Source organism: Citrus clementina, unplaced genomic scaffold (assembly GCF_000493195.1).
Source record: "Citrus clementina cultivar Clemenules unplaced genomic scaffold, Citrus_clementina_v1.0 scaffold_9, whole genome shotgun sequence".
NCBI lineage: Eukaryota > Viridiplantae > Streptophyta > Magnoliopsida > Sapindales > Rutaceae > Citrus > Citrus x clementina.
Window position 1 is genome coordinate 13,508,734 of NW_006261964.1, and position 72,089 is coordinate 13,580,822.

Consider the following 72,089-nt stretch of genomic DNA (forward strand, 5'->3'; position numbering starts at 1 on the left):
AGAGTTTTTCTTGGTGGTGGGAAATATGGTGGGTAACTCTGAGGGTTTTGGAAATTTTGACATTGAGGAACTGGTTGTGAAGGTTGTGCATGATTGTCATTTCTCCAACTAAAATTTAGGTGGTTTCTTCAACCAGAGTTGTAAGTCTGGGAGTATGGATTTGGATTTGCCCTTTTGAAATTATCAATGAAATTTACTTGTTCATGCAAACTTTCTTTCAGAGCTGGCAAAGTTAGACAGTCTTGCGTAGAATGGTCAGTAGAATTGCAAACATAACATGAAATATTTTGAACAGACTTTACATGATCATTCTTTTTCGACTCCAATGCTTCGACTTTTCTAGCTAAGGATACAAATTTGGCTTGAAAATCATGGTCTTCCCTAAGGTTATGCGTGCCTCCATCAGATGAAGATGATTGAGGTTTACTTGATGACTCATAAGAACCAATTGTATCTCAGTGTTGTGCATTCTCTGCTACATAGTTAAGATAGTCTGATGCATCTTCAGGACTTTTATCCCTAAACTCACCATTACAGATCATTTCAACGACTTGTCTACCTTGGGATGTTAATCCCTCATAGAAATAAGACATTAATCTCCATGTTTCAAAATCGTGGTGTGGGCAAATGTTAAGTAGTTCTTTAAACCTATCCCAACATTGGTAGAGGGTTTCTCCAAATGTTTGAGTGAATGTGGTGATTTGTCTTTTGAAAGAATTTGTGTCTGTGGGGTGGGAAGAATTTTTTCAAAAATTGTGCTTGCATTTCATCCCAAGTTCTGATGTATTCTGACCTAAGATTTTTTAGCCAAGTTTTAGCTTTATCCTTCAGTGAGAAAGGAAAAAACTTAAGTCTGATTATATTCATGCTACAATTTTGATCAGTACATGTGTTACAGACTTCCTCAAATTCCCTTAAATGCAAATATAAATTTTCAGACTCAAAACCATGAAAAGTAGGAAGAAGTTGAATGATACCAGGTTTGAAATTAAAATGTCATGCATCAGGAGAGAAAACTATAGATGATGGTGACCCTGTTCTAGTAGGATGCATGAAGTCTCTAAGGGTCCTAGGTTGTTCATGAAGATTTTGCAAGGCTTGGTCATTTTCGTGCTCCAAAAAATTTTCAGTTCCTATGTCAGTCATATCTAAGGGTGGTGAAGGTGATCTTTTAATTAATCTGCCACTATTTGTACGAGACCAACGATGCATGCAATGCTAATGATGTGTGCTAAACCAATGATGCATAAAACGCTAAATGAAAATTGCAGAAAATAAAAATAAACTGGAAATTAAATAAGTAAAAATACAAAATAAAAATAAACAGACTGAAAATAAATAAAATAAATAAATTAGGCGGTAAAACCAGCCATAAACAAAGAAATTAAAAGAAACAGTTTAGGCAGTATTTTAAAACCAGCCATATAATAAAACATAAAATTAAATAAATTAATGTACAAGAATAAATAAACTGAAATTAAAATGATAGGTGGTAAAACAAACCATAGAAATAAATTAACAAACTGAAATTAAAATGCTATGCAGTAGAACCGATGATTTAAAATAAATGCGGAAAGTAAATTGCAGAAATTTAAAGAAATAAATTCAATTTGGGGACTGATTTGCAAAGATTTCTGGGCTAAAATGAAGTTTCTTAAAAACTTTATGAATAATGTTAAAGTTTGAAAAGAGGAAGGTGGTAACTGAAGTTTTGCAAAAAGAGAATAAAATAGAATCATGGAAAGATAGTAACGACAAAAAAAATATTAAAATAAAATAAAAATAAAATAAAGACAAACTAACACTAAATTTAGAAAACTCCCCAGCAACGGCGCCAAAAACTTGACATGACTCAAAAGTGTATTACTCTCAAGTATAAGAGTGTCTAATTATAATATAACCCGGTGAGTCCGGGGTCGAACCACAAGAAATTTTAAAATCTAGTTGTCAATTTGTTAAATAAAGAAAATTAATTGTGGGGAAAATAAATTATTTGAAAACAATTTAAAAATATGCTAAGGTTACGGGATCCACTCTCAATATTCAAACTATAATTTTAATACTCTGTCATTTATATTTTTCCTCACTTTTATCAATTAATTATTATATCATTTAATTCTATGTGTGTGGATAAATATAGAATAAAATATCTAATGTGTCACACTATATTAATGTGTCGACATTATGTCAAAATACCATACAGATCCAAAGAAATTTATAAATTAACATGACATAAAAATAACTAGAAAAGAATAAAATAAACTTAAAAACTCATTTGAGAAAATAATAAATTTAATAGTTAGAAACATTGAGCTTCACCTTTCACCTCAGCTTAATAAAATTAACCACTAATATTGAAAAGAAAAACACAACACTTTTTTTATTTGATAAACTTTTGAAATATGTTACAAAGAAAATTGATACAGAAGGAAACAAGAAAAGAAAAGAAACAAAGAAAGAAAGAAATTCTTCAGCTACACCCTTAGTTATCACTCTCTCTGAGAACTCGGCTCCCTCCTCAATGGCTTGCAAAGCATCTTCTTTTCTTTTATTTTATTAACATTAATATTTTATTTTATTTTTATATTAGATATATGTTAATTGAAATATGTAATGCTCAGGAGGCGTGATGGCCTCCTGACCATCACCAACATGCTTGCCAATGTTTTTTTCTTTTTTCTTTTTTCTTGTTTTATTTTTTTTATAACATCTCCTTAATTGATGAATTCTAAATAGCTCCAACTGTCCTTTTTTATTCTCGTTTTCAACTCTAATTTTATTTTTATTCTTGAAAAATATTTATAAGATAAAAATTAATATATTGCGACTTAAGTTGACATAAAATATATTTGGGGAGTATTAAAATAATTTAGAAATAATGAGCGCGTTAATCGACTCAACAAGTGAAAAACTAATAATCTTAACCTTATTAAATGTAAATTTTTTAGTGTCAATCATGCATAAACCAAAGGGGGGAGGGGGTATTTATACATGAAACAAACTAATCACAACCATTCATTTATTCAACTACTACACAAATCATCACCATTCATTAAAACCTACCACTCACCTACTTCACCAACCATAGAGTGAAGTTAGCTCATAGAGATCTTGAAGACTCCTTGTACATTCTTCAGTTCTTTCATTTAAGAAAGATGGTGGTGAATCTCTACATGTGGTTGATGCTGGTGAGATAGGTGGAGTAGCTGACTCTTGTTGTTCTTCTACTTGTTTTATCTGTGTATGATCATCTTCTTCAATGGGAAAGAAGTTGAAGTCATCCACACCAGAGCCAAAATCTCATTCTCCTTCTTCATCAAAAATTATATCTCGACTGATCATGATCTTCCCGTTGTTTGGATTGTAAAGCTTGTATCCTTTGGAGTTGTTGTCAGAGCTGATGAAGATGAACTTTTCACTTTTGTCATCCAACTTGGCTCTACTTTCGTGTGGTACATGTACATGGGCAATGCTTCTAAAAACTCTTAGATGGGTGATGTCGGGCTTTCTTCCACTCTAAGCTTCTTGTGGCGTCCTGCCTCATACACTTCTTGTTGGAGATCGATTGGATAAGTAGACTGCACATGCAACAACTTTAGCCCAAAATTCTTTAGGTAGCCTCTTACTCTTGAGCAAGCTTCTTTCCATATCGAGGATGGTTTTGTTCTTTCTTTCTGTAACACCATTTTGTTAGAGGGATCTTGGAACTGTCAAAGGTCGTCGAATTCCATTTGCTTCACAAAACTCTACGAATTCTTTGGAAGTGAACTCTTCACTTCGATTAGATCTCATGGCTTTAATATGGTATCCACTTTCTTTTTCCACTGCAACTTTAAACTTCTTGAAAGTTTCAAAGACTTCTGATTTCTGCTTCAAAAAATACACCCAAGTTTTTCTTGAAAAATCATATATGAAGATAAGGAAGTAGTTACTTTTATCAAGGGAGCTTGTCTTGAATGGACCGCACACATCAGTATGAATGAGCTCAAGTGGCTTCTGAGCTCTTAAGTTTGACTCCTTTGGAAAGCTCTTTTTGAACTGCTTGCAAAGTAAACATCTTTCACAAAGTTGATCAGGGTGATTGATGTATGATAAGTCTTTCATCATGTTCTTCTTAGATAGTAGCTCCAGTCCTCCAAAGTTGAGATGCCCATATCGAAGATGCCAAATCTAGGATGGATCTTTGTGACAGACTTTGAAATATTTTGCAACAACATTTTGAATATTTAAAGGAAACATTCTATTTTTCAACATTTTCATCTTTGTAATTAGATTTCCTTTGTCATCTCTTAGGAAAAGACTACAATCTTTTAAGTGAATATCATAGTCTTTTTCCAAGAGTTGACCCAAACTAAGGATGCCGCTTTTTATATTGGGCACATAGTAAACATTCGAAATTATTTGGTGGCTATTATCTTTTGCACGAAAAAGAATGTTACCTCTACCATTTACTAGTACTTTTGAATCATCTCCAAAAGTGATACTACCATTCACATATTCATTTAGTTCCACGAACATACTTCTGTTCCCACTCATATGATTACTAGCACCTGTGTCAAGATACCATGTATTTTCTTGACCTCCACTTGTGTCATTGCATGCTAGTAAAATGGTGTCATATTCACCATTTTTCTCTTTAGCATAATTCACTTTTTCCTCAATTTTGGTGCTTGGACCTCTGCATTCTAAAGCATAATGCCCAAACTTTAAACAATTATAGCATTGTACTTTGCATTTGTCATACCTCGATCATGGATTGCCTCTACCTCGTCCTATGGTTGAGCTTTCTCCTTTGGCATAATTAGAGTTGTTGTTGTTGAAATTCCAACCTCGTCCATGACCACGACCTATACCTCGTCCTCGACCTCTACCTCGAACATTATGTCTTCTCTCGTTGTCGGAGCTTTCTTCTCTTTTCTTTGGATTGACTTTCATCTTGAGAAGTTGTTCTTCGATTCATTTCTTCTTTTTCTATTTTTCTTCATAGGCTTGCAACCTTTCTTGAAGTTGTTCGATCGTCATATCCTCCAAATATTCTGATGCCTTCATGTGTAAAGACTCAAATTCTCCCCGTAATGTTTGGAGACGAACCTTCTTAACTTGCTCCGCTCCTTTGTAAAAGGTTTCTAGCTTCTCCCATGCTTCTTTTGAGGAGGTTGTATCAGCAATCTTTTCAAAAGCATCTTCATCTAATAATTGAAAAATAAGATACTTTGCTTTATTTTCTTTCTTCTTCAAGTTTTTTAAATTCTCCTTTTGCGCCGCAGTTAAAGTGGCTTCATGTTCTGGCATAATAAAGCATTTCTCCACGACATCCCATACGTCATGTGCACCCAATAGAGCCTTCATTTTAATACTCCAGTTGTCAAACTTAGTTCCATTTAATTGTGGAACTTGAAATGACATCATACCACCATTTACCATAACTCACAAATTGAGTGAGAATTTGGAGATTCTAAATGCACGGATGGATCCGGCACGTCGAAAAACTTTGGGAAGGACTCAAGTCAACTTTCGGTCAACGATCAACAGTCAATGCAGGTCAACAGTCAACGCAGGTCAACAGTCAACATCGGTCAACAGTCAATGTCGGCTTGTTGACTTGGTTCGGTCCGACTTAGTTCGGCTCAAGGCGGCTCGGTTGAACTTGATTTGGTTCGAAAGTTCGGTTCAGCTTGGTTCAACTCGGTGAGTTGACTCAACTTCAGAACAGAAAACTTCCGGCGGCGAGTGTGGGCGTGTCTGGTCTCCGATCAGGCTGATTTTTGCGGCGTCGTGTTCCTCTCCTCTCGTCGAGATATTCGATTTGATATCTTATATGACTATATATAGCATCAAACACTAGCTCTGATACCACTTTGTTGGAGAATTAACAAATTAAACACTAAAAAAACACATTATTTTATTTCTTCAACAACACTCCTTACCAACTATAACTCTTATTTTTCACTCTTTACAACTCAGGGATTTTGTTACTTCACTTGATGCATAAACCAAAGGGGAGAGGGAATGTTTATACATGAAATAAACTAATCACAACCATTCATTTATTCAACTACTACACAAAATCCTCACCATTCATTAAAACCTACTACTCACTACTTCATCAACCACACCTACCACAAGAAGCTTCTATGTATTTGGGCTTGAATTTATTCATCTTGGATTAAGTTTATGATCCAACACATTGGACACCAACCAACTGGTAAAATACCAAAATTCCTTAAAATCACGAATTAAATCAACATTACTGCAACAAATTATTACAAATAGAGATGCCAACGACATTAAAATAGTTGTAGATTAAGGAGTTGGCTATGTAACGGATTCTGTAACTTACAAATCCAGCTTCAACAATGAATATTACTTGCACTTGTATGATTTTCTCTCTCCTCAGGACACGTGTGATTTTTTCATTGGGTGTGTAAATAACATAAGTTGTAACATAGTAAAATCTTTAGATTAGAGGTGACAGTGTAGATCATGACATGACTATACGATGTGGAAATGACACAACTTTTTTGAATTCATGTTGGTATAAATTGCATGATTAATAAATGTATTGATATGACTTTTTATAGTTTTAATAATTTTAAATTTTTTATTAATTGTGTTAAATAGGTTAACCCAATTAGTAATCGAATCGTATTTATATTTGCTTAAATTTGACACGACATTAACAAGATGGATAACATAAATTACGATCCCTAGTATAAATAAAAGTTAGAAAATAGACATAAAAAATAAAATCCAATTTTTTTTAAAAAAAACTGAGCATTAGAAAGCTCCAATATTGTTAACAAACTCATATTATTTCAATATCATTACAACATAAATTTGCCAGAAACAAACCCAAAATTGCAAATTAAACTCTAAGCATTCACACAGCCAGACACAAGAGTAATAAATAGGGAGAAAAAAAATATTAAAAAAAATCTTATTAGAAACCTATGTTCACTTATTTGAAATTACATCACAAAAATTTGTAAAATGAAATACTAAATCCAAAATACTACATTAGGTCTGACTAATTTAGATTCGAGTCGGATAGGATCACTAGGAAGACTACTAGAGCGGTAAAATTCTCTCAATAAATATTTAATACAACTGTATTTTTAAATTTCGAATTGAAGACTTTGGTTAAGATAAAACAACCCAATGCTAGCTGATTTTCGAACTTGTTGGTAAACACTGAATTATAATCTGGACTCTAGCATCATAGTAGGTGTAGATAAATTGGGGAGACAAATAGAAAGTATCATTACGGCCCGATTGGGATTCCATTTTCTCAAGCTTTTCTTCCCAATTTCATGCTTCCAAACCATAATCATCTCTTCAACAACAATTTTTCATCATCTAAACAACATTTTTCCACTCAAAATTTATAAATCCCTAATTATTTCACATAGCCCAAACAATTTAATCCAAAGCATAAACCCCGAATTGTTATAGCATTTTCAATAGTCACCACAAGCAGCACAAGAGTGAAGATTACATCTTTACCATATCTTTAACTCGAAAATGAAAGACAACGAAGTCAGATGTGTTCAACTGCTCTGGATGACAGCAACCTTGTGATGGATTGGGCTCGTTGTTTGCAGTGTTCGGGATGGTAGCTTCCGATTTTATGTGCTTAGTACAAAAATCTTGCACAGAAATCAGTGATTTGAGAGCGAGATGGTGAAAGACGTGAGAGAGGAAAGGATTTGAGGGAGGAAAAAAAAAAGGGCAAAGTGAGAGAGAAAAAAATGGACAACCGATTTAACAAGTTGACCATTTTTTTTTTTTCCTGTCAATCTGTAACCGATAACGGCTCAATTATTGAGGCCCGGCATTATAGCTTTCGCCTTCAACAATTACTGATTTCACCGAGTTAGCAATAGCATTGGCCCATTTCAATAAATTATCAGATTGATTGAATGTTTGACTAATTGTATTCTCTGGAGTCTGGCCCATGATTATCTGTTCATGTCAGCTAACATTTATTAAGATCTTATCAATTATTTGTTTTTCACCGATCATCTTATCTGATTTATAATTTATTCAGCAACCAGTTAAAAATGTCGGAAATGCATCGATGTAGCCAATTTTGCAGTAGGAAATGCACCTTCTTTGAAAGAAAAATGGTGGCTACCAATTGCTATGAGGATAATTATTCTACTAGGACTAAATTTTCAAAGATTATGCGGTTGAAAATATAAACAAGAGAGAGACAGGAGCACCAAGTGTATTTGTAGCACGCGCAGAGCATGAGGCCATGGTAGTTGAAGAAGATAATAAGTAGTGCACAGATCTAAGGATAGCCATACCCATGATTGAGGCTTTAGTTTTAGATGGTATTTGTTCAGAGGTCTGGGAAGTGAGTCAGTCTAAGTTGATTTTTTAGCTCATATTTCTCAGAAGTCAAATTTTGGTGACTAGTTAAAAAATTGTTTGAAAATTACTTGATTAAATGCCCTGTGAGCGAAGTTTTACATAGTTGTATAGAAAAGAGAACATAAAACTGGCCCATAATCAAAACTAAAAAGATAACAACTGATATACCAACTGTGTGGTTCTGAGTTTTACAGCTTTGCTTTTTGCTTAAAATTTCAAGGCTCAAAGTAGATTCACATAATTGGAAAAAGATTAAAATTGAGATTATGGCATTATTAGCTAGCTTCCAATTCCTTAGATGGGGCTGTCGTAGAGCTTGTTCTCCATCACCTCATAGTCATTGCCATGCTTCTGCTCAGACCTGTACTTGTATCTATATGCAGAATACAAGAAAGCACAGAAATTGATGACACTCAAAACGGCAAGCAGCCAATACAAATAATCAAACCTACCAGTATTTATATTCTGAGCTAACCAATTTGGTTGCCCTTTCTTAGGATTTCCTGTTACAGACTTGATGATGCTGTTCAATATAGAAGCAGCAAAGCAACCTAAACCCCCCGCTAAAGCTGCATAAGCAGACCCTATACTCTTCATTGCATCCGGGGCTTCCTCGTAGAGAAATTCAAGTAAGCCTACTATGCAAAATACTTCAGCAATGCCAATCAGACAATACTGAATCAAGAGCCAGTATGCACTTAGGTCTGGCATTGCAGTTAAAAAACTAAATTCATATCCATGACTTATCGCATAATTTCTGCGATATCTCTCAAAAATACCTGCCCATATTACTGATAAGATTGAAACTGCCAAGCCGATGCCGACTCTCTGAAGCTGAGAAGCCCCACGAGGATGACCTGTAATGCGGCGACATAGAGGAACAAATGTGGAGTAATAAAGAGACAGTATAAGAAATATGCTGAGACCTGGAAATACAGGCATACATGTCACTGGAAGTTTCAGTTTACCCATGTGGGTGTTCATTGTGTATGCCTGCTGCACTGAGAGAGTTAGGAACTCTGTTAAGATTACATTGAGCATGATTGTGCAAGCTGGTATTGGTACTAGCCTGACAAGTGTTTTAACTTCCTCAACTTGAGTTACAGTGCAAAGTTTCCAGGGACTTGGATTAATAACATCTTCCTTCAATTCCAGAGCTGCCTTGTCCAAACATCTGCAGGCTCACAAAGGCTATAATGTTATATTGAAATTAAACTAATTTCAATAAAATGAAAGAATGAGAGCTCGTGATACCTGAAATCATCAGTGTGAGCAATCTTTCCACTACCCTTTATAGCAGAATGTTTACCGGGTACCTCATATAGGCCGATTAACTCACTGCTAGAGAAAGCAGCATGTCTCTTCCGAAAGGCAGCAACGAGAACCTGGGCAACCCTTGTTAAGGGGCTGCCTCCTGGCAACCTATGCCTGTACAAAGGAGTGCCAATGAAAAACAACATGTTTGATATCCCCATGGCTATGGCCAAAGCACCAAAAGCAGATCCCCATCCATGTTCCATTTGAATGTAGACCACCAAAGTAAACGCCACAATGGCTCCAACAGTGACAGAAAGATAGAAAAAGTTGAAAAATCTATCCAGATGAGTCTTGTAATCTTTACTCCTTTCATCAAACTGATCAGCCCCAAACGAAGAGACACAAGGCCTTATACCGGCAGCTCCAAATCCAGTTATATAAAGAACTGTATATAGGTAAAGCATCTGCCATGATTTAGCTGGCTCGCAGCTTCCTAGAAGCTGGGATATCCGATCACAATTATCTTGGTTTGGCATGAAAACTTTCATTGTTGCACATAAAGTTATTCCTGTCAAGCCCTCCGAGAAATTAAGGCAACAGAAAAAAAAAACAAGCACTACGTGATCATCATCATTCAATATTAGCTATAGTCAATGAAATTCTTTTTGAAATTTAAAAAAAAAATCCATACTGCAAGATAGATAGTGGTGAAAATGGCAATTGTCCAATATCGACCAAGATAAGCATCAGCTAGAAAACCACCGAGAACGGAAGATGCTTGTGATATTCCAAGAAAATTGTTAACAGCATTGGATGAATCAGCAAAAGATTTATGCATAACATAGAACATAAAGGTCACCATATTCACAGAAAGACCAAAATAAGCCATTCTCTCTGCCATTTCATTCCCTGCATAATTAAGACAATATCAAATTCGCTGCGCAGTACATGTATCATCTGTGCAGGTTCAAGCAAACAATGCATTTGAAATAAATTTTACCGAAAATGAATAAAGCAGCAATCCAGCCTCCAGTCTTTGAAAGATCAGCTATAGGCTTCCCATGGACATTAACAGGGGTAGTTCCTCCAGTATAGCCACGGCCAAGAGCCATTCTTCTATTATCAGACTCAATAAAATACACACTCAGCTTCTTTCTCTGATGGCTTGAACTAGTAGCTGGTGTCTCTTGTAAACTTTCAGGTGATTTGATTTCTCTGCTACCCATTTCTTAACTTCCTGCAAAATGATTCAAAACAGACATTGCAAAATTATGCATGGAAAAATGATAGACTTCAATTGTAAGCAAAACCATTTCTACTTACTTGCGCGGCAGAACAATGATACTGAAGAAAAACAACTGTTGAAAAAAATACCAATTTTTGTGATAATATAATTCAGATAATCATGTTTTGGGTACAGTTGGTAAGTAAAAGAGTCAAGAATAATAATGTGGTTCCAACCAACACAATAGGACCCCCCATATTTGAACAAAGATCAAAATTGCATTAAATGGGGTTACAATGAAAGAAACAGCTACCCATTTTGATGTTTTATGTTTAACTGTCATTGCTGTTCTTGAATGCAAAGCCTAAAGCTAAAGCCCTCCCATATTATACATCTAGCTTCTTTGTTAGTTGATATTTGATAGATCATCATAGCTAGTCATCATTTACTTACTGTGACACTCTGAAGAAAAACGGCCAAGAAAATGAAACCAAAATATTGGTAGGTCATTGCTTTCAAAGGTGTGAAAATTTGTTAAACATCAATTTTTCGCCTTTGCTAGGCTTTAATGTTATGTACTTGTTGCTCAGAGAGGCCTTCCCTTTTCTGGTTTATGCCAACTTCTTGTCTTAATTGCAAGTTTTACTACCTTACTGCTTCTGGCGGCCAAATTAATCTCATTAAAGAAACTATTCATGAGTTCTAAGAACTTTTTTTTATAATAATAATAATAATAAATTATTATTATTAAAAACGAAAATTTATTTTTTATTTACCATTCCTCTTAAACCCGTACTTTTTCTATAAAAAAAATAGTTTTTCAAATTCCTCTAATCTTTTTTATGTTATCAAATAATTTTCCATTAAAAAATCTAGAAAAGTATGGGTTTAAATCGTACCATTAAAATAAAATAGCCACATTAATAAAATAATAATATTTTAATGGGGCTATTTAAGAATTTTTTATTTTTTTGTTACGAAATGTTTTCATATTTTTTAAAAATTATTTAAAATATTTTAATAGAATTATAGAAAATATTTTCTTCTTCTAATAATAAAAAAATATTGTTAAATAATTTATTTTTTTAAAGGAACAATATTTGGAAAATTTTCATAAATGGCCAATTATGAGAGTTACTTAATTTGGTTGAGACTATTTGAACCTACAATTTTTCTTTTAAAATTTTTTTAAATATAATCATCTTTAAAATTTAAAATTCTATCTTTTGATCTATATGCCGCCCTCCATAATCCCAAAAGATATTTTTTGACTTGTCCCTATGGCTATAGTGCTACTTGAAATTGGTTTGGAGGGCAAACTCTCATATGTTATGGTTTAGGTTTATTGATGAGAAAACATATATAATATCAAAAACATTAATTTTTGTTTTCTAAATTAACACTTGATATCATTTTAATGTATTTTATCTTATTATTATTATCATTACCACCACCATCATCATCATAGTGTAAAAATCTTGTTTCTCATAAAAAAATAGTTTTGTCAAGAGTTTGAATACATATAAGAAATCCAATTAAAGTTTAATGTTAGATGAGTGTAAATTAGGTTGGTGCACGGAGAAGTATGATTTTATGCAATGAAGAAATATGATTTTATTATTGATTATTTTATTTTGTCTTTAACTATAACTTCCTCCAAGGTATTGCAGTAATATTAATTTTATCAAAATAATTGTAATTCTAATCAAACAACCCAAGAGAGGGAAGGCGAATTAGGTTTTTTAAAAAGTTCATCAATCACAACACTACTATCCAACACCAACAACTACCACAATTCAACAAAAAACAATAATTACAAATACTACAATTTTTACGTGGTTTGACAAACCCTCCTACATCCACGTTTCCAAGTAAACTAAACTTGAGCATTCCACTAACACCAAACCTTAAATCTCAAGGCTCTAAAATGGATATAATTGACTTCAAATGTGTTAATAAATCTTTACAATCTTGAGACGATCTCACACCTCTTTACCCAAGTGTTTCCTTCACTTACAACTTCTCAATTTTAAAAACAATTATAACAAGATCAAGTACCTTATAAGAAGTTACAACTCAACAATGAATTGAATGTATGTAAGTAAACAAATGAAAACTCAAGTACGCTTGGAATGATCAAGTTGTAATTTAACAAAAGTTGTGAAATTGAGTTAGAGTTGGCCTTTTTTGATAGATGGATGAAGAAACTAGTTGTTGAAGTGTGCTATTAGATTATCGATAACTTTGAAGCAAATAGTTACTTGCTGAAGTGTAGAGGTGCCAAAAGAACCCGCCCAGCCTAGATCTGAACTGGACCTAGCCTATGCAATTCGAGTAAAACCCAGCCTGGGTTAATAAAGAAAACAGTTATGGGTATTGATTTTCAATACATAGCTATTTTCATGCACGGTTCAAGGCAAGACCCAAAAAACCTAAAACCTTGATCTGTGCCTAGTTAAATTTTTTAATTTAAGAAAATTAAGAATAAAAATATACAAATAAGCCTCAAACCTTTACCCATTTACAGACCCTAAATCTAACTCATAACACACACACGCAAAACATAAGCCTGAGGCCACTAGCTCCAACTACAACTCCAAGCAGACCTATTGATTGCCGTTCACTGCACTGCATTTCCAACACCACAGCACCGCAGCATTGCACCTCCAACATGTATCCCATGTAATGCATGCACCATACAGCACCGTAGTGATGACATCGCACCTCCAGCCAAATTGATGTTTATCTTCCTATGAAGTTGTTTTCAGTTGCTAGAATCCTTGTAAATTCTCTTTTGTTCTCTATGAAATAGTTGTAGCCAAAGAAGATGCAAATTTATCATAATATTTTGATGAGTGTGTCTAATTTATTGATAAAGTTAAAAGGTAGGTGGTGGTGTGCTGGTTCATTACTTTACGGGAAGATCCAGAAGTTGTCATTTATTTCCCCATCTTGGCTTTTTTTCAATAATTGTACTTGTATACTCTAATGATAATAGATCCAATGAATCTAGAAAGTGAGCAATTTTATAACACCCCAAATCCAACATGTGCGATGCACGCGATGAAGGAGGCTACTTACAAATCAAAATCTTTACATAAAAATCTCAAACTGATATATCTCAAATTTTTAATCAATTAAAACAACAAATTCATGTGTTTAACAAGAAATAATCTCTCTCGAAGACAAAAATATAACAAAAATCTCAAAACTCCCCAATTACAAGTTCATAAAATAAATAAACTTAAAAAAAACATGAGTTTATTCCTTCTCTTATTCAACTAGCAAAAGGAAACAAATCTCTAACTCCAATGATAAGCACATGTCTCAACAAGGTAATTAATCTGCAAAAAGTAATGAAGAGGGATGAGCCGTCAACTCGGTAAGTAAAACCATTCCCAACACATTAGGCTTATCGATACCAAAAACATTGCAAGCCTTTTTTAATTAAAACATATATCATAACTCATAAATTTCATAAAATGACATATCACGATAAGATGATATAATTTCATAGTAATTCATAATATCAAAAACATAGTTAATTATGTAGCAAATTGTATAACACATACATAGAAAACAAAATGTTAGCTCATGTCACATAGTGTCACCTACACTCTCGGTGACTCGGCCAAAAATAGAATCAGAATTATAATATCGTGTGCACACTCAGAACAAAAACTCATGTATATGTAATGACTTGTATGGACAATAAGCCAAAACATTCAAATTATTTTTTTATCTGTAATGACTTGTACGTGCATTTTGCACTATATGTGGCACTTCGCGACGCTCTATCCCTCGAGAGGTGGCCCCCATATAGTCTCAAGAGTGGCCCCCGAATAGTCTTAAATAATCTCAATCATATATGAGACTAAAACATTCTTGTCAGAGTCAAAAAAGATCATAACAATAAATTAGGCTTGCAAAACAAATTCCATTATGGTAGTTTAGAGATAATTTCGTAAAAGATAATCATTTAACAAAATAAATTGCATATTTAAAGGCTTTTACAATATTATGTTAAAACCATAAAAAAATAACATAACTTTCATATTTGAAAACATTTACATAAACTAATTTTGTTATGAAAATCAATTAATTTTCAAATAATTGCAAAAACACATGTACTTATAATAGACCAAAATAATCATACATATCCAGTACATTAAGAAAGAAGTTACTTATCTCAATAAAAGAATTGATCTAACACACATATAAGCCTCTAAAAGCCTCAAACACCTCAAACACGTTAAGCAAATACAAGATATAACTATTAATAACTTATTCTAAGAACCTAATTTTCTAATTCATAACCATACAAATTTGTTTCTCAGAATTTTAACTCTTAATCTAAAAATCAGAATGACATAATATTCTATAGAACTATTCTGGACATCTATGGGTATCTCATGTAAAATTTTCAAGAAGATTTGATACCAAAAATAGTTTCAAAACTATTTGTTTCAAAACTATTTGTTTCTTAACAAATTCAAAACTGTTTCACAGTGCCTTCACTGAATAGAATGAGTTTCAAGAATTATAAAATCAGAAATTAACCAGAAGATTATTAAATTAAAATTGCAAATACTAGAAATAATTTTGTGAAGTTTTTCATTTTGCTGAAGTTGCAGTTTTGCAGTGCAGCGGTGTTTGTTTCGAAAATACATATAAAATTGAAAAGTATGTCAAATCTTATGAAACAAAATTTATTTAATAAGCCCTATATGTCTAGTTTTAAAAAAGATGAGGTTCTTCTTAAGAATCTTTCATAAAATATGTGTTTAATTTTGAGTTATTCACGCTGTCCAGAATTGTCCAGTGTGTTTATTTCATCAAGGATTGATTAATAAGACTCAACAATAAATCAAAGCCCTAAACACAACTTAAACACATCCTAAATCACGCATAATGGTCTATAACAATCTAAACCCATGTCAACAAAACCCTTAATAGAGTAATAGAAAATCTTATGGAGAATAGGGAGAGTAAAACTTACCAACTGTTAAGATTCTCTCCTAAGCAAGGGTTTCAATCCTAGGGTATTAGTAAGAGAGTAATGAGCAGCAGATAAAATAGAAGAAAATGTTGTGGACTTAGGGCTAAAGAAGAGGGAAAAGAATGATTTATAGGGAGTTTTAAGAAACCCTATTAAATTTGGAAAAAGTAAATCTTTTCCAAAATTACCCCAAGAATAATCCTTATTAATAAGGGCAATAATGCCATTTGTAATTTCTAATAAAGAAAAATATTCATAATTTAAAATCATGGAAATTTGGCGTTATATATTTATTCTCTAAATCTAAGGGAAGCAAATGTATTTTAATCAAATTGTTCCTTTTTAGTGTGACTATCGTTGTTGCTTATCTGATGAAAAAGCGTGGCATGAGCCTATCTCAAGCTATGGGGCATTATTATATCCAAGCAGTTGAAGCCTGAATAAAAAAACCCATGCGCAGGTGTTCTTGGGCTAGACCAAGCCTGTATTTCAAAAAATCGGGCCTAGGCTCGATATTTGGCCATCCCTACTGACGTGGCATGTGATCTATTAAAATAATTTGAAAATTTTAAGTCCAAATAAAACACTGCTAAAAAAAGGCAAGCGTCTATTTTAAAGATAGGATGTACACATTATTAATGGATTAACACTAACTGCGAGGCGAATGACTGCTAGTTCTAATTTCTTAATTTTCTAAATTTTACACTTTGGTCCCAAAAATTTGTAAAATTATATTTTAGCTTATTAAAATAGGTCCTCTTCTAGAATTTCAAACAATACTTGTATGATTTCATAATTTTAAAAACTCTTCAAATTAGTCCATATACTTGAAAACAAACCTTTTGATAAAAACAGTTAATTCCCATTTTTCTTTATGTTTAGAAACCTTAGAATATGAAAACAATGATAGATTTAAATGTCATGACTATGATAATAACTTGAGCTTTTAAATGCTTACTCATGCATACATTTAATCATACTAGTTTTACAAGAAATGTGACAAGAAAGATCACTTAAGTTATTATCCTTTATACTTATTCTTAACTTGATGAGTTTCGTCAATGAATCCTCTGAGTTTGATCTCACATGGCTAATATTTGGCCTTCAAGAACTAATGAGATTTAAAACTGTTTTTCTGATATTACTCTTACTATATTGTTTGTTATTATTAAAATCAAGGTTTACAATACCTTTTAGGTTAACAATCTCACCATTTTTTATGATGAAAAACACTTTATGTACTTTAACATGCTTTGGAAATTTTTGACAAATTTTTTTTTGAGATTTATAATACTACCTCAAGTATTATATGGGTTTTAAGAAATATCAAAACATCAAAAGCACTACAAGATGCTCAAAATTAATGAATTAAGAAATAAGTCATAATTAAAGCACTTCACTATAATTTCATCAAGCATGCAAGCACTTTTCAAAAAGATCTCATCTTATCAAACACATATGCACTTCATCTTATCAAAATACATTCTTTCTCTCTCCCTTTAGAAATCATCATAAAGTAACTTTGGCACTAGTCATAATCAATATGTTCAAAATCAAGACAACCAAGCAGGTCAAAGAACTAATGTGACATTTCAATTCAATTTAAATAATCTCATATGTGTCAATATCTCAAAGTTCATGTATTTCTCCTCCTTTTGATATCATTTAAAGCAAGTGAGTAATGCACATTCAACAATATGTCAATAAAGTCCCAAAAGAAAGGCATTGAAAAAAAATGTATTCATTCATCAATCATAGATCTCATAAGATCAAACTTCATCAAGTATAGTATAATCAACAAAACACATTCTTTCTCCCCATTTTTACATCATTAAAATTTAACCGAAGCATAAGTACATAATATCAATGTATAGATCATCAAAATCAACATGCCCATCAAGATAAGCCATCATCATGAGTTAAAAGAACAAGCGATCAAATCCATAAGTATAAATATTCATATATGCCAATTTTATACATGAATGATGATATAACACAATCAATGATGGTATAAGTGAATTTGAATAAAAACAAGTTATCGATTGTTAAAATTGTGAGGAAGAGAAAAATTAGCATCAAACATGCAGACGATTAGCCACTTGCAAGTTAGCAATTAGCTGCTAATGAGTAATGTACTCACTAACTTAGTAGCAATGAGTCGCATGTGAGCTAACAGTTAGCCTTTTGCACTTGCACGCATATTGTCTTCAAAGCAGTCAATCGTTACAATGAAGCTGGTTAGATGCCTACTCTATTTTTCTTGTACTAATTTGATTTTTGCCAAAAATTGATAAACTCCAAGGACATATCTTGATCAAAAAATCTTTCAAGGCCATTTCTAAAACACAAAATTATAATTTATAATGATAAAAAATCTAAAGCCATAATGATAATTCAATCATGCAAAGTTTACCAAGCATACAAGCATGCCTTCAAAATTTTCAAGCTACTATCCATCTATTAAGACCCACTCAACTTAATCAGTGGGCAAGATAATCTTATCCACATCATGCTAATGTACTCAATGTCATAGTATGATAAGACAAGTATGAAACCTTTACTAAGATTAAAGTAAATGACCATAGCTTACAATCAATAAAGCAATAAGCATTATTATTGAAACAATTAAATCATCGTGCCTTATCATTTCCTCTTAGATAATGATCAAGTGATCACGGTCACTAGCTTTCATCAAGGAACTCTCCGTCATCCTTTGATTGTGGTATTTACAAAAAATATTTAAGTTGTGCCTTTTGGTACCCAAACATTCTTGGATCCTTGGGTGTTAGACGTGGTTCATTTTGGAACCCAAACCTTCACTAAAGTAAGTATTTTTCCTAATTGAATATGGATGGATCATATGACCATTGCCATTACAATAATTGCAAGTGATTTGATGTTCAATGTTTGAGGTAGCCTTAATAAAATAATTTTTCTAATACTTTTGTTTTATGTTAGGCTTATACCTAATGCCTTTCTCAAAAATGCACTTTTGAGAACAAAGCAATTATCTTATATTCTTTTGCCCATCGATGAACATTAAAACACTGTTATTTAGTTCATTGCTCTTTTTCTTAAGAGCTTGATTCTACTTAATTAAAATATCGACATTTGAACTATCAAATTCAATTGAGCTACTTGGTTTCTCTTTCAAATAAGAATTTCTTTATGTAAGTTCTTTTTCCTACTCAAGAATATCAAGTTTATTTATGGTAGAAGCATTTTCATTTTTTAAAATTTTATTTTGCTTTTATAATCATTATTTTTATTTGAAAAAGCTAAAATCTTCTTTTCAAGAAAGGCATTTTTCAAATAAATTTTCTTCAAACTACCATGTAGTTCTTAAAAAGCTTCAAATAGTTTATATACAAAGGTTGTTTATTTACCTCATCAAGTTCATCAAATGATTTACCTTCTAGTGCCATTAGTGCAAAATTTGATATCTCACGAGCTTGCTCCTCATTGGAAGTGTCATTATCATTATCATCCCATGTTGTTACCATTACTTTCTTTTGTGAATAATGGTTCTTGATAAGAAGGTATTTCAATCTTATGTAACCCAGCTTTTTGTAATCAAAACAAATAATTGCCTCTTTCTTCTCTTTCTCCACTTTAAGGTTTTCTCTTTTGAAATCGTTAAAATTTCGTCTCTTAGTTTTGCTTCTTCAAGAACTTTCTAGCAATCATTTTGATACCTTTATCTTGGAAGTTATTCCAATAAAAGATCAAAATGCAGTGCTCTTCTTCTCTTATCTTCATCAATCTTTTCATTAGCAATATCTTCTTCATATGAGATAAGTGAGCCAATAAAATCATCAAGAGATAAGATATTGAGATCTATTGCTTCTTTAATGGTAGTTCTTCTTGGTCTCTACTCTTTCAACAAGGATATAATAACTTCACTTTTTCATTATCAGTAAAGGTCTTTCCAAGTGCTCCAAGAGAATTCACAATGTGAATCTAGTGTACATATCATGGACACTCTCATATGATTCCATTTGAAACATATCTTGGACACTTTCATATAATTCCATTTGGAACATCTCATATTGCATAGTGAAACTACTAATTTTAGACTCGATTCCCTTGTAAACAACCTCAAATTTCCTTTAAATTTCAAATGCATTAGCACAACCTAAGACTCTATAAAATTCTTCTTTCAAATGCCTTAGCCCAACCTAAGACTCTATAAAATTCTTTCTTGTCTAAGGCATGAAATAAAGCATTCATAACTAGAATTTAAAGACCTCTTTCTTTTATTTAATTCACTCTACTCATTTAAAGGGTTTGGAATTTCTTCTCTATTTTCATCTTTTTCCTAGAACGTATGGTTTATCACAAACTATTTCCAGTATTTCATAGTTTAAGGCTTGTAGATAGATTCTCATTGTCATATACTAATAAAGGTAGTTATTAGCATAAAAAAGTGAGGGCTAGTGGTGGATTGACCTTCTATAAAGGTTGTGCCATTTTGGTTTGCCATAGATATTTTACTCTAGATAATTAAGTACTAACAAGAGAACTTCTCTCTGATACCAAATGTAATTCTAACTAAACAACCTAAGGAGGGGGGTGAATTGGGTTTTTAAAAAGTACTTCAATAACAATACCACTATCCAACACCAACAACTACTACAATCCAACCACAGCGTTAGCCATAACAACAAGTAAATTAAAAAAAATAGAGGTAGATAAAACAAGCACAATAATCTTTACGTGGTTCGACAAATCTGCTGATGTCCATTCCTCCAAGTAATCTAAGTTTGAGGATTCCATTAACACCAAGCCTTATATTTCGAGGTTCCAAAATGAATACAATTGACTTCAAAGATAACAATAAACTTTAGAATCCTGAGATGATCCCACATATCTTTAAGCAAACAAATGAAAGCTCAAGTATGCTTAGAATGATCAAGCTTTAGCTTGGCGAAAGTTGTGAAATTAAGTTAGAGTTAGTTTTTCATATATGGATCAAGAAACTAGCCATTACTCTCTTAAACTAAGTCATTTTATACTGTTGAAATAATTTGAAAATTTTAACCCTAAACAAATCATCACTAAAAATAAGTAGATAATTGTTTCAAAGACAAAATGCATCACATTGTTAATAGATGACCGCTAACTGCAAGAAAAATGATAGCTAATTCTAATTTATCAATTTTTCATATTTTTCACTTTGAAACTAAAACTCTATAAATAATATATTAACCCAAAATGTTATAAAAACTTTCAAATAAGTACTTTTCTAGAATTTAAAAAAAAAATACTTGGGTGATTTCAACATTTCCAAAACTCTTCAAATTAGTTCATATACTTGAGAATAAACCTTTTGATGAAAACATTAAATTGAACTGTTATCTTCAACTATAGAAACTGTATAATATGAAAAATAGAGCTAGTAAAACAGGTCATTGGGTCGTATTTGTGTCGTGTCAAAATTAGGTGCCGACCCATTTAATAATCGTGTCAAAATATTAAGACTCAAACCCGACATGGAAAAATAATCGGGTTACCCAAAAACCCGCTTAATAGCTATATATTAAACAAAAGTTACATCAAATATTTACAAACTGTCATACATACGTATGTACATAAATACATACATACATAATTTATCGATATTATAAAATATACATATCTGCCAAAATATTGCACATTTACACTATTGAAATTTTAATTATATATATGTAAATAATATTATATATCAATATTATAAAATATGCATATCTACCAATATTTTATACACTTACACTATTGAAGCTGTAAATGTATTTAAAATTTTATAAATAAAACATTATATTTATATTCATCCTTTTAAAGAATAAAAATAAAAGAGAAAATCATCTCTAATATTTGAGTTTTGATGACAAGAACCTGCAAATCATTTTAAAATAGAAAATATAATCGGGTCATTAATCGAGTAAATGGGTCAAGAATTTTAAGCTTAATCCGACACAAAAAAAAATCGTGTCAACTTGGACCCGATCCATTTAATAGTCGTGTTAAATTCGACTACCCATACTCATTTATTTGTATCGTGTTCGTGTCAGGTAATCGGGTGGTGTCAAATTTTGCCAGCTCTAATGAAAACAAAGATAAATTTAAATACCTTGATCATTATAATAATTTGAGCTTTTAATTGCTTAATCATGCACACATTTAATCATATTAGCTTTACAAGAAATGTGATAAGAAAGATCACCTAAGCTATTATCTTTTATGCTTGTTCTTGACTTGATGAGTTTTGTCAATAAATTTTTTCAGCTTGATCTTACATGGGTAATATTTGATCATAAAGAACTAATGAGATGCAAAAGCATTTTTCCATATAACTCTTACTATATTATTTGTTATCATCAAAATTAAGGTTTGTAAATAGATTATACACCCCCTAAAATCCTTATAACATCCCGTTTGAATTTTATTTCCTAAAGTGTCCCAATGTTATGCTAAAATTAACCATCATTCTATAAAATTCACCTTAAAAAAAAATTCTTTAAGTTTTATTTATAGAATACATAAAAATCCTAAAATTTTAAATTATTTTCTTCTTATAATATAACTTCTGTCTTCATGTTTCTAAGCCCTTATAATTTTTTAAAAAATTATTTTTTTAATTACAATTTAAAATATAAATTGAAATTATGAAATAGGATGGATGTAAAAATTTTGTTAAAAAAATAACCTATTTAAGTGTTTGATTGAATTCCCATTCAAAATAATAATTGAATTAATTTATCCTTGGTTATTTATGTAATTTCAATTGGAAAATAATTTCATAAGGAATTTGAAGATGGTTTGAGCTATTTGACCCCTCCAAATTCCTCTCTACACCCATTTGGAAAAAAAAATTTAAAAATTTAAAAATTGAAGTCCCAAAATTACCCTTCACTAATCTCTATCTCTACTTTAAAATTGCATATCCTCTCTCTACTCTCACATTTTATAAATTAAACACTCAATTTTACTTTATTTTGGATTTATTTTTTGGCTTTTCTTAATATAACAAAATCTCTATTACATACTTTATATACATAAGAATTTTTTTTCTCGTTATTCGTTAGCTTTTGTGTTCAGTAAAATTAATTTCTTGCTGTTTATTAACTTTCATTAATGATATAAATTTATTGTGTTTATTTTAAATGGTGGGTTTTGTTCCTTAAAATTAGTGATATCAATTATTTATAGTTAAAAAATATATTTGGATGAATTTATGAGGATTTTTGAAATTGAGAAAGAAAGAAAAGAATATGTTAATTAACTAATTTTTTCAAAAATTATTTAGATAAATAAAAATTTTTAATTAAAAAGGAGGTTTTGAGAAAAAGTTGGTGGGTTTAGTCTCAGATTGTCCAAAGGCTTCTTTATAAAATACCCATCTAGGGTTTGTTAAAAGGTCTGGTCCAGTAGGCTTGGTCCAGGGCCGACCCGGTCTTAACTGGCCCTTAAATTATTTAAAAAATATATTTTAAAATCATTTGAATTAAAAAGCAAAAAAACCCTAAAATCTCTGCTCTTCTATTCTCCCTCCTCGCGCGCTCACACCCTAAAATCCCAGCCGGGTTTGATCTTCATAGATTGGAGCGAGGATATCCTTTGATATCGCATCGGTGGCATCAATAATCCCCACGGAAGAGAGGCTGTGACGCTCACTCTGAAGGTATGCATTTCTTTATCTTATTTTTTGTTTTATTTTCTATATATGTTTAATTTGTGTGCTGTGGTTTGGTATTATTATTGATATAGCTCAATGTAACATCCCAGTTGAGTTAATCACTTGTTTATATCTGCTTGAGCCTTGACCCAAATAATTATCCCAACGAAATCATGTCAATTAGATTGGGCATTCATTATAGTCCAATTAATAAATTATTGTGAAATTGTGAATTCTCCCTTATTTAAATGCTCGTTGCATTATTTATTATCTGCTGCTATGAAATTATTAATTGTTTGTATTTAATATAGTGGGTTAGGGGGATCAAGAGTTTGATTGAGGCAATGGATGATGCCACTGTAGAAGGCTACAAACCTACAGAAGAATATGAAGAAGAATTGAGAGACCCTCTTGTTGATCTTTCTTTAATTGACTCCACTGAGCTTTGGCTTATTCAATGGCCTTATAAGCAAGTATGTTATTTCTTGCTTGATTTCTTTTTATCAATGATTTAACTTCTGTAATAGCTATATATCAAACACTGAATGCCATTTTGTAACATAAGGACGAATTGTTTCATTTATTGAGAACTCATTGGAGTCTTTTGTGGATGCAACTCATTCTTATCGCTAGAAAATTTTATTAGTATCAGCTTAAGCATTAATGATGATTGGGATCTGAATTTATTGGTTCTTTTTATTATATAAATATTTTTTTCAGATGCCTGATTTTGATGGAAAAGAATTGTCACTTGAGCTCCGTGGCAACGGATGGTTGGGCAGTTTTGAGGATTCATCTGGTATATACAAAGAACAGAACTAGTGAATAACTCTCCATGCATATATATACATGTAATTGCAGCTTGGTATCAGTATGATTTTTGTATGGCTAGGCTGTAATGGATTGGTTTCGTGACACTGTTATGATGAATACCTGTTATATTTTGTGGTAGGAAAAGCGTATGATATTGTCAGCAATGACTTTCAAGAGCCAGATGAAATGGTATTTCTTAACTATCCATCAGAGCCAAAAATTGGTATGTATTTGAAGGATTATTCATTCTTTCCTTTTATTCTTATATATGTTCTCTCTTTCTAATATATTTGTCACGGTGGTGGTTTGTTGCTGTTCTGCTTCATGGACAATGACTATCTACTCTGTTTACACAACTATATAATTTTTATTCCACCTGCATCAGTAAACCATTTTTTTTTTTTAAGTTGTGTGGATGCTCATTTATAGCCATCTTTGTCACAGATTAAGTTCTTGAGAGAAGTTGGTTTCAAAAGTGCTCTGTAGGGTTCAGGAAAATATGTCTGCATAGTTACCTTGTCATGGTTCAGTTGAGTGGAGGTTTCATTACAAATTTATATATTGTCGAGACTTTGAGCATCCTTTTAGACTATGCTACAGATCATCAAATATTTAATAAATTTAAACAAAGAAAGGAAAATTATAATTTTTTAGAATGCTTCGTAATCCAACCTAACGTGATACCACATCAGGAGGGTTTTACTTTGTTCATTCATGCTTCATTTTCATCTAACCTGAAAATTGGAATTGTTTTTGTTTTGGCGAAACTGGGCCAAATTGGAATGGTGGTTTTCATGTGATAACTGATATATGGCAAACTATTGACTGATGGTTTCAGCAATGTTGTTACAATTTATTTTTTCCACCGTGCTTAAAAATAAGTTATCTGTCTCCTCTGTATGCTATGTTCAAATGGTGTTTATAACTTAGAGGCCTAAGATTAAAGTCTCTGATTTGGAGGTTTTGGGCAAAGATTCATCTTGTAAATCATATTTTTCAGTGGTTTATTGGAGAATCTTTCCAGTGTGATTACGAATTTCAAGATTATTCGAAAGGCTGAAATCACACCCAAAGTTCAAGTCGTTTAGGGTCTTTGGCCCTGTGTATGTCAGTACCAGGGAAGTCATTCAAAGAAAGTGTCTGATGATGTGCCTTTCACCATCATGACATGTGACTTGTAGAAAGAGTATCCTATATGCCATTCTCGATTCCTGTGGATCCTTACTTTTGGAAAATAGTTGTTTTGGGGGAAGGGTAGAAAGCCAAATCCTTAGTGAGTGCATTGGATGCATTGTTTTATCACTCTTATGGATTCCAAAAGGAGCAATTGTATCTTTAATGAAAATATATGAGAAATTATATGCAGGCTTGTGGGAGAGAGTTCATCGTTTGCTTCATACTGATTTCAAGGATTTTCTTTATACATCTAGATGTTTGGGAAGGCTTTTGAGATAGTATTGTATAGATTGATATCATTTTCTGGGTGTGATCTTTTATGAAATTGGTTCCCCCCTCCCTTATTGTTTGTTTTCTTTGTAGAATTTAGTCCACATTTCTACCTCCTTTCTTTTTGGCATTAATTTACACATTTTTCTTTTTCTGAAAATAGGGAGATTCAAATCTCTGATTTTGTGTGTTTGATGCTTAGATCTTGCATCTGTATTTAAAAATTGGTTATTTATGTATTCGCTTGTTTAATCATTGCTCATTACCATTGTTCTGCTAGTCATTGTATAAATAAACCCGAACTTTGAGAACTTGATACGAGGCCAGAGGGTATCTATTTGTTCTGATGTAAATACTTTGATGTTAGTTGGTAAGATTTCACGGCGGGTTTCCCTAGTCCATTACCCTGAGCCTAAAGAAGTAGAAGAACTTAATCCTGACAAAATCAGACAGTTGCATGTGACATCTAGTGGAGCTTCAATGCCAAATCATCGATTTGCGAGTTCTGGACAAAGTAGTTGGCGAAGAAATTCACAGTCGACATTGGAACATTCATCCTACACCCAAAGTAGCAGATACAAAAGTTTTTCACCTGAAGGTGGGGAGCCATCAAAACATTCAAAGCGTCGACGTGCCCACGAGCCCAATCATTCGACAGACCATTCACTGGGGCGTCACAGTGAAGTTACCTCTTTAGGGTCCTCAGAGCGTTCTCATCAAGAGAAATTAAAGAGGAAAGGAAAGTCTTGAGTAAGGTTGCTACCTGCTCGGTTGCTCTCCCACTATTATTCACGTGCAGCTTCCTGCGGATATGCCGTTATTTTCAAAGTGAATTAAGTAGTAATTGTACTCAAGATTCTTGTTTCATTTTGAATTCCTTTCTTATTGAAAACCGGGCTCAGTAATTTTGGCTTTGGTCATTGAAGGGTTGAAGCAATAGTAGCCCTATTATTATGCTTGATTATCTTAAATTTTTCTTGTTCACTCTAGTTTATAGAGCTATTTGAGGAAGCTTTTTTTTTCATTTACATAATTAATTAAAACCAAAAAATGTAAAATGTACTCTATTTTAGGTTATTTATATCCCAGTGCATCATTTGAAATAGAATTATATTATTAGATTCAGAGGTCGTAGCCTTACAGGTTCGTTATAACATGCGGAAATTATAGTTTTTGAGAATATTTTTAGAAGGTAATTTGACATCTGTTGTGACTCTAAATATACATATTTATAGTACTAGCCAAAAATTTAATGTGACTATTTTGAAAATTTTTAATATTATAGCCTAATGGCGGCACAATTTCCTCACCATAACCCATCCCCACCAGCAACAATCATCTGGCAATCATAAACAACCTCTGAATAACCTTATGGAGCTGTTCATTTCTTTGTTCGAGAAACACTCATCTTCTCGAGCAAAGAAATACAGTTTCAATTTCTTCAACATCAAGAAATCCGAACACCATCAAAAACACCTTCCTTGGCATAGAACAGACCATCATTTTGGCCAAATGCTTAGAAACCCTAAAACATCCCTTAATCGCACTTTTCGTTATGTCACCATTCCATAATTCCAACCTTAAGCCTTAGCACACGTTAGGTTTTTTTTTTCCCAAACTTAGGGTGTGTTTGTGATTGAGGTTGGACAATTGTAACTTAAAAGTTACAGCACTAAAACGTTTGGTAAACACTAGATGTTGTACCTTTGAAGATATGTTGATATGATTTTTTACTTGTATAATGAAAAATTTATTATATCTTTAATAATTTTGTCGAAATTATTATTTAAAATTTATATTTACTACATATTATTAATTTTGGTTTTATAGTTACAGTTTTTTTTTCACAGTAGCTATAGCTTAAAAGCTATAGCACCTAAATCCCAAACAGGACCTTAATGCCGCATTACTACTGGAACAACACCTTAAATCTTGATCTCCATTATTCAATTTTTTATTCTGCTTCTCCTACACCACTCCTTAAAGCAGATGTCGTTACTATTTACGCCCCAAATCTATTTGACAAGTCAGATGTGATAAAAGCACCAAGACGAATTTATTTGGATCTTATCAACGTCTAGATGCACCCTTGGACCTTACCCCTCGAACTATTGAACAAAACAGTAGGTTCACATAGCACATCAAGCACAAGTCACAAATTACGTCCAAATCCTAATTTTAGCTGAAGAAAGATCGTCTCTGGCCAATTCGGAGGTGACACATGGACGATTGAAATCTAGTAAAACAATAATAAGATTTGGGGATTACTATGCTATGAATTCGATATACATGATGTCTTTAAAATAATAATAGTAATAATTTAGCTAGCTTGCAACAATGATTTAGTACCCCTATTTTTTGTCTTTTACCGATTTGGCCGTTGGATTTGCAGCATAACAATCAAAAGGCTTTGAATTAATTTACACAAATAACATTGGAAGACTTGTTTGAGTTCAGTTTTTGATAAAAGACTATTTGAGAAAATTGAATTTTTGTCAAATACATTCAGTGGAATGGATGCCACTTTATATAGATGCCTTACAACATAGATCCTATTCTTATGCCTATAAACTAGCTATGACTTTTATAGAAATGATAATTAAATAGATATACAATATTTACTTTCCTATCTTACATGATTTTCTTTAACACTCCCCCTCAAGTTGGAGTGTATGTTAATAACACCCAACTTGTCAAGTAGTACTTCAAATTTAGATGAACTCAATGCTTTCGTGAATAAGCCTGCAATTTGTTTGTTGGTTCGTATGTGTGCTGTCTTGATCAAGCCCTCCTGAATCTTTTCACGAACTAAGTGACAATCAATCAATATGCTTTGTACGTTCATGAAAGACCATGTTCGAGGCAATGTGTAGAGCAACTTGGTTGTCACAAAACAACATGACTGGTTGAGTGTGTTTGATTTCTAAGTTTGTCAAGATATTCTTCAACCGCAACATGTAGTAGCCATAGAGCGATACTTTGCCTCGACTGTTGATCGAGCCACTATTGTTTGCTTTTTTGTTTTCCGCGAAATTGGTGATTGTCCTAGAAATATACAATAATTTGTTGTCGACCTTCTTGTGTCTTTGCACCAAGTCCAATCAGCATCACAAAATGCCTTCAATTGGAGTGTGCTTGTGGAGGATAAAAGGATACTTTATCCTTATGTGTGCTTCAAATATTTGAGAACCCTATATGCTACCTCAAGGTGTGGTATACAGGGTTTGTCCATAAATTGACTTAAAACATGGACGGCATACACCAAATCTGGCCTAGTAATGGTCATATATATCAATCTTCCCACAAGACGTCTATATGACGAAGGATCATTCAAAAGGTCTCCATCAGATTGTGTAAGAACCAAGTTTTGTTCCATCGGAAACTTGGCTGGTTTAACTCCTAAAAATCTAGCATCTTTCTAGTATCTCCGATGCATATTTTCTTTGAGAAAGACAATTCCTCTTCAAAGACCTCGTCACTTTTATGCCTAAGAAATATTTAAGTTGACCAAGATTTTTAAGGTTGAATTGCTTGGATAAAAAATGTTTTACATCTTCAATATGCTGTAGATTGTTGCTTGCCAATATCACATCATCGACATAAACAATAATTGTCGTGAAACTACCATTTTAAGATCAAATGAACAATGAGTAATCCACTTTCAATTGGTGAAAACTAGCAGCTTTGAGGGCTGAAAATAGCTTTATAAACCATTGCTTGGAAGCTTGTTTCAAGCCATACAAGGATTTATTGAGCTTGCATACTCGAGTCTCCCTTTTTCGTCCAAATCCAGGAGATTGTCTAAAAAATCTCTAGAAAGCATAAATATTTCTAAAAAAGATTCTTCTTCTAGAGTTTAGCCGAAAGACAAAGGTAAAAAAGCTGGAAAAAAGAGACCGTCTACCAAGCAAGATGGCAAGCCAAAGGCAAATGCTTCAAGTGTGGACAGAAAGATCTCTAGAAAAAGGATTGCCTTAAGATTGTGAAATCAGATATGAGAAATCTTTTTGTAATTGAGTCATGTTTTGTTTAGAATCCTGTTGACACTTGGGTGTAGGATTCAGGAGCAACTAATCATATTTATAATTCACTTTATTTGTTTCAGGAAACTAGGAAACTAATTGAATGAAGCATCAAGCTACAGTCAGGGACATGACAGTTCGTGTCAGCAGTGAAAACTGGATCTGTTTTATAATAAGAGACTTATTTGTTTTGGTACATTGGAAGATAATTTATATCATTTAAGTCATATGATCCATTCTATGCATGACACAGTGATCAATAATGATGAGCATATACATTTATCTAAGAAAAGAAATATTTCTTCCAACCAATGTTACCTCTGGCATTTATGCTTCAGTTATATAAACCAAAATAGGATACAAAGAATGATCAAAGATGGGCTCTTGGGTCCATTGAAAAATGAATCATTGCTACTCTATGAATCTTGTTTAGAAGGGAAAATGACCAAAAGGCCATTCTCGGCCAAAAGAGTGTGTGCAACAGTACCACTTGAATTGGTACATACAGATGTATATGGACCAATCAATGTACAAGCTCGAAGATGTTATGATTATTTCATCACTTTCACTGATGATTACTCAAAATATAGTTATGTTTATCTAATGCGGCATAAGTCTGAAGCTCTTGAGAAATTCAAAGGGTATAGGGTTGAGACAGAAAAGTAATTAGATAAAAGTATAAAGAAATTTCGATCTGATCGAGGTGGTGAATTTTTCTCAGGAGATTTCAAAGAATGTCTGGTTGAAAATTGGATTTTATCTCAATTAATTGCCCAGGAGACACCACAACAAAATGAGGTAATTGAAAGGAGAAATATAACTCTTTTAAATATGGTGAGATCTATACTTAGTTATTCGTCATTATCAATCTTTTTTTGGGGACTAGCACTGGAAACTACAGTTATCTCTTGAACTTAGTTCCATCTAAGTCAGTGCCTAAAGCCCAATAGAATTATGGTCAGGTTGCAAACTAAGTTTACGACATGTCCGTATTTGTGGATCACCAGCACATGTGCTAAAACTAAAGGCAGATAAAATGGATTCACGTTCTAAGGTTTGTATGTTTGTGGGGTATCCCAAAGGAATAAGGGGAGATTTATTTTATAGTTCTCAAGATAGGAAAGTGATTGTGAGCACACATTTCACTTCCCTCGAGGAAGACTATATGAATAACTTCAAACTTAAGAGTAAGGTAATACTTGACGAACTGTCAGGTGATCAGGTTGATGCTTAGCTTTCAACACATGTTATAGAACATGAACAACAACAACAACAATCAATTTATCAACACAGGATTATTCTTCAACAATAATCTCTCTTAGAACCTCGTCGTGGTAGGAGGGTAACTAGGTTACCTGTGAGATACATGTTATTGGGAGAAACCTATATGGCTATCTCAGATGAACATGTACAAGATCCCACTAGCTACAACAAAACTTTAATAGACAGAGATGTTGAACTTTGGAAAAAAGCTACGAATCAAGAAATGAAATCTATGTATTCCAATAAAGTCTGAGAATTTATAAAGGTACCAAATGGGGTAAAACCTATAGAGTATCTATAAGAAATAAAGAAGAGTAGACGGAAGGGTGGAAACATTTAAAGTAAGATTAGTATCCAAAAGATTTACTCAGAAAGAGGGAATCGATTATGAGGAAACTTTTTTCTTCGGTTGCTATGCTTAAATCCATTAGGATTCTGCTCTCCATTGCTATAATACTAGATTATGAAATTTGGCAAATGGATGTCAAGACTGCCTTTCTTAACGGGCATCTTAAAAAAGACATCTACATGCAGCAACCAGATGGATTCATATAAAAAGGCCAAGAACACATGGTATGTAAGTTGCAGAGATCCATTTATGGATTGAAGTAAGCATCCCGGTCATGGAACATCATATTTGATCAAGCAATTAAATCGTTTGGATTTATTCAGAATATTAATGAACCATTTGTGTACAAGAAAATTCAAGAAAAATCTATAGCATTCATAGTTCTTTATGTAGACAATATTCTCCTAATTGGAAACGATATAGGAGTATTGACTACAATAAAGAGTTGGTTAGCAAAACAATTTGATATGAAAGACTAGGGAGTGATAAGTTATATTCTTGGTATCAAATTACTATGAGACCGGAAGAATAAAACTTTAGCCTTGTCTTAATCGGTTTATATTGACAAGATATTGGCTAGATTTAGCATGGAAAATTTTAAGACTGGTTTCTTACCATTCAGATATGGAATTATATTCTCTAAAGATCAATCACCTAAAACATCTGAAGAGATAAAGAAAATGAGACGAGTTCCCTATGCAGAAGCTGTGGGAAGTCTCATGTATGCCATGCTTTGCACTGGGCTAGACATCTGTTTTGCGGTAAGGATGGTTAGCATATATCAATCTAATCCTGGACCTAAACACTGGACTGCAATCAAGCATATAATGAAGTATCTGAAAAGAAATAAAAATTATATGCTTGTGTATTCTGGTGATGAACTCATTCCCGTGGGTTATACTGATTCTGGCTTTATGTCGAATAAGGATTCCAAAAAATTAACTTCCAACTATGTGTTTACATTAGGAAGTGGAGATTAGTTGGAGGAGTGTGAAACAGTTTTGTATCACAGACTCTACAACTGAAGATGAATATGCGGCTGCATCTGAAGCTGCAAAAGAAGTTGTATGGCTCCGCAAGTTCCTACAAAATCTTAAGGTAGTACCTGCTGCAACTGTACCCCTTAAATTATTTTGTGATAATAGTGGTGCGGTAGCTCAATCTAAAGAACCACATCAAACAAAAACATATTGAGAGGAAGTATCATCTTATAAGAGATATAGTGTAGAGAGGTGATGTGGAGGTTACTGAAATTGCGTCACAGCAAAACTTGGCAAATCCTTTTACTAAGGCCATACCTAGGAAACCTTTTAACTTGCACTTAGAATCCATGGGAGTGCGTGAAATGCCAAATATGCTTTGAGAGCTAGTGGGAGATTGTTGGGAAATTATAATCTTTAAAAGAATATGTGTTTATTTAATTGTAATAAATAATTTTTCTAATTAATAAAATAAATGAGGTATTTTATTCAAGTATTTTAGTTGCATTAATATTTTGAGTAAAGTCCATTTAATTATATTATATGTATTTATGTGATCACCATGTGGATTCACAAAAGACATAAATACAAGTTATTTTATGATTAAATAAATTAAGTTCACAGTTGATAAATAAAGTTGGGCACTTTATTTAGGTATAAACTATAATAAATTCATTGAATGATTTGTCTTAATCATGTATGAATTTATTGATGTAGTACGACTATATTGAACATGATCACATATGAGATTTAATTAACTTTGTAATAACTGTCAGACTTATTAAATCCCATAGGCATTGATTTTATTGTAATTTTAATCTTGAGTTAGTTATAATTTCACAATTGTAATTGTTATTCCATTTGAGTTACTAATGGACACGATACACACTTATAGTCAAGATTACTCGGTATCTTGGTGGGTGCAATAATGAGTATTGAAGTTATAGATTAACAATATAGAATTTGTACAACATATCTCTTGATGGGCTTTCGACACTTGATTATAGAATTCTCTGGCCAGAGTGTGTCAACATATTTAGTATGTTGAAAATAATCATTAGAAAAAGTCAATAAATATCAAGGAACAAGATGTAATTAAATTGATTGGACAGTTGAGATATTGATTTAATTAACGATGTGTTACAAAGGATTATGAAGTAAGGAATCAATGTGGCATGGGTTGAATTCTTATTAAAGAACACTATCCTACATAGCATACAATTATAAAGGTCAGTTCCAATTTTTTAGTGGAGTAGATTTAGAATTAAATAATTGGGTTGGTTTAATTACATATCTAATTATTGTAGACACTATTGTATATATCCATATAATCCTTAGGTTAGCTCATTTAATTGATTGCGCCGCTATTGGATTAATAAGCAAGATAACTAGATATTTAGATTAAAATGCTAAATATATTATTTAGTGAGAGGCTCCATTTAATATACTTATGTGTAAGGGCCTTGCGTTATTTTATAAGGTGTGCCCCTATAACAAGAATAAGTAAGGCCACTTTTGGTTTTATTATTTTTTAATTAAAATCAAATTTGATTTAATAGAATTAAAAAATATATAAATATGGAGTCTATGGTTTCCACTAAATAGAGATATAAAATGGCTTGTTTTTTTCCAAAAGAAGAGTGACGAGCCACAATATACAGATAAGAGAAAAAAAATATTTTCTCTCTAATTTTGAGAGGAATATTTTCTCGTGCTAGTTGCTTTTAGTGGTGATAAATGTGCTCACACGTCAAGTGCAGATCAAACTTGAATCATAACATGGAAGATCATTGGTGACAAATCGTAATCTAATAAGATTGGTTGTGACGGATCGTGATCTAACAAGAGTGGTGGTGACGGATCGTGATCTGGGAGCCTAGATTACTTCAATGAAAAAGAAAAGTTAGATTGTCAAGGTATAATTTTCTAGATTACGAATTCTTATATATTATATGAGATCGATCCTAAAAGTTTTTACAAGAAAAATTGATTTTCACCAACATGCAGCACCCTCGGGTCTCTTTTGTGTGACGTAGTCACAGCAATAATATGCCATCATGTAGGATGCTTAGCTTCATGCTGCTACTTTGTTTGAAATTTTTTTAATTTCTTTTTAAGTTCGGCTCGTCCGGACATCTATTTTTTTTTTAAAAAAAAAGGTTGACGATACTAAAATAGTCATTCTATGTTTAGGGTGAAAATAATCATTTAATCAATTTTTTTAAAATATTTTTGTAGAATTAAGACAGTAGTGGAGCAATAATACACTTTATAATCTTCTGATAGATTGCTGCTAAAAAAGAAGTGTTTTTTTTTTTTTTTTGAAAAGGCTAAAAAAGAAGCGTTGATGTTTGATAGTCGGTGGATATTTCCCATTTATTTAGTAACTACTATTAATTTCCGATCATCACCTCATTTGCTGCATTTAAAAAACACATGACAAGTTATTTATTGATAGAAAATAATTTTTTTTTTTTTTAAAGAAAGAAGTAGAAGAAGCACATTAGAAAAAAAAAAAAAAAACTAGTAGAAGTAGATGAGGGTTTACCTGGAGTGACGAAAAGAAAAATCCAAAGAACACTAAAGTTTTTAAGATTTTCATGATTAGAGTTTAAGGGACAAAAGTCTGATTGTTTTATGGGAATTATATTTCCAATCGGTAAAAGACAAAAAATAGGGGTACTAAATCATTGACTAGTATACTGGTGTGAATAATTAAAAGTTATTGTTTCCAAATTAACTTGTCTCTTAGAGACTTATGTTGCGATTGTTTTTTAACTTAATAACTTAAAGTAACTTAACTTAATTAATTAAGTTAATTAGAGGTGTTTGTTTTTATAACTTAATAAGATTTTTTAGATAATTTTGACTTAATAAAATAAGCCTATTTTTTTAGCTTTTTACTTAATGGAGAAATTTGAATTAAGTCAATTATTTACTAATGTCAAAAATATCCATGTTTTATAATTTATTTTTCATGTTTATTCTAAAACTCACCCATAGACATTTACCCCACATAAAAATATCCATGTTTTTTATTTCTTATATTATATACGATAAAATTTGAAATTTATGGTATTTTATTTATTAAAATTCTAAAACAATTATGTATTCACTTGAATATAGTTTTACTTATAAATGTTAAAATATTGTGGTATTTAATATATTATTTATTTGACATTCAAATTTAATAAGGATACAAATGTAAAAGTACATATTTTCAGCTTTTTCAGTTGAAAAAAATAAACAACTTAATATTTATTTTTCGAAATTCAGACAAAAAATAAACATATTATTTAGATTCAGACATTAAGATCTATTCAGAATTCAGATTAATTCAGGTCTATTCAGATTTCAGACAAAAAAACAAACGCCACCTTACTATAGGAGGAATTAGATTTTGACCAATATTGCCGTAAGTAAATTTTTGTACGGAAATTACATTAAAAAGTGAGGGAAGTAAGATATTTGTGATAACTTATTGTTTATAAATTAATGCACATTAATTTTCATCAGAAATTAGCGAACTTTTTCCTAATAATATCGATTTTATTAACAACAAAACAGAAATTTCTAACTTCAAACAATGTTCTCCAAACTGCTTGTTTTAGAGTTTCTATTATAATTTTATTAATTTCACAAAAATAAAATTATATCTTCTTATTTCTTCAGAAACAACCGCTAATATTTTATACAACTGAAAACTGATAGCTTATTCAGGGCAATAGAAACAATTTATTTTTTAAGTCAAAACAATTTTAAACAGGTTGAAAGGTTAAAAGATTTTTAAAAAATAAAATTAATTTCTTCAAAATTAAATGGTAAAGTTAAAAAAAATAAAAGATAGGTTTTTCGGTATTCTAAAGATCTTTAACATAAATTAAATGTTAATATTTATCTTATTTTTTATTTTTTTTCAATTTTATCGAATAACATAATTACATATTAGTTAATATTTAATAAACCCACATTTTATAAAATGATAATCATTAATGTTTGGCAATTAATCTAATCCATAACCCAATCATGACCCCTAAGAAGCAAGAATCCAACAACTTATCAGATAATAAAGAGGGAGATATTAATTTTCTAGAGTAACAATGCATATTTTAATATAATATAATCATCGTTATTGTATTGCCATCAGCTGGTCCACCCAGAGACTTTACCAGATCCATAATATGAAATATCATTTTAGTTTAGTTCCTACTGTAAATTAAAATCGAGCTTCTGTCGCCGGCGATGGCATGTCTTTTGATTCTAAGTGGATCTGCTACAAAATAAAGCTCAACGTACACAAACCCAGGTGCAAAATTTCTTCTTTTCATATATACAAGTTATTTAGAATCTAAGTTGAATTGATTTATCTTTAATGAATTGATTTATCTTTAAAGCTTTGAGATGGTAAGTGAGTGCCTCGCTTTTGTTTTATTTATTTATTTATTTTTTAATTTTTATATGCTTTACTTTTAAGTTCGTCTGTCAATTTTGCTGTTTTCTTTATATGTCTTTGTGAGTTCTTTTGCTTACCACATTTTAGATGTATTTTGCTCGAAAAATAAATATAAAAAGTATTCCAACTTTAGGGATCATTCAACACATTCAACCACTGACGTTATTATTTTGTGTTGCTTTTGCTCTTAACTTTCCTCATTTTTCTGTTTTTATGTGTTGTTCCGTGATTAGGTATTTTTGCTCGTCCTGGTTGATTGCTTTCTAGTTGTTTGAAGGTCGGTGCGCTCCTGGATATATTGCGAAATTACAAAGATGGGTTCTTTCTGCTGCTGTCCATGTATTGAGGAATTTGAAGATTACACGAACCCGAGCAACTCAATATATCGCAACTGCATATGCCTAAGATTCTTTTTCCACCAGCTACTAAATGGGGTATGCTTTTAGTTTTTCAGGCACTGGAACCCTTGGCCAGTTTTTTATCTTTATTATCCATGTGGAAATTTTTTCATTGGTTTGATCTCCTTACATTTTGTATTGATGCTGATGACTATCATCACTTGATGAATGGGTTAAAAACTCAGGGCTCATATGATATGAGTGACAGTTAGGCACCAGAGTCTTCATTGCTGATGTTTGGCCTAGCGAATATTATACCATTGATCAGTTTGAAACTTTATCAAAATTTGCAAATTTTTTCTTTGTCAGCTATGCAATAGAATCGACATATGTTCTGTTCTGATTGTAGTGTCCTTTGATACCTTTGAATTTTAAAATCAATTTCTGGGTTAAAGGAAAACCCTGAAGGAGAATTTAATTATGACAAGAAAAGCTCCTTAGATGTCCTGTTACCTGTAGAAAGGAATGTTGCTTTGTTTTACTTGTAATGCCATAGATTAAACTCAGCCTTTTAGCTTGTGTTGTATTTGTACTTCTGCATTGTGATCAAGACAGGATGTATGGGAGATTAGTGTAAATTATTAGATTTTTCATTGATTGTGACCGCCGTACTATCTGATACAATGTTATCCATTCTTTGTTTGCTGTCTCCCTATGCTTGTGCAGTATGGTGCAATATTCCATAGACTTGAAGGTCGATCTGTGCCAATATCAAATCTAGGAACTGCTTCTTCGGCATCATCAGTACCTGCAACTACTCTACCTGATAATTCTCTAAATGATAATCAATTCTCAGTGTCCAGACCGGCCACTTATGATACTGATCAGAGATACTCTCGTTTACAGCGTGATGGTTTGGTCTCTAGGCGTGATAAGTCGATGATTTATTTTCAAGAGGATGCACAGCCAATAAGAAGAAATATGAGTAGCTCAGGTAGAGAATCGTTGGGTTTTGGGAAGAAACAGAATGTAGTTGATTCTGAAGAAGATTGTAAACTTGTCAATTCCGAGTCCTCGGATAAGGCTTTGGCAACTAAAGCTGCATATGGACCTTATACGCAAACATCTACCGAAGATGAAGATGTCTGCCCTACTTGTCTTGATGGTAATTTGACATGCTTATGTTAGAAGACATTCTCGTTGTAGCTTACAGGGTCCTTTTATTTTCTGTTTTTATGTTGCTCTACTCAATTACTTTTCAAATAACCATAGGATTTGGGAGTAACAAGTTCTCTTTAGGCACACTGGCAAAAGAGCTAGAACGGAAAGGAATTTGCTTCTTTGATTCTTTAGTTATATTCATCTGGATCATTGTTTCTTGCAGAATATACTCCAGAAAATCCTAAAATCACAACACGTTGTTCCCATCATTTTCACCTTGGTTGTATTTACGAGTGGCTGGAAAGAAGTGAAAGTTGTCCAATTTGTGGGAAGGTAAGAACAATCTGCTCGTTTGGAACAAAGTCTACTTCATATGTTTTGGAAAAACACTTGCCTCAGGATATGAGGTGTCTTTTTAGCTCATTTATAAGGTGTGCATGGTAAATTTTTTTTTTTTTTTTTGACCAATTGATATGTGATATACATCTGGATACCCACACCCACATGCACATACATGCATGTATATATGCATGAACAGATTCTACCAAAACTTTTTCATGCTTTCTACCCATTGGCTTGAAATAAAAGAAAAATGAAAACATGCCCTTCATAAATTTATGCATATTTGTGCTAATTGAGTTGGTTATGCAGAAATCCTTTTGTTTCATTGTAATATTAGGCTTATTGATGTTTATTATGCATGACTTGCTTTTATCTGTTTTCATCTGAAATGTCAGGAGATGGAGTTCTGTGAAAGCCCTTAAGTTTATGTTCATAAGATTTTAAAGCAATGGAATGATTACAGAGATACAGCAGCCAGGGGAAATCTGTAAATAGAAAATCTGTTCTTGTTTGAAACTTACTTATGCTTGGAAAAAATATTGTTCTCTATGCGTCACAAGTTTCATTTCCTTCATAGTTTCCTTCTATATGTAATGGTTAGATTTGTATTTTTAGTGTACGAACTTACCCATCAATGTCAACTTATATCAACTAATTCCATCTATATGTAATGATGCTTGCTCCTTAATTTTCTGTTCAATAGGTTGACATCAGATTTTGGTTCAACGCCTAGAATTATGAGAGTTCTTGACAGGGTATATGTAATTAGTTTTGAATGAATTAAGTGGATGATAAGCTTCTATTGATGCATATGAGGTATTGTCTTCTCTAGGTGGCTCTGACAAGTAGTTGCAGGGTTACTAATTTTCATTAGGTACCTGGAAACAAGCCATGCACCAAAGTTTTAGTATTAGTTTGTTCAACAGGTAAAATCTTTTCAAATAATATTTAATTGGTTCATCTGCTAACATCTTTTTGAATAATATTGGTTGGTTCAATTGTTAAAATCATTTCGAATCGTTGAAGCGATTTTGTTTCGACTCTCTCTGACTCTTTCAAAGCAAAATTGTGATTTATGAGTGAGTTCAGTTTAAATTTATGTACTTTGACTTCCAGCACTTGAAAGTGGACTGATTTCACTGAGCTAGCAATAGCATTGGCCCATTTCAACAAAGGGTGGCATTGTAGCCGGTATGGTGAGAGCATAATGGCTAGGGATGTCAAATAAATCCGGATCCGACTCGGATCCACAAAGATCCGAAAGATCTAGATCCGAAAAAATACGGATTTGGATGTGGAAGATGGGTATCCGGATTCGGATAAATTTTATTTTAAATTATAAATTGAATTAAAAATATATATTAAAAATTAAAAATAAATTTTATTTGTGGATTTATTATGTTGTTGTATATTATTCATGTTGATTTATTAATTGTTGGATTATGATTGAATTTTATTTGATAATATGAGGTAAATTATTGAATTTTATTTTAAATTAAAAATGAAAAATTAAATTTTATTTGTAGATTTATTAGATTATTTGTATGTTATTCATGTTGAATCATTCATTATTAAATTATGATTGGATTTTATTTGATATTATTAGGTAAATTATTTAATTTTTAAATTATATATTAAATTATTAAATTTTAATTTTTGCGGATCCGGATATTCGAAATATTTGTCCGCATTCGTTGCGGATATTACCCGCAGCCGGATCTGCATCTTTTTTTGGATCCGGATACGGATCCGGATGTAAAATTATTAATTCGGATCTGGATTTTGCCAACCCTAATAATTGCAGCCAAAGACTTCGTGCAACTGGTTTGTTAACTGGTTGCATCTTTTTTAAAAAAATTAAAAATTAAATCAAAATAATATATTAATTTAGAAATTGTGGAAAAATAATATTAATAGTAAGAAAAAATAATATTAATAGTAAGAAAAAATAATAAATAGAAATTGAAAGAAAGATATCAAATTATCATACAAGAGAAAAAAAAAAGAGAAATATTTGTTTCATATATTATATGTAATATCTCATATTTAACATCAAAATTTTCATGTACTTCATTATTTGTCTCAACTCAATTATTCTAAATACCCCCAATTTCTTTTCATGCCCGTTTCATGTTAGATGTTCAAGTTGCTTGTTTGACTTCAGTTGTTGCACGTTTGATATGAACTCTTGTATGTTCATGTGGTTCACAAGTTTAACCTTATTTGTTCTATGTCTAACCATAAGTGTTGCATGTTTAATGCAACTTTTTTACATATAAATTTCATATCGCATGTTTGACCACATCTGTTGTATGTTTCACGTTGATTGTTGCAGATCTTAAATAAAGTCAAAAAATAAAAATTTTCCTGCACGTTTCATGTTTGACGTCATAGTTGGATGTTTGACGTCAATTATTGCATGTTTGACGTAAAATGTTTCATGTTCACATGGTTCTCATGTTTAACCTTAGTTGTTTTATGTTTGACCTCAGATGCTGCATATTCTACGTAACCTTATTACATGTAAATTTTATGTTGCATGTTTCACGTGAATTGTTGCAGGTCTTGAATACAGTAAAAATAAATAAAATATATTTCCACCCATTTTATGATTTCATGTTTGAAGTTATTGTTACATGTTTGATGTCGGTTGTTTCATGTTTGACATGAATTGTTGCATGTTCAAGTAGTTCTCATGTTTAACTTTAGCGGTTGCATGTTTGACCTCAGATGTTGCATATTTTACGTGACCTTATTACATGTAAATTTCATGTTGCATATTTGACCTCACTCGTTGCGTGTTTCATGTGGATTGTTGCAGGTCTTGAATAAAGCCAAAAATAAAAAATAAAAATTTTCCCACCTATTTCATGTATGACGTCATTGTTGCATGTTTGATGTTGGTTGTTGCATATTTGAAGTGAACTATTACATATTCACAATGAATTATTGCATGTTCAAATGTTGCATGTTTTATGTAGCCATTTTACATGTAAATTTTATGTTGCATGTTTGATTTCACCTATTGCATGTTTCACGTGGATTGTTGCAAGTCTTGAATAAAGCAAAAAAAAAAAAAAAAATTTCCCACCCGTTTCATCCTTGACACTATTGTTGCAATTTTGATTTCAGTAATTGCATGGTTGACGTGAACAATTGCATGTTCACGTGGTTCTTATGTTTAACCTTAGCTATTGCACGTTTGACCTCAAATATTGCATGTTTTATGTGACTTTTTCACGTGTAAATTTCATGTTGCATGTTTGACCTCACCTGTTGTTGTTTCACATGGATTGTTGCAGGTCTTGAATAAAGCAAAAATAAAATAATTTTTTTTGCATGTTTCATGTTTGACATCATTGTTGCATGTCTGACTTTGATTGTTGCATGTTTGACATAAATTGTTGCATGTCCACAAGATTCTCATGTTTAACATGAGTTGTTGTATGTTTGACCTCAAATGTTACATGTTTTACATGTAAATTTCATGTTGTACGCTTGACCTCACCTATCGCATGTTTTACTTGACTTGTTGCATGTGTTGAATAAAACCAAAAATTATAATTTTTCCCGTTTGTTTCATGTTTGACTTCTATATTCCATATTTGAGCTCAGTTGTTGCATCTTTCACGTTAATCCAAATTCACAAGATTAAGCACATTTGTATGTCTCACACAACACACGAAAAATTGAATTATATATTAGATAATATTTCATGCTCTATATTAATACATTTTAATATTTATTAAATTTAAATTGATTTTTTTAATCTAATAATCTAAATTTTAAAATCTTTTAGTGAGCACATGCAATGGCTAAGAACAAGTCATCCACATCAAATTGATAAATGGTTGTAAAATGAACATAATCATAAACCTTTGCGGATTGGCTAACAGATAAGGTTCATGCTCATAGATCATTCAATTTCACTAAAAATAGCCTGTTATTTGTTCTTATTAAACAAACAACAATGCTACCATACATTTCTTGCTTGGTAATGTATATTTTTTGTGGTTAAACATACAGTACATGACATTAATGGTTTCCACATGGTAATAAGAGATTGAGACTCCACTTATGTTACTTAAAATAGTAGAGTAACTCTAGTTGTAGAAGCTATGCATGTTGCTAGTGCAAAAGACAAAAATCTTATTACATGTGACATGATATTTTATGAAGTTATAGATGAGATATAGGTTATTGACTGCCATTTGTTAAAAATATTTTGTATTCATGTGTAATTGGGTTCGAAATAGCGGTGGTGTAAAGAAGGATGAACATGAACTCATGTTAGTGGACTTAAATCGGTTAGGGTACAAATATGATCTATTTATATTGGTTTCTAAAGCCAAACAAATCTTTTCTATTCCCCATTAGGTTGAAAAAAGTGGTCTATATCTCAATCCTATAAATGAACATGATGTGGAAAATACAATTGAATTACCAATTGTTGAATACTGGAGAATGTATATTTATAAAAGGCAAAATTGTCGTTTCGTGCTCTAAGTCTCACGAACATTTTTACTTTTATGTGTTAAAATCTTCTAAACTTTTATTATGTGCGTTTTATTATAATTTAAGTATTTTATGTATTTAAGGGATATTTTGGTCATTTCACAACTAAGGAGAAGTCGAATAGTAAAACGAATGGCATTTTTTACCTTAAAATGGTTGAAAACCTTAGGAGGGGCATCCAGCACTGTTCATATGTATGACATTGTTCACATATACAGCACTATTCACAAGTACAACACTATTCACATATACGGTATGATGACGTGGCAGCATATTATTGGACCAATGATGTAGCATTGACTGATGATGTGGCGTTGACCGATGATGCGGCGTTGACCGATGATGTGGCATTGACCGATGATGTGGCATTGACCGATGATGTGACATGATGCTATTGGACTAAAATACTGATGTGGCGTTGACTAATGACATGGCAGCATCTTGTTGGACCGAAATACTGATGTGATATTGACTGATGATGTGTTTCAACCAATCATAGCTTGCCACGTGGCGCAATCATAAGCGTCCAAATTGTATTCATCTATTGCTTATGATTTACTCATTATATCTATAAATAAAGGGCTTCCTCTTAATTTGAGACCTTTGAATCAATTTTTTAGCTCCATTTTCTATAATTCTCTCTCCATCTTTTATTTTCTACATATTTTAATAAAATTATCATTTTACCCCTAATTCAATTATGAGTGGCTGATATGGTTTCAGCTTGGGTTGAAGGTAAAGCCTCAACATGATCTATGAGCTTAATTAGGTAAGTTTATTTTCTTTTTCTTTCTGCTTTATGTGGTTGTTTTGACAGACAGTGTATCTTGTTTAGATTTTGGACGGTATACTGGCTCCCTAGTAAAAGATCATTACTATTTGGCACAATAAGCACTTAGCACCATATTAATTAGAGAGAAAATTATCCTCTATTATTTTGTGGGTCGTCTAGACTCATTGTCGATAGAGAGTATATCTAAGTAATTTAGTGGATGGTCTTGCCACGTTGTCGACAGAATGATTATTATCGTCTGGCACAGCGTGTTCTTAACGCCACACATAGCAGAAGATCATTACCTCTGGCATACTGAGCGCTTGATACCATATTTATTAAAGTGAGGATTATGAGGAGTGGAAATACCCCCTCATGAATTAATTGGAACTAAAAATGAAATATTAAGCCTATAATGAATGTTGAGTGTGAATCTAAAGATTCAAGCGTTTCATTTGCATTGGTTTCATCTTTAATTTATTCCTACCATTTTATCTCAAATCTTAAGATAAAAACAATTCCCTTCCAACCAACTCACATTTACACTTAGAAAATTAACCATACGCATAATTAAATATACCTCTTCGCGGGATCAACACTCGTCACCACAAAATCTATTCTACAATATAGATTCGTGCGCTTGCGAGTACAATAAAATTTGCACAATACAAATTAATGAGTTATTGAATCTCCTGGTGATGAAAAAACAATATATGCAAGAAATTCTGGTAAGGGAATTTGGATTAATAGCTAATGTGCCCTTTTACAGAGTTGATAGTGAGAGTTTTCTTATTGTTTATTATTTAACTACAATTAATCTTTGGAAATTATGATTGTTATGTTGTAGCTATTGAATGTGTTAATTTCTTTAACATCTTTCGTGTGTTGTGGCTTTTTTTTTTATTTTATTTATTGGATTTCTAAACTATTATTTTATCTTTATTAAGTCAATGTTATTTATGTATTTTAGGTGTACTTAAATGGATAAAGGACAAGTTATTGTTGTGGATAATCTGTATGATGATGGCATTAATTATGAGGATGATGATTATGATGATTTGTTCGATGATGACGCTAATCCTAAATTTCCCCTATATGTTATGGGTTCTTACTTTGAAAAAGACAAAGAAGGCATGGAAGATGTTACTAATGCAATGGTAAGTATAGAAGGTGTTGTTGATGCTTCTGAAAGTGCTGATATGAATGCTCAAGAGAGTAGTAATGTGACTATAAGCATGAATATAGGTACTAAGTAGTACAAAAAGCTAAAAATGAGGAAAGGTAAGATAATGGTACAATATAATATATGGAGAGTTCCTGCTGGTGATAAAGCAGGCTTGGCAAAATCCGGGTCCGGTCCGGGTTTTGGTGTTGCCCGGGACCGGACTGGATGAGAGAAATGCAAACTCGGACCCGGGTTAAAACCCGGTTTTTCCGGGTGCGGTCCGGGCTTGAGCCCGGCACCTTCCGGGTCCGGGTTTTGATCCAGGCTTTTTAAACCCGTATGTGATAAATTTATTTTTTTTTCAATTTTTTTCTTCAATTTTTTTTTAATTTCTCTAACAATACAAATTTTTAAAAAGAAAATAATCAAATAAACTCATTCAATTTCAAATTTTTAAAAAAGAAAATAGTCAAATACAAATATATAACACATTAACAATACAAATTTTGCACAAATGATAAATAAAAATTATTTCAATCTACTTTTTAATACCTAAATTTATCCAATTTCTAACTTAAACTCATTCAATCTATATATAAAATAAATAAATTAAATTCAACAACACAATAATTACACAATAAATTTAAATAAGATCCAATATATCATAAATTCATAATTATATATTTATATATAATATATTTATTTTTTTTAAATTTATTAAAAAACCAGGTCCGGTCCGGGTTTTGGGTTTTTTGTGTTGAATCCGGACCCGGGACCGGAAATGTCCGGGTTTGAGAATTTCAAACCCGGATCCGGTTTTTATATGCATGCGGTCCGGGTTTTGCCCGGACCGGATTGGCCGGGTCCGGTCCGGGCGGGCTTTTTTGACACCCCTATGATAAAGCCACTGAGTTGGCTTTATATCTTGGAGTCTTAGCTTGTACTTCAATTTCAAGTTTATTTCCTGATTGGCACAAAGTTCCAGTTGAGACAGAGGAGTATTTATGTGAATCTATGCAGGTACATGTCTATATTCTATTGTATTTGTCTTAAAGTTCATACTAAAAAATAAAAATTTAGGGGAAAAAATGAAAAATACTATACATTTTGTTATTTTATGAATCAAACATAAACAAATATGATATTGTATGCTATGTGATCTTAAAGTTATTGGTAATTGTTTTAGTCTTTTATGTAATTATTGTCACTTCATTATATTGGTATCAGTTAGTGCTTCATTATTCATGCTAAAAGTAAGAAGCAGTTGTTATAGTCAATTAGGCATGCATTTTCTAACTTCAACTACATGCTAACAAGAAAGTTCATCGTGTCATTTACATGAGATCAGAAGAGACTATACAAAGCCCTAGTTGATTATTCCCAAATCAAGAAACGTGTTTGGATAAAGCTAGCCTATCAACGTTTATTTGATGCCTTTCAAGTGAGTATCTTCAACTTAGGTTTTATCACTTGTTAATATTTGTCATACATATACTAATAAACACCTAATATTTTGAAATTATTTAGAAAGTCAATTGTACTAATAAGGAGAAAAGAACCTTTAACATGTTGAATCATCAGCTTAGTCGAAAATGATACATTAGATTGATGCAAGATATGGTAAGTACATAGTTATCAGATTAAGAAAATTTAATTTGTTTAAAATAATAATTATTGAGTGGACTAAAATAATATCGCTACTAAAAGAATGCTAAATAATGACAGAAATTTTATGACTTATCTTGTTATATCACGAATCTATCATTAAAATATGATACATACGTGACATATATACATATGTCATGAATTTATCGTATATTCGTGACTTATAACTTAAAGACATAACAAATGATAGGTATAAATCATATTTGTATTATGTGGATTTATATAGTTCTAAAATGGTGCCTTTTAAATTAGCTGTAATAGTTTTTTATTAAATATTTAAATAATTTTAAAAAAATGACTAAAACAAAAATGTTGTTTATACTAAACAACATTAGTTTTATAAAACCTAAAGATATCAGCAGAACCAAAACTTTAGTAAGTGTTGCACAAATCAACAAATCCTCCTTTCACAGACAAATCCTCTCTAACACTACGTAGAACTCTAACCCTTATCCTCAAATCCGCCGTCGACGAAGCCGAGCAAGTTCATGGTATATCAAGACCATACCCTCACTCACTCAAACACTCACTTTGTTGTTTCATTGAAAGATGAAACCCTTATTGTTGCTTTCGTTCAAGCCTTCATTTAACTGAAACAATCCTCATTGAAACTCTTAATTTGTAGAAGAATAATAACAAGAAGAAGCCATGAGTCCCAAGCTCTCATTGAAATTGTTTGATTAAAGAAAAACAAGGCGAGTTTGAAACCCTAAGTCTGGTGCTTTTCTAATTGAAACCTTAGGTTTAATAAAACCCGATTGTAGAAGCTCAATCCAATCAATTGAAGAAGAAGAAGGAAAAACGTAAGTAAAAGATGAAGCTAAATTTGTTTTAAGCTCTTTTTTTTTAAAAAAAAATTGGAATTACGATCCAAGGTTGTGCCTTTTTATGATTGTGCTACTATAAACAAAAGCTGGCCCAAGTTCTGATTTCATAAACCAAATCACTTATCAACGAAGGAGAACCCATTCGAGCATTTCGTTTATGCTACTAGCTTCCCAGAATCAGTAAGTACGTACAAATTTCATTTTCTGCTTTTTATTAATTTCGTTACAATATTGTGAAGCCTAAAGTAGTTATATTTTGTTAAGGGTGAATGAGGTAGCGTGCTGGGCTGGCATTAGTGGGACCATCTTCTGTTAAAGTCGTTGTTGTGTATAACAACCCATTCCTTTTATTCTTTAAGATATAAGAGGAATTCAAGCTGGTAGATAAAGGGTAATTTTTAAAAATCTCCCCTGAGGGTTGGGCTTGTTGTAAGTAGATGGCGAGAATTTGTTTATTTATAAAAAACTCCCTACCGTCAGTTAATTTTAACATTGACCGTTAGTTGACTGTGCAAAGACAATATTACCCTTAACAATAGTTTGTACATGGAAATAACTAAAAAAAAACCAAAATTGTTGGCTATTTTACCCTCTTTAAATTATTGATATTTTCTTAAAGTTCCTACAAAAAAGATAAAATTAAAAACTTAAAAAATCCTCTTTAAATTATTGATATTTCCTTAAAGTTCCTACAAGAAAGATAAAATTAAAAACTTGAAAATGAAATAGTCATAATCTTTACCTATGATATTGTAAATCTTTGGAATTGACAAGGATAAAATTGTCAAAAAATAGGGTTTGTGCTTTTCGCGCCAACAATTTTAGTTTTTTTTTTTAGTTATGTCAGTCTACAAACTATTGTTAAGGGCAATATTGTCTTTGCACAGTCAACTAACGGTCAATGTTAAAATTAACTGATGGTAGGGGGTTTTTTACAAATAAATAGATTCTCGCCATCTACTTGCAACAAACCCAAACCTCATGGGAGATTTTTAAAAATTACCCGGTAAATAAAAGAGCTTAGTGACTGATTTTGAGAGTCTTAGTGAGAGAGATAGAAAAATCTCAGTAGGGAAGATATAATCTCTGTAATCTCAAGAATCTCCTGTAACTCATCTCTTTTTAATAAAGTTTCAAAGCAGAGCTGATTTCAACCGTGAATGTAGACATCTTGTTGTCGAACCACATTATATGATCTTGTTATTTTTCTTTCTTTTCTTTAAGTTCTTGCTTGCTCTTGGTTCTGGTTTCGTTCAGTTTCTATTTTCTTGGTTTAATTCAATCTTGAAGAGACCTTCCTTTGTTCAGAATTTAACAAATATCATTTGAAATTCAAAGCTAGCATTTTTCAAATTAATTAATTACATATTATTAATGAAAATAATCTCTCTTTGTCTTTTCTCTTTCAATGCCTAGAGATAATTAAAGAATTGTTCTTGCCTCAAATACTATAGGTACTTAATAATGAAGTAGTTAATCAATTTTGTTTCATTCCCCATCCTGATCTTCTTTCTCCTTTCGTCTTTTAAATTGATTTTTTCATTAATTTCTAGATTAACTGGATTCTCATATATATTTTTAGAGATAGGAGGATGGCAATTCGATTATTAATCAATTATCTTATTAACAAGTTGAAACTTGATAGCTAATAAGAGGCATTTATGTGTTGTGTTGTTCTTCTTTTAATAATTACTGAAGATTCTTCAAAAGAAAATATAATTAAAAAACCTTATTACAAAAATGAAGGTATAATAAAGTTATGCTAGTAAAATTCATCGAACTTAAAGAACCCTATGCAAGGTTGGTGCATTGTAATTTGTCAAGCTATCCGACTTCAGGTAGTTTAATGACATCACCTAGACCATGAAAATCTGCCTTATTTAAAAATTATTTGTGTGTTTTGCTATTTCTTTTTATATTATTAAGGTGTTTCGTTTGGTATTGATCTGACTTGGGTTTAGTTTTTCTTGGTATGTTAAATGATAAAACATTTATTTGTTCCACGCTTTTCAAAATGATTTAATCAATATATACATGTAGTTGTTTATTTGTGTATATGTGCCTAATGTCACGACCCCCTTGTTCCCTCGCTGAATCATGCAGCATTAGGTGCCAAATCCTACTCTTTTGGCCCTAAGTCAGCCTAGCTCACTCAAAATGTTGCTGGATTTGAAAGTAAGAAAGAGTACTGACTCAAACTCGCTCAAGATGGGAGGAAAGAGTTCTACTGCTCAAAGGAAAGCTTACAATGCTTTATGGGATGTGTGTCTGCTGGGTTTTTTATCTATGTTGGCCAAATGAGGCCCCTCCTATTTATAGAGTACAAGAAAATGTTTAGATGGTGGCCAAGAACTATCTCCACTACCATCTAATTCATTAATTACATGAAATTATCTACAAGCTACCACATGCACTACATGAGTGTAGAGAGCCTCCATGGTTTAGAACCTTCAAGGTTAGTGACACACCAAGGCTTTGCTGACATGCTTGGGGCATTACACTAAGTATGCCAAGGTGACATGATCATTACTTGCATCAAGTTCTGATTCTTGACTGTGTATTTTTTTTTTTACAATTTTTTTTCATTTGTTTTTGTTATAACATCAAGCTAGTGTTAATATTGTTATTACTATTGCATAGTTAAGTATCTGAGCTAGCTAGTTGCAGGCAAAAATATGCATTAAGTTGTTGAGTTGTTGCAGTATTGTCCAATTTCAGCGAATAGTCACCATAACCAGATAGGCCATCATCCTCGATCCACCACAGTCGGCCTAGTTTACGTATCACCACATCTACCATTGAGTTTGAGATTGCTTCACTACACTTGTTTAATTTTGCAGTCACGGTAAGGTAAACCCTAGGTTAGGCAAAATTACTCTTTTGTCCCCTATTCATTTCAATGGTTGTTGATTTTCATTTGTTAATTTATAATTGCCTCACAAATATGCATGATTACATGATTTTGCTTATTATTGAGCATGGTTTCTTAAATCTATTTTTTAATTTCAATAAAGTATTAAGATACGCAACTTTCCTATGAACCTAACTATTTTTTTAACCAAATATTAGTATTTAGATATATTGAACCATCTATATATATATTTTTTAGATTTTTTAGTAGTTATCTACAAACTTTCATTGCTTCATAAATGCAAATATTTAAACCTCAAGAAATATTTGGGTGTCAAATGGGGAAATGATTTAAATGCTCGATTGATTTGCTTCAATAAAAAGACTTAAGAACATTTTGTTTTACTTTAATTAATTTTATAAAATGTTTTGCTCATATTTCTCTTGAAAGCAGCATCTAAAATAATGCTACACATCATTAATTAGACAATCTAAAACTTTTAAAATTACAAGGAGGTGCTATTGCTTTTGGTATATGTCAAATTTTGAAACTTACACTTCAATGGCTTTATCCTTTCTAAGTTTTATCCTCCCCTTTTTTTAATTACATTTGATTGAGTAATTTCTATGTGGATTTTGTATACATTTGACTCAGCACATATATTTTCATTTCAGGTCCTTGATGCTACTAGCAACGAGTCTTAATGTCCTCCTAGAGTAATTCTTGCTGATATTACACAAGATTCTAAAGACTAGTATGCTCAAACTATTATTTTTGAGGTTCTTTGCAATACTTTATCACTAAAGGAGCCTGAGCTCGTTTTTGAAAATTTTTTATCATGGAATTTCTAGGAGTTTTTGTGAATAAGTAAGTGATTTGAAAGTAAAGTGAATTATTATTTGTCTTGTTTTGATTGAAATTTAAGATAAAATTATTTTTTTGTAATTTTTTTATCTAATTAAAAGTGAAGAGTTAAGTACCCATCAAGTGGGCTGATTGAGATGAGTGGGTCTTATAGTTATAATCAGGTGTGGGTTTCATTTGTTTGAAAATACAAGAGATAAAAAGTGCAGAAACCTTAATTGAATTTTTCTTGTGAAAGCTTTTTTTTAATTTTATTTTTCCGTAGTAATGAGATAAGCCATTATACGCTCTTTGGAAAAATAGCTTATCACTTTAGCACTATATACTGAAAATTGTATTTGAAAGTTGAATAGAGATAAAGGTTAATCATAAAATAGCTTAGCCTTTTACTTAATCAAGTTGCTGGTCTTTCATTTGTTACTAGTTTCAAAATTTGTATACTTTTTACATAATTTAGTTTGGAAGGATGCTGGTGTGTCAATGAGTTATTAACTTATAGCATTGATCAAGTTTCACAAGGTTTCATGAACGTTTTATTTTCTATTAATTCTTTTACATACTTTTGTTAAGACTTAGAAATGATTGAGTTTCATAAATTATGATGAGTGAGTTTTTGAAGTTGTGATATAATTAAGTTGTAGGAGTATTAAGTCATAGAAGTACTTATCATTTTTTTTATTTTTGCAAGTTTTGCTAATCTTTCCTTGGATTTCTGGGTTCACTGAGCTGCTGGACATCATTTGCTAGTGTTGATTGAGTTGCAAGACATGATTCTAGGCATTGATGTTGTTGATTAATTGGTAGTTAGATTGATTCAAGGAACTATATCAATTGCTACTTTTTTGTGCTTTTGGATTAATTGCTGGGTTCAGAAGTTATGATCAATGATCATAATTATATTCTTTTAACTGATACATTGTAAGGTGAGATGAATGCATCATGATCTTACTTGAATCTTAATGATAATTGTTTATGCTTGTTGGCCAACTTTACTTCTTTTTATCATATAATATATATTACCTAATTCTATCTATATAATATAATGTAAAATTCATTCCCATCAAAACTCAAAAGAATATTTGGTGCAAAAAAAAAATTCCAGCTAAACTAATAATAATATTAATAATTACCTCCAAAAAAATTGTAATTAATATGACTTCCTAGTAATTTTTTAAAAGTAAAATTTAGTTCAAGCCAAATTAAATATTTGTCATTTTAAATGATAGATAATTTAATTGTAAAGTCATTATTGTTGGCCTCACTTCTCCAACTCCCAAATGCTTAAACACCGATAAATGTATAAGATTAATGCTAGCCCCCATATTATAAAGTGTCTTACCACTGTATTTAGTTCCAATAGAGCATGGACTTGTGAAGCTCTCTGGATCCTTCAACTTCTGAGGTATTTTGTTCTGAAGCATATGGCTACGTTCTTGTGTTAGAGTAATTGTTTCAAACTCTTCAAGCCTCATTTTCCTTACAAAAATATCTTTCAAGAACTTCTAATAATTTGGCATTTGTTCGAGAGCTTCTACAAAAGGAATGTTGATATGTAGCTGCTTCAACACTTCTAGAAACTTGCTTAATTGCTTGTCTTGCTTTTGCTTATGAAATCTTTGTGAGAAGGGTAGTGGGTGCTGTTGTGCTGCAGCATGTTGCACAGGTTGCTTCTCTTTAGTCATGTTATGGACTGATGTGCCTGGTACTGCAATGTCTTCTTCCACAATTGATGGATCATTATTTTATGCTAATGTCGTAGCTTGGTTGTTCATATCAGTGGGCTGAAAATTGGGTTGTTGTGGTTCCTCTTCAACGTGAGTTTCTTCTTGGATTGGAGTGGGTTATACTTCTTTTTTTTGGTACACCTATAGGAATATGAACATCTTTTCTAGATTTTAAGTTAATCACCTTACAATGCTCTTTTCCTTCTCTTTTCGGATCCTCTGCATTGCTGGGTAAACTGCCCTGAAGTCTGTTACTCAATACTGTAGCCAGCTATCCAATCTGATTCTCCAAGATTCTTAACTTGGCTCTGAACACCTGCTTCATTTTCACAATGTATTCCTTAAGCAAATCTACGAGAAAACTGAGTTGATCATTGTTAGCGTTTCTTTGCCCTTGATTTTGCTGGTGAAATCCAGGTGGTTGAGCAGGTCTGTTTTGTTTACTAGATGCTGCAGCATTTTGGTTCTAATTGGTCTATGAAAAGTTTAGGTGTTGTCTTCATCCATGGTTGTAAATGTTTGATTATGGATTGTGCTGGTTCTGTCTGTTGAATTTGCCCACATAGTTGATCGAGGTTGGATTTCTAGGACAATTGTCAATAAGTGTTCATTTCCACAATAAACGCAGGATGCTTCAGCAACTTTGTTAACAGTTACTAAAGCAGTAGTCATAGTTTTCACCATGTTTGTTAATAATGTTACTTGGATTGACATTGTTGTTAAGGCGTCTATATTATAGACTCTTGTTGTTCCTCTTACTGCAGCTTGTCTGGTTGATGGCCATTGATAGTTATTGTTGGCTATCGTTTCCAAAATTTCATAAGTCTTATTGTAAGACTTAGATAGTAAGGCCCCATTACTAGTGCTTGGGTTGAGTACATTATAAAATGTTTTCAACTGTATGCAAGAAGGAATACCATGATGACGACATCTCCTGAGTAACTCCTTAAATCTTTCTCATTCATCATACAAACTCTCATCTTTAAGTTGATGCAAAGATGTGATCTCGTTCATCACTTTTGTATTTTTGGTCGGTGGGAAGTATTTCATCAAAAATTTGTCAGCCAAGTCATTACATATAGTGATGGAGTCAGGTAGTAAGAAATTCAACCATGCTCTTGCTCGATCTCTTAAAGAAAACGGGAAAAGTCTGAGTCTCAATGATTCATGTGATGCTCCAGCAATCTTAAAAGCATTACTTACTTCTAAAAACAACTTTAAGGTGTAGATGAGAATTTTAGATGGCAGCCCATTGAATTATCCCACTGTTTGAAGCATCTAAAACATCACTAGTTTAACCTCCAAATTATCAGCTTGCACTTCAGGTCTAACTATGCCAAGGTTTATAGCTTGAGGAGTCAACACTACATAATCTCTAATGGCTCTGTCTCTATCATCTGCCATATGAATAATGTTGTTATTCCCTGGTTGCCGATAAATTATCTGCCCATTCTGACCTTCTTTACCTCCTTGTGCATTTACTGGTTGTATTTCTCCTTGGGGGTTCAAATTCCTCATATCTTGCAAATCATCTATTGCTACAGTAGCTTTTAAATTTCTTTACTCTTTTCTTAATCTACTTGCAGTTCTTTCAATTTTTGGCTCAAACTGAAATTCAACATGTTTATATTTGTGCATGCAAGGGTTACCTATCAACAAAATAAACAAATTAAAATTAAAATTAAAAATTAGCATCGTTTAAGATTAATTTCACAAATCACAATGAACAATCAATCCCCGACAACGGCGCTAAAAACTTAGTGTGCAATTTCTAATGCTATGGATGTCAATGTGCAAGTTTACACAACAAGTAATATACTGATGGGTATTCAAATCGTCTCTACAGGGATTGATGTTATTAGATTTGCTACAACAATCTTAACAGTGCAGTTTTGTTCTAAATAGGACAATTTATGAAACTAACAAACTAATTAAAATAAAAATGAAATAAATAAAACACAATAAAGAAAATTCTCACATCAAACACAAGGATATAACCAATGGAAATAGAGTAGTTGAGTGAATAAACGCACTTAATGGCATTAACTATTTTTTCAATTACAGTACCGTTGTTACAGCATCTGCTACAGCACTTGAAAGTCCATATTTATATGGTTAACATAATAATGAATTGTTAGGAAAAATAATTTGGTATTTAGTTAAATTACAAAGTTTTTTTTAAAAAAATTGATTACCTGAAATGTCATTAGAATTCTAACAAGGAATACACCTCGTTCTTATAAATGAGGTCTTCTGTAATTTTGTTCTTGTGTATTCTCATACGATCTACTAAAACTTTCTTCAAAATGTCTAAAGTCTTCATGAACAAATACAACCCCAAGGATAACTATTAAAATCCTTATAATTGTCCGTGTGTCACACATGTTCAGCTTGCACTTGGTTCTCGCATCCTTCTAGGGAGAACAACCTCTACAAAGTACAATATAACAAGCTTTACAATTTTCTATCATCAGTTGATGTGAAATTCATGAACATGTCCTCTAATTTAAAGGTGGTGCATCTCTCAAGACCATTAGTTAACTCCTTATACAATCTAGCACTATCGTCGCTACCTACATTGTCTATGTTGGATTCATAGATAGGTTTATAATTCAAACCGCTAACTAGTCCAAACTCTTCCATAAAGAATATACACACCTTGTTCTCTACCTTAAACCGTGTACAAATTTTTCAAATGCACCTCTCTAAGAACAAGGCTCTTTGTAATGATACCAGAGAATTGCAAATGTTGGATATGGATAAGATGTCCAAAGCAAGATTCCTTGAACATCTCCATTTTTTTTTATTCTTACTAAGATACTCTTGGATATTCTTAATTACTTTCATTTGGGAGAGTGTCGACACCTTAACCTTTGAAACAATCAACTCAATTTATTTTTGTTTCTAATATAGGTGTTATCTTAGAAAGAAATACACATTTTGTTATTAGTGTAATATAGTACTTTGAAAAAGCCTAGCCAATTGTGTAAATTCTTGACTTTTGAACCAAAAAAGCCTAGAAGTTGAGCAATCTATGTTATAGGATTCAAATAATTCTAATTATAACTAGCAACCTAATAGAAGTTATCCAAAACAAGATGACCATCTTTATCATCCTAAAATAACATCCTCAACTATAAATTCTAAAAACCCTATATCTACGGTAAATTCAAAAGTAATAAACCTTATATTATCAAAATTGATAAATTTAAATTTTTGTGTTTAAATAACCTTCAATTTTATGTTTTGATTCTCGATTTGTCTATTCTGAATAGACATCCATAAAAGGCCAACGAAAACGGTAGTTGATAGTGAAGAACTTGATTCTCCTTCTTCCTCACTTCTAACCTCATGACATCCCTCTTATAAACTTTCTAACTAAAATTTTGTTTTATTTTTTAGGGAAATTATCATTTTTATACCTTTAGTTTACTCCATTATCAAAAATATTACAATACTTTGAGGGTGTATCAATCGTCCACCCTAAGTTGACAAACTGTATCAGTTGACCACCAAACCGTTAGTTGCCATTTAAGTATGATGACGTCAGAAGGGTAATTTGGTCTTTTCATATGATACAAGTGATGATTTAAGGGCATACAAGTAATAAAAAGAGAATTTAAGGGTGTACAAGTGATAATTTTTAAGGGTAAAATCGTCAATTCACTGTAACCCCGTTAACTTTCAAACGGCAACTAACGGTTTGGTGGTCGACTGATACATTTTGTCAACTAAGGGTGGACGATTGATACACCCTCAAAGTGTTATAGTATTTTTGATAATAGAGTAAATATAGGGTATATGAATGATAATTTTCCTATTTTTTAAGTTAGTTATTGAAAAGGTTATCACTCACTATTATATCGTATTCTTGGCATGTGAAATATTGAGCCATACTTTTGGCATTTACTTAGTGCAATTTCCTAGAAGTAATATTACTACCGTGGTTAGTCCTGCGTGCATTTCTGTATGAATTGCTTATTCCTTTTCTATTGGCTTTCTTTCTTTTTTCCCTCTCTGATCAATTTATAAATTGCTCCTCTTTTTTCTATTGCCTTTTATCTTACTGGACTTTCTATATTTTTTTCTTTTGTAATTGTTTTTACTCTCTTTATTCTTGAATCTTGAGTAGTGTAGGGGCTAAGTGTCACCCAACTTGGGGGTGCCTAATAAGATATTTATCTTCTATGTATCTTACTTTAATTGATGCCTATTCAAAGTATACTATGGTCCTTCATTGGGTAGTTGCAGTTTCACGTTGGTGAATTTTATTTTTTTTTAGAACTCTTCAAAATTAAGAATGTGTATAGTTTGCTGTCGATTTTTTGGATTTGATTTGCCACTTACCACTTTCAAGTTTTGCTTTGAAATGCTATGACCAGTCAATTGGCTAGATTTTTCCTGTATTATTATATTTTGTTGAGTTATTGTTGTTTTAAGTTTGTAGGGACATGACTTTCGGGTCATTTCCTTAATTTTGCAGAGACTAGTGCCGGCTATGGAATAATCAACAAGTGGGGTTTGAGTGTGACTTTACAACAATACTTATTTTGTAACTTTTCATTTACTATATCTCACTTGGTAAGCCTATTCTAATGTTCGATATTGTCCTTCAGTCTGCTGAGAGTTTGCAGTTTGAGAACATCAATGTCGAGGGTGATAATATTGTGAGCTTTTCCTTTGCTGTTTGATTATTATTAAGTTCTCTGGTCCTTAGCTGCTATGATTTTTGTTATCATCATAAACAGAGTTTATATTTTTTTAGAGGGAGATTGCCAATTTCCCCCCTACAGTAATCAATATATACCATTTTTCCCCCTATTATTTTTATAATAGCCAAAAACTCCCATGACAGCATAAGTTTACAATATTACCCTTATTTTCAACTACTTTTTTATTTTCATTTATTATAAATTAAATAAATCACATGAATAGAAACTAAATAAAAAATTAAGCATTAAAAACAAAAAATATATGTTTTGATATGAGAAAAAAATTAATAATAAAATTTTTTCTTGTACTTATTTATTTTGTGAAAATTTTCTTATAATAAATATATAAGAAAGTTATTATAAAATGATAAAAAAAACTTATTATAAGAAAATTTGAATGACAAATAAAAATTTATTATAAGATAAATAATAAAATATTTTACCTATACTTTTTACATTTAATTTTAAAATATTACAAAATGTTTATTATAAGAAAATGTTCACAAAATAAATAATTACAAGAAAAAAAATTTTATTATTAATTTTTTTGCTCGTATCAAAATATATATTTCTTGTTTTTAATACTTAATTTTTTTATTTAGTTTCTATTCATGTAATTTATTTAATTTAAAATAAATATAAATAAAAGAGTAATTAAAACTAAGGGTAATATTGTAAACTTATGTTGTCAGAGGAGTTTTTGGCCATTATAAAAACAGTAGGGGGTAAATAGTATATGTTATATACTGTAGGGGGGAAAGTGGCAATCCCATTTTTTTAGAATCAAATATATTTACAAAATTTTGAAGAATAATTGGGATTGTGCATTGCTTAGGATGTTTCTAATTAACCTTTTAGGTTTTCCTAGTTTCTTGCAAGAATAATGTCCTAACGTCCCTAAAGTCCACAATCTTTTGTCTTTCTTCACTTCATTGTTCTCGACATTGTCTAATAACTCCAACAGAGAAGCATAACAATGAATCTCTCTATCGCTAAAGTTTCTTTTGAAGTTGAAAATTTGCTAATTCAACAAAGAGGAGGAAGATGTATATAAATTGATAGAAACATTTCTTTAGGACAAAGCCTATGCAGGCGAGGGAAATACTCATAAAAAGAACAATCCCCTAACCAGTTATCCTCCTCAAATCGAATATTCTTACCATTCCCTACACTTTCTTTAATGTGAGAAAGAAAAAAGGGATATTCTTTTGAGATTGAAGAAAAAAGGGCTATTCTTTTGAGATTGCTTTCCAAGGACTTCTAAGACTTCTGGTGTCAACCACATCAGAGTCCCATTTGAGTGAAGGCCATATTTACTTCTAATCACCGAATGACATAGAGTATCTTTTTTCAAGAGGAAATCTCTACAGTCACTTAGCTAAAAGAGATGTATGTTTCTTCTCCACATATACAATTGTTGAAAAAAATAGCATAACATGCTATTTTGAGGGCACATTTTGAGTGGGTCTCACTTAACGAAAGTGAAAAATATTGTGAGGTTCGGATTCTACTCCATTGATACTTCAATAGTATAATCTTATTTTCTCAAAATGATGCTTGGGTGAATGAGAAATTGTCTCTCAAAGTTCACCCTTGAAGTTGGAAATTTGAAAGAAAATGAGGTTTATCCCACATGGGAAAAAGAAGCCTAAGAATTAGTGTTTAAATATAAACACTTAACCATGCATGAGTAAGAATTATAAGGATAGAGGCTCTCTCCACACGTGCGTGCGCAGGGGTGGGGTGCAAATCCAAGACCGATTTAGTTGAACTCGTGTGCACCCGCACGTCCTGCGTACGTGAATATCAGCCCAAAATCATCCATGCAAGCTTGGCACGTTTTTTATTTCCTTTTGAATTTTTTGTGTAACAGTTTCACACGTTTTTGAATTCAAACAAAGTTGTAACAGCTTTACAATTATTTCTTGCTGTTATGTAATTCAATTTTTGAATTGAATTGTTTAAATTCAATGGCTGTTACAGCAATTTAATAACATAAATTGAATTCAGAAATTCAATACAGAGCTACTGTTACATCCTCACATGGCTATAAAAAGGCACCTCCTCTTCCGTTTTTACACACTTTGAAATCAGCACTAAGAGCACTTGTTATTTTTCTTTCCTCCTTCTTCGTTTATTTTTTCTGATCGAGTTCGTTGTTGTTGTTCGCCAGAATTTCCATCTTGTGCTTGATCAGAAATTTGTGCCCGTTGTATCCTGGGAAACAGATACCAGCAGACCTTAAGCACTACAAGAGGCGGTAAATCTGTTTTAAGGAAACTGTCTTGTGCAGGCCTCGGGCTTCATTTTATTTTACTGTTTCTGTTTCCTCCCTCTTCTGTTTAGCTTACTATTTCTCATTTGATTTTTTTAGTAGCTGTTTTTCGTTGTTTACCTACTGAGTAATTTGTTATCTCACTGTTTTGTTTTTGTTTTGTTTACAACAATTCCTAACCCTTCTTTGAACTAGGATCTTGAAAACTACATCCCATTTAATGAGCTACTCAAAACCTTCCAATAAAATCCCTCATCAGCCTTTGTATTCCATTAGCTGCATCACTCACTAGGAATTTTGAACAATGAAAGGAAGAAGATAGGAAGAGCTGACAATACATAATAGTGGATTAAAGTAAGCGTGCGACCTTAAGAAAGAAGGGCATTTTTCCATCATCTAATTCTAATTTTGATTTTGTCCACCATCGGGGCCCAAAGACTTGAAGATCTAAGATTGCTTCCTAAAGAAAGGCCTAAATACTTAGTAGGCTTGATTCCTATTGACAAGCCAATGTTTTTCTAAGGCATCCATTTTCTCTTGGACAGAATTGATTCCCACAACAAATGGATATTCTTGGATTTAGGGCTTTGCTCGAATTGTGTAGTGAAGGATACATTGCAATATATGCAATTAACATTTGTTGTTGTTAGAAAATCAGATCTAGAAAAACAATTTTTCTTTTTATGAAATCAACGGAAGGTAAGAACTTTTCTCGATTTTTTATGCATGCATAGGGTTAGAGAAAAATCTTGATTTTTTTGTTGAAGAACCGAAGAAGAAGATGTAATCTTTTCCACCACTATTGTTGGGATCTGCAAAATATGTTTGTAGTCTTCTTTGCTATCCTCAATCGTCTCTCTTACACGTGTAGAGATATAAAGAATCCTAATTATTGTGTAGGTAATGGAAACAATAGATTGTATTTTTCTTTTTCAAGAAAATCTCTTTTATATAAATCTCTTTCCATTAAAAGCCTAAACTTATATACTAGTAACCCATGCAATTAAATAAAAGCCCAATTAATTAAAACTCTTTTTGGTAAATTTAGTCTTGATCTTAGACCAATAATTACCACTTATGCTCATCATTAAAGCTAAACCTATAATAAATGTGTTTCTGTACTTACATAAACCCTTAAGTCACTATTTGCTTTTATGATCACTTTCAATATATCTATATTTGTAAATAAATTACAAATAAATATTATTAGTCAATAAACAATTTACTGAATAAACTGTAGCCATAGATTTAAATCATCAAGTACTACAAATAACTTAGCCAGTGTTTACTTTCTAGAGTGGAAGTGAGGAGTATGGATTCCTCCCACTCCAGTGATTACTTCAACAAAATAGAGAGAGATTGGGAATCCCACTCCGTGGGCCCCATTCATTTTTGGAGTGGGGAGTGGGAGTGGGACTCCCATGGGGAGAGGTGGGAGTGGAAATCCACTCCCACCTCTCCCTTTTCTACCATTTGTTTTAATTTAATTTAATAAAATAAAATAATTTATAATTATATTTATTTAAATATTATTATTATATTTAACTAAATAATAATTTACATTGATTATAAGTTAAAATTACTTAAAAATAATATTATTATATTAATAGCGAATTAATAAATATGTGCTATCTTTATTTAATAATATAATAATATTATATTTATTTTAAAAATAATAGTACTATATTTATTTAATATTAATAATTAATAATAATAAATAGTTTATTCTAAGAAAATATTAATTTTGTACTAAATAATATTATATTAATAAATTTAATATAATTATATAAAATAAAATAATGTTTCATTTTATATTTACCCTTCTTTTTATTAAATTTACTATAACTATATTTAATAAATATTTAAATAATATTATTATATTTAACTAAATAATAATTGGGTTTGATTCTAAGTTTAATTTACTTAAAATAATATTATTATATTAATAGAGAATTAATAATATTTGCATATACAATCTTTATTTGAAAATATAATATTATTATATTTATTTAAAAATAATAGTATTATATTTATTTAATATTAATGATTAATACTAATAAATAGTTTATTCTAAGAAAATATTAATTTCATACTATGTTAATAGTAAAAATATTTCATTTATATTGCCCTTATCAACAATTTTTAATTTATATAATTAAAATTAAAAAAAATTGTGATGTTCATAATTAAGAATATTAATAATTATTATAAATTTACAAATATAATAAAATAAATGTTTATTCATTAAATATATTTTTTATTAACTTTGTAATTAAAAACTCTAATTCTTTACATAAGGATAAAATTATAATTTGAAACTATTTACTCCCAATCCAAGACAAAGTAAACACATAAATTGGATTCTGATCTCCATTCCATACTTCTATTCCAGTGTAAGTAAACAACATACTCTCACTCCCACTCCACACTCTCAATCCTAGGATTCCCACTCCTCAGGATTTCCACTCCAATCCAAAAAGTAAACGCTACCTTAGATAAGCATCATTAGTATAGATTCTGTCGTATAAGTATATTTTCCAACAATCTATGAAATTACATTTCCAAGCTATTGAGGTTCTAACTGTTTATATAGATCTCACTCCGTGATAACTCAAAAGACATAATACATGAATGCAAGTTCATTATTAACTCGGGATTAAAGTCGATTAAGCTTATTAAAGCTTATGTGAATTATGATCAATGACATTTATTAAATTAGATTATAGTTCACTATGGTCTAGTTCAGTATTTAAATCATATATACACATTAACCATTCTACTCAAAGTCTCCACTTAAGTGATCAAGAAAAAATCAATTCACAATAGAAGTAGAAAAGTTGCAGTCTTACATAATAAAATGCCAATTTCATTAACAGTTGTGAACAATCTTTTATTTATAAAGAACCTATGATTTGAATCTTCTCATATTGACAAATATCACATAGTTAATAATATATGCTAAAAAAAAATGAATAAATAAATTTTATGAAATTCAGAAATTATTATTTTGTCGCATGCTTTTAGTTGTACCATTTAATTTCAAGTCATAAAATATTGAAACATAATGCTAGTCTGCTTCTTCAGCTTAATTTTGTTTCCTCTCTGTGGTTAGTCCTATCCTCTACTCCTACATTTTTCATTTATTTATTTATTTTTACAGAAGCGATTCTTCTTCATTGTCGGTTATCCTGAACGGCTTAAACAAGGTGTTGATGTTGCTGAATATTTTTTTCTTTTCCTATTTTCACTTCTCTATATGACTATTTGTCTGCTTAAATCCAAATTATGGTTTGTTCTTTTATTTTTGCGAACTTTTGTTGCCCTGATAGAGGAACGTTCTTGATACTTCTGTGAAGATGGGCATATTAGCGTCTGCCTTGCGTATCTCCCAATTTGATTGAGTTTTGGTTTTAAGTGATGATTAACTCGCAAACATGGTGTAACCACCGATGATCGTGCGGTGATTTGACTGAAAAAATGGCCTTGTTTTCTGTTGCTTGCGGCTACAATTTACGGTTTGAACATTGCTTATGGCAACTGTGTACGGTTTTCAGAGTGAGCTTATTCACTGGCTTTCTTTTTAATTTACATGAACCACAAGGACTTTGATCTTTATCAATTACGAGGATATTGATCTCTATTTCCTCTGCGACTGTTAAATAAGCAATATGTTGCAGCTTTGTTATGTAGAAGTTTGAGGTCTAACCGGCAAGCAATAGAGTCCGCCAATAGACGCAGGCAAGCATGGTGACGCAGGCAAGCATGGTGAACCACATAGATAAACCCCTCCCCACCGGCGCATCGATAGATAGGCCGGGCAAAGCGCAAAGGGGATGGATGTCTGAGCAGTTGAAAGCATTGGTCTTGAAAGCCAGAGTATCGATAAGAATACCGGGGGTTCGAAGTGTCAACCACTGAGTGTATGTGTACACCAACTTTGAATTACAATGTTCTGGCTCTCTCATAAACCCTACTATTTACCATTAAAAAATGACACTATCCTTCAGTAATCTGTTAAAAGATGGATGATTTAGGCCATGGAGGTTGAAGATACCTGTTTACATTGCTTCTGTAACTCCAGATAAATAATCTAATGGCAAGAATGACAAAAAGCAGAAGGCAAGTGATAAAGAAGCAGTCTTGCTCTAACATTTAACGGAAGCTGGCCATATGATATTAGAAACACCACTCACATTGATTCAGAATCAGAGCTGCCTGGGACCTTCAAAAAACCCATCGAGCACTCGTCCCTGAGAAGCAGTGACGGTGGCTTCTAGTTCATTGGTTTTATCGAAGCAGTAAACAGGGGCTTGCCACTTTGCATCTTCAAGCACTGCTCCAACTTCAAATGTTATCACATGAGCCTGCCGCCCTGTAAAATAGTCAAAACAACCAACAAAGAATTATTTCACTAGCAACATACAAAAGAAATTGAATTTGCAATACATGGTTTCGTTTGAAATTATATCATTGATCAATTGAAGTTACGCCTCAATATACAACAATGTTAAACATATCTTCCTGCATAGCTACATGCATATCTTCCTGCATAGCTACATGCATATCTTCCTGCATAGCTACATGTTACAAGTTTCGCATTAAATTGAGTACAGTTAAAGCTATGGCTATAATATTGTAGTAACTGTAATGATACACTAGTTGAACTTTCGCAGGCTAGGTGTTCAAGTTCATAGTTTCATTTTGCAAAATCTATTTCTCCTTTTTCATATTAATACATTACATAGGACTCCACAAATTTACTAATAATTGTATTAGAAACTTGCCCCAACTTGAAGTCTAATCAGAAAATCTGCTTAAAGTCTAATAAAAAAATCTGCTCCCAAAGGAGAAAATATGCTCCCACACACACGGGAAGACTCGAAAAGTGACTCAAAACTATGTCTAGGAGTAGTACTGGAACAGTGATTCAAAACTATGTCTAGGAAATGTCACTACTCGAATGTTTGCTATGTTTTGTTTAATATTAAGAAGTTGATCAACATAACAAATCATTTTTTATTTTAAATGGTTACATTCAGTATACAACCAATCTTAATGCACTGGGAATCTAAATGCATACATTAGTATAACCAAAAAGTCTACCGTGTCTAGCTCATAAAAATCTACTCCCATCATTAACAACATTGGAAAGAGGAAAATTATCTCTACACCATCTTTATTTTGTCATATGTACATTTAATCAACTCAAAATTTTAACATGTTATTTGCACCATCTTTATTTTTAAATTTATATCAATAAATCACTTTGACACTAAAAAATAACTATTTTATCCCTAAATGAATTAAAAGACCATTTTATTTTATAATTTTAAAAAAAAATTATAATTACAAGAATATTCTTGAATTTACTAAAATAAATAAATTTCAAATTCAACATGTTAATTTTTTATAATAATAATTTTGATTTAAAAATTATTATATTAATTTTTTTAATTATAATTTTATTTAATTCATGTAAGAAAGTTTTTTAATATTAATTATAGGAAAGTTTACAATAACTATAGTGATTTTTTCTCTCTCCATGTTAATTTTTGTAAATTTCCTTATATTTAATATAATTACAAAAAATAAATAAAATTATAACTATAGAAATTATAATAATAAGATGTTAATTTTTTATAATTATAATTTTTTTTTATTTTTAAAATTTTATAGAATATAATAATTTTTTAATTTATTTAAGAGTAAAATAATTATTTTTAATATTAAAGTGATTGATCGGTAAAAATTTAGAAGTAAAATGGTGCAAAGAATGTGTAAAAATTTTAAGATGATTAGATATATTAAAAAAGGTGATACAGAAATAATTTCCTTAGAAAGAAATCGGAGCCCGTATTGGGCTTCGAATCGAATCGTTGTTCAATGCACCACTATAACACCTCGCTTAGAGAATTACTCGTCAAAATCCGAAAAAGTCTAAATTGAAGAGGAAGTTTGAGAATTACGCTGATAATCAATTATTCAATCTTATATGATATGATTATTTATGCATGTAAAATTAAAAAAAAAAAAAAAAGGTTGAAACAAGTAAGAAAAAATGCTCCGAAGAGCGAGTGATACCAGTGTAAAAAACCCAATGCACAGGCCTTTTGGTGAGGACATCCTCATAATAGACTATAAAGTCAGCCTTTTCCCAGACATTGCAAAGGAAGCCATCCACGTGTCTTTGACCCAGATACTTAGCACCATCCAGCCAATTAGGGCGCAGAATTCCAACCTCAAGCTGTGCAGTTCTACACTCTTTGTTAGAATCCAACGTGAAGAAGAAGGAAGTGCCGTTGTTCCATTCGAGGTCGTAGAGCAGCTTGCCCAGCTGGCTTTGAATGATGTTGAAGTTTCTGCCGTTGGACCAGTCGTACCAGAGATCGATCATTTCGAGAGACCCGTTGTAATTCATCCACAGTATTGAGTGGAATTGGAGAGGCCATGCCTTTGGCTTTGGAATTGCTGATGATGATCGTGCACAAACATAGGAAGATAAAGTGGATAAGAAGAAGATGAAGCAGATGACAATGGGTTTGGTCGAGGAGGCCATTGCTGTTGTGAGAGACAGACGCGTGGAGTATTAATTATACCATACATAATTTTTTTCCCAAGCGTTTTCAACATAGCTTTTGCCCCAGTGGTCGGGCTTTAGCGGTGCGTTTATTTTGTAAAATAAAAATAAGTTGGAAATGAGAATGAGCTGGAATGAAAATGAGATTTTAATGTTTATTTGGTAAAAATAAATGGGAATGAGAATATGTTAGAATATCATTAATATGTTTATTTGATAAAATAAATAAAAATAAGAAATGAAAATGAGAATCAATTTATCAAAATATTTATATTATTAAATAATATAATTTTTATTAATTAAAAAATAAAATTATTAATAATATTATTAATAAAATAATGATAACTAAAATAATAAAGTTAATAATAATAGTAATAATAATAATTATTATTATTATAATCAATTGTTAATAATGGTAATATTAATAAAAATAATAATAACAATAATTAATAATAACTAAGAGCGTTGAGGCCGGGCTCAATTAAAAAGCCTTGTGCTAGGCTGCTAGGCCCAGGCCCATCATTTAAATTTAAGATTTTATAGTTTTGATTTGAAGTATTTACACAAAAATAGATAGCACAGCACTATTAAGAGAATTGAAAATAGAAAACGATATCCGAAAATAATAGAAAACGATTTTTTTAAAAGTCCAACATTGTTGATTATTGAGCGATACTAAAATAGTTTGGTAGAAATTGAAAACCTGATGCCCTGATTGAGAAGAAATTGTATTTTTTTTCTGAACTTCCTTTTTTTGCTTGCTTAGTTGGCAGCTCCAAAAACCCTCGATTGAAAGGACATATAATTGTGAAGGGAAAAGATTTAAATAAATTATAGTTGAAGTGTCTATTTTAACTTTTAAGAAGTTTTTAAGTGGGATGCTACATAAGTGGCCATGTCATTTGAGATGTGTTTTGGGATTAAGATTTGAGACATGTAACGTTATTATTTTGATTAATAGTTCTGTTCAAATGATTAGTTATAATGTTGTTATTTAAAAAAAAAAACTATAATGCTGTTAATGATGAAGTCTTACCATCTAATAATCTATTATCCTCAATAACTGTTAATTAATTGATCTTTTGTTAGTTCTCGTCCAAAGGTAGAGAATGTTGTGGAGAGAGAAAATAATGAAACATTGAATAAGAAAGAGGGCAAAATATAGGACAAGAAAAGAGAAATTTTTGGAAAGTGTAATGGCGAAAGCAAAACTATGAGACAGAAAATTTATTAGTTACATTTTATTAAAAGTTCATGTCATCTATCACATTTAATTTTAATAGAAGATAAACCACTAATCTAAATGATGGAAAGTACTACTCAAAGTAGTGTAAAAATTATTGAATTTTAGGTTCTTACAAGCTTATTCTTACATTTTAGTAAAATGAATCGTGTCTCACTTTTACTCCTTTTTTTCCCTTTTGTCATTCACATCTTTCTTCTGAATATGATAAGTGTGTGTAATGATCTGAATTACCTTTGATCATAATATGCTGCAGTGTCCAAAAAGTTTAGCACGTCTTGAGGCGTCAAATTGCTTTGAATCAGAATTGAAATCTCACTAGGAATCAACTCATCATTCATAAATGCCAAAGGCAAAGAAACTTCAAAACTGAAAAACAAAAGTACAATTAATTTCACTAACATATCAATTGGCTACAACCTTCAAGCACGTTACATTCATACACATGCCATATGATGACTGTTTTGACCAAGTGCAACTGAAGCCGTTTCACCAAACTGCCAAAATCTCAATACGAGCTTAAGCGACTCAAACTTTGTGTTTCTTTTCAACAATCACAACCAGAACAGATGAAAGGAAGCAGGCACTCAAAAAAAGTAAAAATAAAAAAGGGAGAGACAGAGAGACGGATAAAACATACACAAGGCAACCCTCATGTAACCAACCATGTGGCAGGTGCATTTACAACTCATTTATCGGCAGCAGCATCATAAAATTAGAGTGGAGTAATAAAAATCTGATTCATTTGTCAAAACCAACGCCAAGAACCAACTGTGCAAGGTGGGTCAAATATGGTTCTGCTTGGGAACTACTGCTCAAAATTGGTCCCAAACTCTGAAGCTCATTATTGAATTCCCTCTCAAATTTGCTGCAATATGTTAATGCAAATAAGACAGCAATTTAAAAGAGTAGCTTGTGTGTCAGTGTTTGAGTGTTCTGCAGCCACTTACAGGATTGATTCAGTGACTGTTGCATCTCTGATCATAACTTTTTGTACCTGAGACAGGCTTCTTAACTTCAATCGCTTGAACTTTTCTGACCCAGAAAAACCATCAGATGGTTCCTCTAGCTTGGGAAGGTCAATAGAAGATGATATCAACCACTGAGTTGCGGCCGCATACTGCAGGCACAATGATTTCAGCCTCTCCACCTTCTGCATTTGGAAAGCATCATAAGTGTTAACTCGACAAACCACACTAACTGGAAACATATTCTAAGCCTCTTCAATCATGATTCTTCTCAAATGTGGTTTTGTAAAGTCCTAAAAATTTTCCATTTCACAGGAATATTTTAAAATTAATTCACTTATGTTTGTCAAACATAAAACTGGCTTGCAGGTCAAAAGTAGTTAAAATTTGAACAATGAATAACATATTTGATTTTATATCTGCAAACAGTTTGGACTTGACTGAATGTACACATTTCAGAGGCCCCGATGATCCTCAACTTTAATATTAGCTTTAAAACATCCACAAGCATATGCGAATAGCGTACATTAAGGATTAGAAGAAAGATGGAAATTATTCTCGAAGACTCCTACATCCAAGAATGTAATGGAGTGGGTATTATCAGAATGCAACTACTTTTCCCAAAAACATATCTGTTAGGTAGTCACTTCCATTGCCTATTTCTTCTAGTTGTTCGTTCTGCTTTTCAATTGAGATCTATTAGCTCAACATCTTCCACATTCTTCTGTCCTGCCTCACATATTCTAATCCAGCATCCATGACCATCTGTTCCTTCCATTTACTCAATAAGGAATCTAGGTTGATATTAAAGAATTAAAAAGCATATGATCAAAAACAAACCTTGAGAAGATCAGGCAAATGAAGCAAGCATTCTCTGAGACACTTGTCAAGGAAAAAATCATGATGTTGTATGACCTGTTTCAGGAGGAGACATGTAAGACAGAAAATTCGTAGGTCATTCAAGTAAAACAAATTGATAAAGCCCTACCTCATCTATGCTCTTTGCAGTTTGAAGTCTATTATGCATCACATGCCAATTGGGTTCAAGAACCTGAAACCAATGGGTTTGGAGTAGAACACTGAGTATCTAATCATTAAAGGAGAAACAAAATTTTGAGCATAAAGGGGGGTAAGGCCAAAATGAGCTTATAGGGGGAACAAGCACTGGAACGCTAGGAAGGCCAAAACAGACAGTATTCTAAAGAAAACTCCTATTGATGATAAAGATAAAACATGCCTCAAATGTCAAATAATGAAGAAGGCTATTAATAAACTTAAGCATGCTGCGGCAGAGCAGAGATGATCTAGAGATAGCAGTTCCACTTGCGTTAAAGGCACGAGCTCCCTGCGCAGATAAAATGAAACTGGATTAGAAGCCCCAAAAAGGCAAGAAAAAATATCCAGGCCAGATAAGAAAAATTGCAGCGCATACTTGGTGCACTTGCCAAGCCCCACACAGCTGGCGCTCTACATGTTTACAGTGAAAAAGTAAGCGAAAAACCATCTGATACTTTGTTAGGGCTTTTCTTGATATAACAATAGATAATGGCCACTGGACCTGATAAACAAGCCAAACACAAAAATTATTGACAATAGCCTAATATTTAACAATAAAATAAATATTGTAAATATTGTACAATCAAATTGATATAAAGTAGTATCACCAACAAATTTGCAAGTAATTAAAGGCAGAAAGTAGTTTCGCTTGAAGATAACCAAAATTATATGCATTATGTTCTAACAATCTATGTACTTCATTACTTCAACCAAGAGAAAATATTCAAAGGGGAAAGAAAAAGAACAGACCTTGTAGCTTAAAGAAAACGTCTCAAGACCAGTAATGCTCACTGGCTGCTCTAAATCCACGCCATCAGAGGAAGTCTTAATTTCAACAAATTTGAGTGTGGCCATTCTTTTAAGCAAGGATGATCTCTCCTGGCAGCAAAAAGGTTGCACACTTGCATATGATATAATGCAAATTTTATTTGAAAGTTTCAGCTAGAGCTAGTCACTTACGACAGAACATGTTAGGTCCTCATGACAAGGATCTGCTGCTGCAGCAGTGGAACGCAGAGCAATGTCTAGCAGAGACTACATATCCCCCAAAAAAAATAAAGTATACATTAAGACCTGTCATTTATACCCAGGTCTACGAATTTCTTATTTTAGGCAATATTTTAACTTATTAAAAACATAGAGATGTTATGCTCTTGATATGGTAGTAAGAGAGTGGAGGAAACCTGCAGTTTTTCCACAGTAATCTCATCAAGCTGTTTCATGAGTTCCTCACGAGCTATATCCATAAAATGAACCAAAAAATCACCCTGAAAAAATAAAAGATTACTACAATTGATTGACAAAAAATGATAGCAACCAAAAAGATAATCTCCTCCGGGCATAACAAGAAAGGTGTGACTGAGAAGGCCATTGCAGAGAACCTCAATGCTTCCACCCTTTATGAAAAAGGAAAACAAATGATGATATTGGCTTTCCACCCTCTGGTGTCCTGATCAGACTTTATATTTACTGAATCACTAAAAGGTAGACAGGCTACAGTGCTATAGTTTATGGATTGAAACTACCAGGCAATATTAAAATCTTAGATACGATTAATGAAATGATAAACTGATGTATGTAACAAAGCATTTTGAACGAATAAATCACTGCTTAAACCCTGGGTGAAACTGGCATAAGCCTGACTACAGAGCCTACCCATATACGGACATAACACCAGAACCAGAGTGCAATCTAACTACCCTCTTGGGGTTTTTTTTTTATGTAACTCTTTTTTCTTTGACAGTTAATACACTCTATAGTTTCTTATTAAAAAATAGTGGGAAAAAGCCCCATCAAGTAATCAAATTCTGTAGCATATAACATCCAATATTCGACGAACAAAACATAAAAGTTCAATCTGCATTGGTGCTTCCAGGAAACTAGGCAACTGCTCTAATGATCAACAGCCCCTTCATTAGGGCTTCCAGCACCATGCTAATTGCTAAGTCATATGTCTGATCTTTGGCACATAATAGTCTTAATATCATATTAAAATCAAGTAATGAGTAAAAAGCTGTCCAATTTCATTCAAAAATTCAACTTAGGGGCCTATATCCAACAACAGGCAGAACATAATTAATTTTTCCACAAGTTTACTGATTAAAAGATAAATTTACCTGATCGAGAAGTAGATAACGCTTTATAGACCGTAGCTTTCCCATTAGATCATACTACAATAAGAATAGGAAAAATCATT

General features: G+C 31.9%; 5 protein-coding genes and 1 non-coding gene across 9 annotated transcripts in view; 3 read left to right on the forward strand and 3 right to left on the reverse strand.

The window, feature by feature from the left end:
• Positions 1-8,458: 8,458 nt before the first annotated feature.
• Positions 8,459-11,228, reverse strand: LOC18033076 (protein NRT1/ PTR FAMILY 6.1). Its single transcript, XM_006420755.2, has 5 exons — positions 10,957-11,228; positions 10,634-10,870; positions 10,325-10,542; positions 9,631-10,211; positions 8,459-9,550 (listed from the first exon to the last, which is right to left on the reverse strand). The coding sequence occupies exons 2-5, from the start codon at positions 10,857-10,859 to the stop codon at positions 8,671-8,673; spliced, it is 1,905 nt and encodes a 634-aa protein (XP_006420818.1). The 5' UTR covers positions 10,860-10,870; positions 10,957-11,228; the 3' UTR covers positions 8,459-8,670.
• Positions 11,229-23,324: 12,096 nt separating this feature from the next.
• Positions 23,325-26,867, forward strand: LOC18033567 (mediator-associated protein 2). The gene is made up of 5 exons (XM_006420757.2): positions 23,325-23,517; positions 23,823-23,984; positions 24,232-24,310; positions 24,464-24,547; positions 26,138-26,867. The coding sequence occupies exons 2-5, from the start codon at positions 23,856-23,858 to the stop codon at positions 26,518-26,520; spliced, it is 675 nt and encodes a 224-aa protein (XP_006420820.1). The 5' UTR covers positions 23,325-23,517; positions 23,823-23,855; the 3' UTR covers positions 26,521-26,867.
• A 9,542-nt stretch (positions 26,868-36,409) lies between these two features.
• LOC18033071 (E3 ubiquitin-protein ligase At3g02290) lies at positions 36,410-39,362 on the forward strand. Its single transcript, XM_006420758.2, has 5 exons — positions 36,410-36,690; positions 37,071-37,271; positions 37,902-38,340; positions 38,560-38,669; positions 39,074-39,362. The coding sequence occupies exons 2-5, from the start codon at positions 37,152-37,154 to the stop codon at positions 39,098-39,100; spliced, it is 696 nt and encodes a 231-aa protein (XP_006420821.1). The 5' UTR covers positions 36,410-36,690; positions 37,071-37,151; the 3' UTR covers positions 39,101-39,362.
• Positions 39,363-53,974: 14,612 nt separating this feature from the next.
• Positions 53,975-54,081, forward strand: LOC112101572. Its single transcript, XR_002907605.1, has one exon. It is a non-coding gene; the product is annotated as a small nucleolar RNA R71 (small nucleolar RNA).
• A 9,969-nt stretch (positions 54,082-64,050) lies between these two features.
• On the reverse strand, positions 64,051-66,659 carry LOC18033118 (uncharacterized protein At4g14100). The gene is made up of 2 exons (XM_006420759.2): positions 66,130-66,659; positions 64,051-64,420 (listed from the first exon to the last, which is right to left on the reverse strand). Exons 1-2 carry the CDS (start codon positions 66,602-66,604, stop codon positions 64,254-64,256), a joined length of 642 nt encoding a protein of 213 aa, XP_006420822.1. The 5' UTR covers positions 66,605-66,659; the 3' UTR covers positions 64,051-64,253.
• Positions 66,660-68,243: 1,584 nt separating this feature from the next.
• Positions 68,244-72,089, reverse strand: part of LOC18032268 (gamma-tubulin complex component 2) — a 9,579-nt gene continuing 5,733 nt past the window's right edge. For 2 of the 4 annotated variants that reach the window (XM_024188046.1, XM_024188008.1), the window contains exons 14-23: positions 72,010-72,063; positions 71,077-71,160; positions 70,853-70,927; positions 70,643-70,771; positions 70,269-70,394; positions 70,074-70,181; positions 69,825-69,887; positions 69,677-69,751; positions 68,819-69,021; positions 68,244-68,736 (exon numbers count right to left, since the gene is read on the reverse strand). In XM_024188046.1, coding sequence (XP_024043814.1) covers positions 68,610-68,736; positions 68,819-69,021; positions 69,677-69,751; positions 69,825-69,887; positions 70,074-70,181; positions 70,269-70,394; positions 70,643-70,771; positions 70,853-70,927; positions 71,077-71,160; positions 72,010-72,063 — 1,044 coding nt within the window. In that variant the 3' untranslated portion in view covers positions 68,244-68,609. Of the gene's footprint in view, positions 68,737-68,818; positions 69,022-69,362; positions 69,602-69,676; positions 69,752-69,824; positions 69,888-70,073; positions 70,182-70,268; positions 70,395-70,642; positions 70,772-70,852; positions 70,928-71,076; positions 71,161-72,009; positions 72,064-72,089 lie in introns of those variants that run through there. The other 2 variants (XR_002906413.1, XM_024188099.1) reach the window with 2 other exon arrangements.

Bases quoted from the DNA above. Each gene is read 5' to 3' on its own strand.
- LOC18033567 (XM_006420757.2), top strand. From the start codon at position 23,856: ATGGATGATGCCACTGTAGAAGGCTACAAACCTACAGAAGAATATGAA. The intron at 23,985-24,231 runs GTATGTTATTTC...TATTTTTTTCAG, and splicing joins TTCAATGGCCTTATAAGCAA to ATGCCTGATTTTGATGGAAA. The intron at 24,548-26,137 runs GTATGTATTTGA...CTTTGATGTTAG, and splicing joins TCCATCAGAGCCAAAAATTG to TTGGTAAGATTTCACGGCGG.
- LOC18033118 (XM_006420759.2), bottom strand. From the start codon at position 66,604: ATGGCCTCCTCGACCAAACCCATTGTCATCTGCTTCATCTTCTTCTTA. The intron at 64,421-66,129 runs GTATCACTCGCT...ACTATTTTACAG, and splicing joins GCATTGGGTTTTTTACACTG to GGCGGCAGGCTCATGTGATA.
- LOC18033071 (XM_006420758.2), top strand. From the start codon at position 37,152: ATGGGTTCTTTCTGCTGCTGTCCATGTATTGAGGAATTTGAAGATTAC. The intron at 37,272-37,901 runs GTATGCTTTTAG...ATGCTTGTGCAG, and splicing joins TCCACCAGCTACTAAATGGG to TATGGTGCAATATTCCATAG. The intron at 38,341-38,559 runs GTAATTTGACAT...TGTTTCTTGCAG, and splicing joins CTGCCCTACTTGTCTTGATG to AATATACTCCAGAAAATCCT.
- LOC18033076 (XM_006420755.2), bottom strand. From the start codon at position 10,859: ATGGGTAGCAGAGAAATCAAATCACCTGAAAGTTTACAAGAGACACCA. The intron at 10,543-10,633 runs GTAAAATTTATT...TTAATTATGCAG, and splicing joins TGCTGCTTTATTCATTTTCG to GGAATGAAATGGCAGAGAGA. The intron at 10,212-10,324 runs GTATGGATTTTT...AATTTCTCGGAG, and splicing joins TCACCACTATCTATCTTGCA to GGCTTGACAGGAATAACTTT.